The sequence below is a fragment of the Acinonyx jubatus genome, chromosome C2, assembly GCF_027475565.1.
Source record: "Acinonyx jubatus isolate Ajub_Pintada_27869175 chromosome C2, VMU_Ajub_asm_v1.0, whole genome shotgun sequence".
Taxonomy (NCBI): Eukaryota; Metazoa; Chordata; class Mammalia; order Carnivora; family Felidae; genus Acinonyx; species Acinonyx jubatus.
Window position 1 is genome coordinate 95765248 of NC_069384.1, and position 72089 is coordinate 95837336.

The 72089-nt window shown below is 36.1% G+C and overlaps 1 pseudogene; it reads right to left on the reverse strand.

Annotated features, from left to right (window-relative positions):
- Positions 1-27300: 27300 nt before the first annotated feature.
- LOC106990087 (ATP synthase subunit g, mitochondrial-like) lies at positions 27301-28824 on the reverse strand (annotated as a pseudogene).
- Between the last annotated feature and the right edge of the window lie 43265 nt (positions 28825-72089).

A 72089-nucleotide genomic window follows, 5' to 3' on the forward strand; every position in this document is an offset into this window, starting at 1 on the left:
AGCTGTTTGTTCACCCATCTTAAATCTTTTATTGAACTGGAAGCTCCTTGGAGAGAGAAAGATAACCTTACATGTATTTTTATCTTTAACAACATATAACATTGGAGGAAATTTAAAAATGAGGAAAGGAAAATGTCTTGATGTATGCATGTATTATGCATTAGGCAAATGCAAGGTATTAGTATATGGAAGGGTATAATAATAAATTTGTGTTACTTGCCTTAGTTTTGAATTAATTGAGAGCTAATCCAAAATACAAGGATGTACACAAAATACAAGCTTTATTTTTGTTAAAGTTGAAACTGGAGAAGAAGATTTAGGGGTACAGCAACAATGGGCTTCCTAAAATTGTATGCAGAATTAAGCAAATGCTCCCACCTGGTTACAGGTGTAGTTGAAAAATCTCACTCTTCCCCATGTGGTGTTCTGCCCTTGTTACATACACATTATAGCAGAGAAGACTAGAATGAGCATTTTTGCAGGCATTTGAAGATCCTAAAGAGGAGACAGGAAGATGGGTTAAACCTCACATGTCTTTCCCCAAACACACAAGTTTGCTTCTTCAAACCTGCCAATAAGGTAACTTATTCCTTCTCGTCTGGAAAGCAGGCAGTGAGTGAGCAGGCAGAAAGATGTCAGGATTGTTAAACTGATGAACATCTCTCTTCTGTGGTCATGAGGTAGAGGAAAGGAGGTGTTTTCACCACCAAGGGGTTTCATACATCTCATTTAATCTTTCAATCTACATCAGGTTAGGTATAGTTATTCTGGTTTCATAAATTAAGAAAGGGAAACCCCTAGATATTAAGTAACTTGTTCTAAGCCTCACAGTTAGGAAATGTCAGTCAATATTCAAACCCAAGTGTGTGCTCTTTCTTCAACATGGCCTACGGTGGATGGGTCAGACACATATTTGGTGAATGAATGGATGGGTAGATGGATGAAAAGGAAGAAAACTCGGAATACACTTATGCATCAACTCTGATAAATCCCGAGGATTTTAAGTGATTCAAGCTTGTAAACATAAAGAACTCCATTATTGCAAATATGTCTTGATAAATTCAAAAAGGATAACTTTTTCTTTAGTTTATGAGGAAAGGCCGCATGGGAATTTTCTCCAACGGTTCTCCATTTACATCATCCCAATAGATTGTCAACTGTTGAGGTTAGGGAAATATTATTGCTACCACCTTTACATCCTCCCTAACACCAGTAGATGTTCAGGAGGCCCTTTATGAATGACTATTAACAGAAGCAATGCGCAGAAGTAGATAAATCCCTAATAATCTCTTCAAGTGAATTTTATGAACTCAAAATCAAATATGTACGCATTTATGTATGTGGGTGGGTGGATGGATAGATAAATAGATAATATTTTTTTCTTAATGTGTCAACAGCCTCTGGTATTGGGCATACAGTTTTACTAAGTTAAGGAGGGGCACAGTGGTAAGCTGTAAGTATGTGAAGAATTACTGTAAAGGAGGATTCTGGTTAGCTAACTCTTTCTGGACTAAAGACAATAAAATCAAAAAGCTTAAACTTCAGCAGAAGCAAAATAGATTACATATAAGGAAGGCTTCCCTGATAACAAGGGTTATTAAACAGACCATGGAAAAGATGTGCAGGACCTCTTCCCTTGGAGATCTCTGAGAGCAGGATAAACAGCCAGCTGGGTTAGATACAGTGCTGCTTGGAGGCAAAGAGCTGGCCTGCATGAACTCCCAAAGCATATAATAAAATTACTTGCGCTTATATTATCACATGATAATTTTATATCTAGGATTCATAATGATACTGAAACCCTATATCAGAAGACACCATATTTTATAGTACTCCAGTTATTCTAAAACTATGCAACACAGTGCTGAGCACATAGTAGTTATCTGATGAATGCTTACTGACCAGATTGAGGAGTGGAATGGCATTGGGAAAAGAACTAGATTATTCTTAGCTCTGTAAATAGTCTGCAACTTGGAGGAAGTCAGTCAATTTCTCCAGGTCTTCAATTCCCTCCTCTGTAGATCCTGGCCTCTGTGAGTTCAAGGTCTCTGGGACCCTGGTAGTGCTGTGACTCCATGGTTCTGATTAACCTGATCTGTATCCAGTTCATATTGCCTATCAATACTCCAGAAAGGAAATATGAAAGCTCAGCTTCTGCTGTCCCTTGGTCCACCAATTAGCATTTTGAGCTTGCTCAAATCATTTAATTTCCCTGGGATTCCATCTATAGAAGCCTTTTTTTAGCCAAAAATTCTATAAATTCCATGACAATGGCATACTGGGTTACATTTTGTTTATTCATATTATAATTTCTAACATTTTTCAGGAAAAAGAATTGGCTGAAAACATTATCAAAATTATTTTAAAATATTTCAACAGTCAATTCATTAAATAGTATACTTTTATGTCCATTTATTTTTCCCAAATGTAAGGTGTATCTCAAATGTCCAATGTTTATTATCAGTTCACTTATTAAAAATACAGTAATGTTAGTTACTGTTTTATTTAGAGAAATTCTTTGATTCCTCTGTAGATCCTGGCCTCTGTGAGTTCAAGGTCTCTGGGACCCTGGTAGTGCTGTGACTCCATGGTTCTGATTAACCTGATCTGTATCCAGTTCATATTGCCTATCAATACTCCAGAAAGGAAATATGAAAGCTCAGCTTCTGCTGTCCCTTGGTCCACCAATTAGCATTTTGAGCTTGCTCAAATCATTTAATTTCCCTGGGATTCCATCTATAGAAGCCTTTTTTTAGCCAAAAATTCTATAAATTCCATGACAATGGCATACTGGGTTACATTTTGTTTATTCATATTATAATTTCTAACATTTTTCAGGAAAAAGAATTGGCTGAAAACATTATCAAAATTATTTTAAAATATTTCAACAGTCAATTCATTAAATAGTATACTTTTATGTCCATTTATTTTTCCCAAATGTAAGGTGTATCTCAAATGTCCAATGTTTATTATCAGTTCACTTATTAAAAATACAGTAATGTTAGTTACTGTTTTATTTAGAGAAATTCTTTGATTCCATGGGACTACTATGCTTAAAGAGTCACACTAGTTATATATTTAGAGAAGTCTCCTGGAGAAACTTCAGGAAGTTTAAACTAAGCTAAAAGACTTTGATTTGCCCTCTAGAAGTAAAAATGTGATTTACCTTTTCAAATGAAACAGTCTTGTTATCAGCAAATATTTACACAAAGACCTAGTGATAACCAAATGGTTTAACTAGCCAGACTTTAAGTGACAAACCCAGCATGATTAGAATCTGTAGATAAGGAAGTGAATAAAGGTATACAGATTGTATGCTTGTATGCATTTATATTTGAGTAGGTGGGTATTCATCTGCCCATCCAGTCATTCAATAACATTTATGGAATTCTGCTGGGCTCTAGCCACCTGTTAACTAGGGATGAGAAAGTGGTAAGACATGGCCCTTTCTCAGAACTTATTCCCAGTGTAAGAGAAAGTACAAATGTATAAATAAGTACAGTCCTCTGTGAGTTCCATACTAGAAGTGTATACAACATGAAGGGAAAGAGAGTGTAACTAACGGCCCGGAAATAAGAAATAATAGATTTAGACTTCCCAACCAACACACAATGGAATCAGACACACAATGTAGCTACGTGTGAAACAGTAAAAAAAAAAAAAAAAAAAAAAAAAAAAAAAGGATACAATATAAACCTGAGCATACAACAGAAAGAAACCTACAGATTTGAGAAAAATAAGATGTTTAAAACTGTCCATTTAAATTATTTATATTTCAAACTCAATAAACTAGTTGAGCATATGCACTGAAGAGAGAAAGGAAAATACAACAGATGAAAGCAGCCTGTGAGATCAAATGAGGGTCTAACAAGTGTATACTCAAAGTAACAGAAGAAGAGGCTAGTTAGCATATCCTGGCCTCTACCCACTAGATGCCAACAGTACCCCCTACCCTCAGTTGTGAAAATCAATGTCTGCAGACATTGCCAAAGGTCTCTGAGGACAAAATCACTCAAGGTGAGAACAACTACCATAAAAAACATATGAGAAAGACAAATTACTGGCTTATTTCACTCATGGTTATGAATAAAAAAGAACCCTAAATAAAATAATAGTTAAAATATTAAAATCCAGTTGAATTTTTTCCTGAAATGCAGAGATGCTTACATATATGAAAAGCTATAAATACTATAATCCACATTAATACATTAAAGAAAAAAACTAATGCCCTTTCAAAAAATATATAAACATATATGTATACATATACAAACATGTGTATATATGTATGTATATACATAAATATGTATGTATATACACACACACACACACACACACACACACACACACACACACTATATACCACAGTGTCCACTAGGAGGCAGTGCTTTCCCCTCTATTTTGCTGTTTAATTTACACTTCATAACAACCTATCTGCAGTGTGAATTAGAAACCCTGCTTTAGGCTCCCTGCCATGCCTGAGAAAAAGGGATACCATGTAACTGAGCTAATCAGAAGCCTTCTCCACAAGTTTATAGCTGTTGAGAGAAAAGGTTAAAAATAAGATTGGCTAACAAGACCATTTACAAATATTTCCATTTCCACTGAAAAGTAGACTCCAGATTTATTGTGATAGTACAACAACCGTTTACTAAAATGTTGATCTCTATTTTAAAAGGCAATTCAAACAAGTTAAATTAAATTTATATTAATGCAAAAAAAAAACCTCTTTTCAAATGACTATTTAATTCTATGTCTGTAGCATTTAACACAATGGTTTTGGAAACCAACTGACCTTTACTGTTAGCATCCAGTAAATAAATATGAATGACTCATTAGTCTACTCACATAAACTGAAATGCTCATTTACAGTGACTTTAGAATGCACTCAATTTCAAAATGACCTCTGTTATTTTGTATTTAATTATGCATATAAACAAATCTGAGACCACTGTACATTGAGTGATCTAGCAAGCCGCTTCTCTAGCATCACCACATCTACCAAACTGTCATTTAAGGAAACGAACAGGAAAAGATTGTAAGAAGTATCACACTGTGATGTGAGGTGGTTCTCTACCATGGCACATTGGTCTGCTCCACACCACCATCCCCAGTGCTGAATATCAGGAAGTAGGAACTCAGTGTTAGCTCAGGGTCCCGCTCTTGATTCTCCCAAATCCTAACCTTGCTCTTATTCAGTCTGTGCAAAAGGACATCAGTTAAATGGAACCAGGAAATCATTGCTCTAAATATGTTGACGATTATATGAAGAGTAACTAAGTTCAGTTACATATGAGATAATGGCATGTAAATGAATTAGCGGGTACAAAGTTTATCATGACTTATTAGCCTAATAGTTATTAGAAACATAACAGCAACTGTTATACCTAACAGTAGGTAATTGCTGTGCTGGCACTTTGAATGTATCTATAATAAGGACAATGGTGATAATACTACTCAGCCAAAAAGACAGAGATTGCTGCCTGTAAGGGAAGGGAGAAGCCACGACAAAGAATATTCTCTTCATGTAGACTATGCTCTCTGCAGTGGTCAGTGTCCCACTTTTCATTTGGACACCATGGGGTCCTTGAGTCCTCCTGTTCTCTGATATTGAATCAACAGTGAGAACACCACTGACAGATAATCTCCTCAGAAATAGAGATTACCTCCCTCGAATGAAAGGAGACTGGGTGAATTTAGTGCTTGCCTTTATTAATTTATACTCTTCCTGGCAGAGGACTTTGCTTGGGGTAAAGCCCTATCTCCAGAAGGCCCAGATGCAGTTGCCCTTGAATATCTGCCAGCTTCCCTGGAGGCCTTCCTGTTGCTGCCTGCCAGAACATGCCAGAAGGGGCCGAACAACACTACAACTTGTCTTGCCTTGACAGTCCCAATCAAACCCATAGCCCCAGCTCCAGTCATCTCCAGTTGGATGTCTCTCGGTTTATTTTGTTTTCTCCTACCAACTTATTCACGCATGCCCCAGTGGGAATAGACTCTGTCAGAGTTTAAAAAAAAAAGTATGATTTTGTAAGGTCAATGGAAAACATACTTAGAATAAATACATTTCTAAGTGATCTAAAAAAAATGCCCTAGCATTCTAGTAATATGAATAGATGGAGGGAAAATCAGAAAGGACAGCTAAAAGCCTTGATACAGGGTTCTTTTTAATTTGGATCTTTGTCCTTTTTAGAGAAAAAGAAAAGGGAACAATGTCTGGGCTCCATTACATTCCCAATATGGGCAACGACTGAGTTCATAAATGAGAGCAAAATTCGTAGTTAACATCTGAACACATACTATATGCCATGCACTGTGCCAACTGCTTTAGATACATCATCTTATTTAATCCCACAGTAAATTTTGTGATTTTAGAAACTGGCATTATCCCAAATATTATAGACAAGGAAAGAGTGTTAACAATTAACGTTCCCAGGGTTACATAAATTGTGAGAGCTGAGATTCAAACCCAGGTCTCGTTGAGTCCATTGCATTTAGCCTTATGCTATAATGTATTACACACCATTCTGTAAGGTTTTGGCTTATGTTTCCATCTTTGCCTGTAATCAGTAAACTCCTTCAGGGCAGAATTTATCTCTCATTAATTTTTATATCCGCAGAGCATGGATTAATGCCAGCTACAGAGCAGGAATTCAATGATCGTCAAATGAACAAAATGATGAATTAATAAATAAAGGCAGGAAGGAATTAATTTTAAAGGGAGACAGTAAATTGAAGTTTGTGAAAAAAGCTGATTCCATACCAAGAATACTATCCCTGTGGTTAGTTTTGTGCCTCTCCATTTCCATTGTAGCAACATATGAGTATTTTATGATAAGCACCATTTTTACTTCAGAATTAAATGAAATGCTTTCAAAAATATGTACTTTACCCAGGGATTTAAATGAATGATTGAAATTCCATAATCAGAACGTGACACAACCAAACCAGTGTATAATCATATGTTTCCTATAATAAGCTACTTGAAGTGTTCTTAGGGTTACAATTTTGTAATCTAGACATGAGAGGAAGATCTGTACTCTTGACAACATTCAACACAGGCACTTCAACTGGCTCTGGATAAAAGACAAACCCTTCCTTTTGCATTACGTAGATGTTCTCTCTTTTCCTTATCAGTAAGCAGACAGTCCTACCCGTTACCTTCACATCCTCTGCCATCTTCCTCCAGCTTCCGGCCAGCTTGACACTTGCAGTGATAACTCCCAGCTGTATTACAGCATTGGTTCTGACAGCCACCACTGTCAACGGTACATTCATTTCTATCTGCAATTGAATATTTAAGCAGAATTAGCCTCCTATAACTAGACACGCACAAAAAAAAAAAGACTTCAGTGGCTCTCCTAAAAATGTACCATCACAGAGTGACATTATTCTTTGATCTCAAATTAAATGAGGTAACACTATGCCGTCTTATTTTCATTATAGCCAAGGCACCCTTGTTTTGACATAAAGAAAAAGTCAGGTCTTAGCCATCGGTATTTGAGATATTTTTGAACAGTGTACTAAAGAGCCACTTAGTCTTATGGAATTGGAGACTTACAGTGCAGGTCCAGAAATTTCACACCCAAGTCACCATTTGAGGATGATGAGATTGAGAACAGAGTCATAAACCAGTGAGTCAGAACACTAGGTCACCCATTTGTCCATTAAAGAAATATGTTGTTACTGGCTTTTCAAACAGATAACTCTTCAACACCCTCCACTATGTTTTTGGCATTGTGCTGGATAGCGTGGGAAAGTTAGAAAAGTAGTTCCAGGATTTCCAATGGCTGGAGATGGAGTTAAGGACTAAACGGAAATGTGATTTGGTTGTGTCCATGTACTAGCTATGTCCACAGCGCACTTCTAAACCTGTGGCCAGAACCCACCTTTACAGATAGGGTTTAGTTTTATGTATTTCCCCTCTCCAGCTTACAGCTAATAAATATTCCATCCAGCACAACTGTAGGTTTGATAATGGTGTGTTCCCCTCAAAAGGGGCATCTCTCCTGCATGCTGACTAGCTGACAGTTACTGAGTCTTTGCCTCATGAGATGAGTGTGGCTGGAAGAGAGGGAGGGTAGAAAGGGCAGGGAGGAAGTGGGGAGGGGCAGGTAAAAATGGGAGAGAAAAGAGAGAGACCGAAAGAGAGAAGGAGAATGTGTTGGGGCAGAAGAAGCTGACAAAGCAGAAGCATAGAAGAAATGGGGCTGAGTCACCCTGACGGTGGAACCCCGAGAGGAGAGAACTAATCCTGAAAAAACAAAGAACTGACAGGCAGAGTGAGCTACCTGCATCCTGACTGGATGTAACTTCTTTGATCTGAGGTATGGCTGTGCAGGTATTGAGACTGCTTTTGCTTATTTTTAGTTGACTTTTCATTAAAGGGTGCCATATACACAGGAAAGTACACAAATCCTAAGTACACAGTTTGCTGAGTTTTCAGGTATAGAATATACCAATGCAGCCACAATAAAGAGAACATTCCTAGCACCCAAGGAGCACTCTGCCTGGCTGAAGGTAACAACTACCCTGATCTTTCATCACTATAGGATAGTTTTATCTTTTTGAACTATACAAGCAGAATCATACTGTATGTATTTGTGTGTGAGCGTCTGGCTTCTTTCATTGGACATTCTGCTTATGAGGCATCCACATTGTTGCATATACTTGTTCGTTCATTCTCACTCTTGTATATTACTTAATTCTATTAATAACTACCATTTTAATTGGTCCATTTCATAGCTGTTGAGAAATTGGGTTTTCTTGGGGTTATTATAAAGAGTGCTGTTATAAACATTCTCATACACATCTTTAGTGAACTCACATACGCATTCCTGTTGGGTAATATAGCTAGGACTAGAATTGCTAGGTCCAAAGGTATGATATACTTTGCTTTAGTATTTATAGCCAGATGGTCTTCTAAAGAAGTTATGCTAATTTACACTCCCACCAATGGTATATTAGACACCAGATGTTTCTCATGTTATGCATCCCTGCCACCATTTGGGATATTCTCTTTTGTTTTATTTTTACTCTTCTGGAGAGCGCATTCTCGTATCATACTGCAAGTTTTAATTTGCATTTTCATGATGATAATTAGGTTAAGCACATTTTCATGTTTCTGGCCACTTAGATAACATCTTGTCGAAGTGCTTGTTCAAATATTTTGTCCATTTGTCCAATTCTTAAAATATTGGTGGGGTGCCTGGATGGCTCAGTCAGTTGAGCGTTTGACTTCAGCTCAGGTCATGATCTCACAGTTTGTGAGTTTCAGCCCCGTGTTGGGCTCTGTGCTGACAGCATGGAGCTTGGAGCCCACTTCAAGTTCTGTGTCTTCCTCTCTCTCTGGCCCCCTCCTGCTCATGCTCTGTCTCTCAAAAAAATAATAACATAACATAACATAAAATAAATTTAAAAAAAATAAAATATTGGTTCTTTTACTAGTGGCCAAGGTAGAATGTTAAATAGCAATGGTGGCAGTGATCACCCTTGTCTTGCTTCTGAACTCGGATAGTTTTTTAACATTTCGCTGTTAATTATGATGTGCACATAGTTGGGCTTTTTTTATAGATTAGTTTTACCAGATTAAAAAATGTTCTTTCTTCCCATTTATTTAGTATTTGTATCATACATAGATGTTAAGTTTTATTTATTAATTTTCTGAATCTATAAAGATAATTATATGGTTTTTCCTGTTGATTCTGATAATATGATGAATAAAGCTGATTGATTTTTGTATCCCTGAATCCCCTGTACAGGTAGCCATGATACAGTGTCTTTTTTATATATTCCTGGATTTAGTTAGCTAACATTTTGTTTAGAATTTTTGTGGTTATATTCATGAGAGAGATTTGCCCACATTTTTTATTTCTTATAATATTCTTGTTAGGTTTTGGCATCCAGGTCATAAGTAAAACAAGTGGGAAAGGTTTTTCCTCTTATCCTATTCTCTGAGATAACCTGTATAAGACCATTGTTATTTCTTACTTAAATGTTTTAGAAGAGTTTATCTGTGATGCCATCTGTGTCTGGGATTATGATTGTGTACCTGTGTGTGTTTGTGTGTGTGTGTGTGTGTGTGTGTGTGTGTGTGTGTGTGTGTGTGTGAGGGTGGGGTGCACATTAAAAGGTTTTTAATTACAGATTCAATTTCTTTAGTGAATATAAAATTACTCAGATTTTTATTTAAAGATGTAAATATGTTTTAAGGAATTTGTCCATATCATATAAATGGTCAAATGCATTGCTGTTAAGTTGTTCACAATATTCTTACACTATCTTTTTATTTTTATTTTTTTCAAGTTTTTATTTCAATTCTAATTAGTTAACAAACAGTACAATATTGGTTTCAGGAGTAGAATTCATTGATTCACCAATGATATACAACACCCAGTGCTCATCATAACAAATGCCCTCCTTAATACACATCACCCATCTAGCCCATCCCTCACCCAACTCCCTCCATCAACCCTGAGTTTGCTCTCTATCTTAAGAGTCTCTTATGGTTTGTTTCCCTCTCTCTTTTTCCTTTCTTTCTTCCCCCTCCCCATATGTTCATATGTTTTGTTTTATTAAATTCCACAGTTGAGTGAAATCATGCAGTATTTGTCTTTCTCTGACTGATTTATTTTGCTTAGCATAATACACTTTAGATCCATTCACTTCATTGCAAATAGCAGGATTTCATTCTTTTTTGAAGACTGAGTAATATTCCATTGTACATATAAACCACATCTTCTTTATCCATTCATCAATAGATGGACATCTGGGCTCTCTCCATAGCTTGGCTATTGTTGATACGCTGCTGTGAAAATCAAGGTGCATGAACCCGTTCAAATCTGAATCTTTGTATCCTTTGGGTAAATACCCAGTAGCGCAATTGCTGGTAATTCTTTTTTTTTAACTTTTTGAGAACAGTAAACATCCTGTTCTCCAAAGTGGATACACCAGTTTACATTCCCAATAGTACAAGAGGATTCCCCTTTCTCTGCATCTTGGCCAACACCTATTGTTTATTGTGTTGTTAGTTTTAGCCATTCTGAAAGGTATGAGGCGGTACCTTGTGGTTTTGATGTGTATTTTCCTGATGATGAGTGATGTTGAGCATATTTTCATGTGTCTGTGAGCCATTTGGATGTCTTCTTTGGAGAAGTATCTGTTCATATCTTCTCTCATTTCTTAACTGGATTATTTGGTTTTTTGGGTGTTGAGTTTGCTAAGTTCTTTGTAGGTTTGGGATGCTAGCATTTATCATAAATGCCATTTGCAAATATTTTCTCCCATTCTGTAGGTTATCTTTTAGTTTTGTTGATTGCTTCCTTCACCGTGCAGAAGCTTTTTTATGGAATCCCAATAGTTCATTTTTGCTTTTGTTTCTCTTCCTCTGGTGACATGTCTAGTAAGACGTTGCTAGGCTGAGGTCAAAGAGGTTGCTGCCTGTGTTCTCCTTTAGGATTTTGATGGTTTCCTGTCTCACATTTAGGTCTTTCATCCATTTTGAATTTACTTTTGTATATAGTGTAAGAAAGTAGTTCAGTTTCATTCTTTTGCATGTAGCTCCCCAGTTTTCCCAATACCATTTCCCAATACCAGACTGTTTTTTTTTCCATTGGATATTATTTCCTGCTTTGTCAAAGATTAGTTGACCATACATTTATGGGTCCATTTCTGGGTTTTCTATTCTGTTCCATTGATCCATGTCTCTGCTTTTGTGCCAGTACCATAATGTCTTGATGACTATAACTTTGTAATCAGCTTGAAGTCTGGAATCATCACACTATCTTTTAAAATATCTGTCCAATTTGTAGTGACATCCCCTTTTCTATTCCTGAAATAAATGCGTGTCTTCTCTTTTATTTTTGAACAGCTTTGGTATCTATCTATCTATCTATCTATCTATCTATCTATCTATCTATGTATCTATCTATCTTCATCTTTTCTAAGAACAAACTTTTGGCTTTATTGATTTTTCAGTATTCCACATTTTTCCATTTAATTACTTTAGCATTGTGATCTCTATCATTGCCTTCCTTCTACCTTTTATAGATTTCTTTCACTGCTCTGCTTCTAAGCTGTTGAGATGGACATCTACATCATCAGTTTTAGACTTTCTTCTTATAAAATATTTCTGGTTATCGGGGTGCTGGGGTGGCTCAGTCAGATAAGCATCTGACTCTTGATCTTGGTTCAGGTTATAATCTCACAGTTCATGAGTTCAAGCCCTGCATCGGGCTCTGTGCTGATGGCACGGAGCCTGCTTGGGAAGGAGCCTGTTTCTCCTCTTTGCCTCTCACCTGCTTGTGCTCTCTCTCTCTCTCTCTCAAAATAAATAAATAAACTTTAAAAATACTTCTTGTTATAAATGTGTAACAAACTACTCCCAAATTCATTTAAAGAGGCAATTTATTTTTATCTTTCACATTTCTGAGGATTGAAGGACTGAGTTTGATAGTTCTCATTTGGGAGTCCAAGTATGGTAGCAGTCAAATGGCAGTTGGAGTTAGGTTTGCATACAAGCTTTTTAACTCACATGTTGGGATTGGGGCTGAGATGGTTGGAATATTTGGGTGGTTGGCTGGGCATTAATCTCTCTCTACACGTGACTAACTTTGACTTTCTCACTGCGTGGTGGTCTCAGGGTAGAGACATTTTACAAGGTGGTTATCGCTCCCTAGAGAGACATTCCAAGAGATCCAAACAGAAGCTGCAAGGCTCCTCATGACGGAAACTTGGAATTACATAGCATCACTTCTTAGATATATTTTGGTTAAAGCAGTCACAGGTCAGCTGAGATTCCAGGATGTGGAAAAATTCCTTCCCAAAATGTGTGAATTGCAGTGTCCAGGAAAGAAAGAAGTTGATGGCAGCCTCTTTGGAGACAGCATATCACACTAATATATTCATTCCAGACTATAAATTTTCCTAAAAATAAAGTATTAACTGCATCCCACAGGTTTTCTGTGTTGTAATGTGTTATCATTCAATTCAATATATTTCCCAATCTACATTCACCCTTCTTTGGGTTATTTTGAGGTATATTTTGAAGGTTTTTCAAACATTTGCAGCATTTGCAATCATTTTATTATTATGAAATGCTATATTAATTCCACTATGGACACATTATAATCTACGTGGTTCAATTCTTCAAAATTTGTTAAGACTTGCTTCATATGCCAGCACATGATCAATTCTGGTTAAAAAAAAATCTATGTTTACTGGAAAATAAGATGTATTCAGTAATGCTCAAGTGCTACATTTTCTGTATGTGTATATGCATATATGTTATATGTATATATTTCAAATATATATATATGTAGATTTAATTAGTTCAAGTTTGTTAACCATGTTTTTCATACCTTTGTATCATTAAGGATTTTTCTTTATATGCTCGTTATACCAAGCACTGTTCACTATATCAGCTAGTGAAAGTGGCAGAGTAAAGTTTCCCTATGTGATTTTTACATTTGTTCTTTATGACCATTGAAAATTTTGTTCTATATGTTTGGAAGCTCTATTGTGACATACAAATTTAGAATTGCCACATCTTCCTAGCAAATTAACCCTTTGTTATTATGAAGTTTTCCTCTTTAGATCCAGTTACACGTATTCTTTCATTAAAGTTGAGGTTTAATGATATTAGTATAGCTATATCAGTTTTCTTTTGGTTTGTGTTTGCATGACATTTTGTTTTCTATACTTTTAACCTTTTTCATATTCATGCATTCAACAAACTATATCCATATATTTATATCTATCCCTATGTGTTATTGTAAATATTCTAATATATTTAAGCTGTGGTATTACATCATTGACTTTTAATGTATTCCCTGACATATTTGGATGAAAGTTATCATTTTACTATTTTTCTAAAATTCTATATATTTTATGTTACTTTTGCTCTCTGCTATTTTATCCTTTTAAACTTATTATTTTTGCCATTCTATTTGCACTCTATGTTAGATTGTCAGTTATACATCCTATATTATTCTTTCAGTCGTGACTATAGATATTAAGACATCTATTATTAAACTCTAATATAAATTAGTACTTTAACCACTTCCTTGGTAATGCTAGAAACTTACATTTTAACTCCATTATGCTTTTCCTGCTTTTATGTTATTGCTATCATGCTTTTTAATTTCAGATCAAAAGACCCCATTAAGACTTTATTATTATTATTTTGCATGGTCAAAAATAATATAAACATCCATATATTTACCTATTCTGCCATTCATTATTGCTTCCTGCATTTCTGTACTTCTTTCTGGAATAATGTTCCCTCTGCCTGAAAATTGCTTTTAGTATTTCTTTTCGTATGGACTGCTGGCACAACTTTTCTTTTCTTTTTTTTTTTTCAGATTCTATTTGTTGGGAAACAACACCTTCACCTTAATTTTTAAATAAACTTACAAAGATATTTAGAACAGTTTTCGATTTTGCAGGAAAAAAACTGCAAAGATAGTACAGAGTTCCAGTATATCCCATATATTCCACATTCCACTATTATAAATATTTTATATGAGTATGGTGCATTTGTTATAATAATAAGCCAATATTGATACCTTATTGTCGACTAAAGTCCATACTTTACTCAGGCTTCCTTACTTTTTACTTACTGCCCTTTTCGTGTCCCAGGATCCCATCCAGGTTTTATTTAGTTGTCACGTACCCTTAACTTATTTTAGGCCGTGACAGTTTCTACTACTTTCCTTGCTTTTGGTGACCTTGACATTTTTGAGGAGTACTAGTCAGGTACTTTATAGACTGTCTTTCAATTTGGATTTTTATGATGTCTTTGCTGTTATTAGACTGGGATTATGTGTTTTGAGGAGGAAGATCACAGAGGTAAAGTGCCATTTTCATGACATCATATCAGAGATATAAATTATCAACATGATTTAGCACTGTTGATGTCAACCTTGATCCTCAGGCTGACATACTGTTTGTCAGGTTTTTCGACTGTAAGGTTACTGTTGTTTATCCCTTTTTCCATCCTGTATTCTTTGAAATAGGGTCATTTAAAATGGGGTCTTTGGAATGGGGTCACTTCAAGAGTGGAGAGTTATCCTTCCCTTTCTTTGAGGATGAAGTACCTACATACATTATTTGGATCTCTTCTGCACAGATTTGCCTATCTTCTCCATTTATTACATCTTAATTTTTGAAGAAGAATATCAACGGAATAGAATTCTACATTGGCAGTTATTCAGAGCATTTCAAAAGTGGCATTCCGTTATCAATTAAATTTCCTTTTGAATATGATGTGACTTTCTGTCTGCTTTTAAGATTTTCTCATTATCCTTTTTTTTTCTCATGTGTTTTACTGTGATACACTTTTATGTGTTTTGTTTTGTATTTTTCCTCCTTGGAGTTTTGTGCCTTTCTTTCAGTTTTAGAGAAATTGTATCCACGGTTATCTCTTCGAATATTGCTTTTGCCCTATTTTCTCTCTTTTCTTCCTAGTACTGCATAACACATGTTTGTAAGACTTCTGATCTATACATCATTTGTCTCATGCTTTTTTCTGTTTTGTTTTGTTTTATCATCTTTCTTTTCTTTCTTTACTTCAGTCTAGATATATTCCACTAGATATATTTCTGTCTTCTAGGTTATGAATTCTATAAGCAGCTCTTTATCATATGCCATTAATTCCATATACTTCATTTTTCCATTAAAGTTTCCTTTTTCATTTCTACTGTTTACAATTGATTTTTTTAATTCTTTTTCTTAAGTTTATTTATTTATTTTGAGACAGAGTGCAAGTGGAGGAGGGGAAGAGAGAGGGGGACAATCTCAAGCAGGCTCTGTGTCATCATCATAGAAGCCACAAGGGACTCAATCTCATGAAACCATGATATCATGACCTGAACTGAAATCAAGAGTCAGACACTTAACGGACGGAGCCACCCAGGCGCCCCTACGTTCATTTGATTATTTATATAAATTCTTCTTTCCAGGTAAAACTTTCCATCTTGTCATCAATTTTCTCATTTCTATAAATCTACTCTTCTTAGACTTGCTTTATGATACCGAAGCTGGATCTTATGAATATATCTCCCTGGTCAGATGATGCAATGTTAAGTCATCTTGGTAGAGGGCCTAGAGGAACTCTGGAAGAGAAAAAGGCCAGTGCTTTCTGTTTTGCAGGTGTGGACACTGTGTCTGCCAGCAGGTGGGAAGCATCTCCAACAGCAAGCAGCGCCCCCTGCCAGTGGGGTATCAGCTTCAGAAAGTCTCACCAGTACCCCAACAGGCAGATTCTCAGTGAATCTCACTGCTACACCCAGCAACAGGCTCCTGCTCACTGTCCCTGGCCAGCAGCCCCACTGCAAATTTCTGTGCCATAAAGTGGGACATAGCCCCACCCTCTCCAAGATCTAAATTTCAACCTGTGGGGGTTAGAGGGGTGGGAGAATGCTTCCAAGTACATTCCTTTCTTGGGTGTTCTCCTTCAGTCCTAGACATAGTAGCTGCTCCCTATCATCTGCTATTCCTATATTCTTCAACATTCTCTTTATCCCTCTGAGTACTTTATCTTCAGTTCCTAATTAATAATCTATATTACCTTTTTTTGGCCTGATCAAATCTTTGCATGGTTTCTGTCTCTTACTAGACTTTGACTGGTATACTTTCTCTTCAGTATCTTGATCCCTCAAATTTTGGCTTCCATGATAGGTCTGAATTCCAATTTATATCGCCTCAGCCCCATGTACCTTTTCTCCTTGTTAGCAGCCACTTTCTTCTCACCTTTTCAGTTTGTCCCATTATGTTACTTATGAATCAACCCCTCGAGGGGTAAACTCACCTCACTGACTTTCCTGCCTGCCATGATATTCTCTGATGTCTTCAGATGAATGATTTTTATATTAAATGCAACTTTTCTAGCTGTTCTAGGGTGGAGAATTGGTCTACTATTTACACTATCATAGCCAATAAAAGAACTCCTATTCACAGTATTTAAATAGGATCTTCCTTACTTTTCCTTACATCAGCCCAAAGAAAACCTCATTAATTGAAGCACTGTAAGTTTGTTTATTTTTCTTAACAATTGGACTCGGTCAACAAGCCAGTTAGTAAGCTTATTAATCAAAACAGTATGATACTGGCAAAAAAAAACAGACACATAGATCAATGGAAAAGGATAGAAAGCCCAGAAATAAACCCATGCTTTTATGGTCAATTAATCTTTGACAAAGGGGGCAAGAATATATAGTGGGAAAAGACAGTCTTCAATAAGTGGTGGTGGGAAAAATAAACAACTACATGCAAAAGAATGAAACTGGACAACTTCCTTACACCATACACACAAATAAACTCAAAATGTATTAAAGATCTAAATGTGAGACACGAAACCATTAAAACCCTAAAAGAAAACAGGCAGTAATCTCTGACATCAGCCTTAGCAACACTTTTCTAGATATGTCTCCTCGGGCAAGGGAAACAAAAGCAAAAATAAACTACTGAGACTAAACCCAAAACAAAGCAAAAACAAAAACAAAAAAACCCAAAAAACAAAAAAAAGTTTTGCACAGTGAAGAAGACTATCAACGAAACAAAAAGGCAACCTACTGAATGGGACAGGATATCTGCAAACGATATACCAAATAAAGGGTTACTATCCAAAATATATAAAGGCCTTACACAATTGAACACCAAAAAAATAATAATTCGATTAAAAAATGAGGGGAGGGGTGCCTGGGTGGTTCAGTTAGTTAAGCGTCTGACTTCAGTTCAGGTCATGATCTCGTGGTTCATGAGCTTGAGCTCCACATGGGGCTCTGTGCTGACAGCCTGCTGACAGCTGACAAGCCTAATTCAGATTCTGTGTTTCCCTCTCTTTTTGCCCCTCATGCTCTGTCACTCTCTCTCAAAAATAAAATAAACATTACATTAAAAAATTAAATAAATTAATAAATAATTAATAAATAAGTTTTTAAAAATGAGGAGAAGACTTGAAGAGACGTTTTTCCAGAGGAGCTATACATGGCCAACAGACACATGAAAAGACACTCAATGTCACTAATTGTCAGGGAAATGCAAATCAAAGTCACAATGAGATATCATCTCATACCTGTCAGAATGGCTAGAATCAAAAAACAAACAATAAAAAAATCAAAAGTATTGGTGAGAAAAGGGAACATCATACAATGTTGTTGGGAACGTAATTGGTGCCACCACTATGAAAACCAGTATGGGGTTCCTCAAAAAGCTAAAAACAGAAATATTATATGGTCCGATAATTCCACTACTCAACATTACCCAAAGAAAACAAAAACAACAATTCCAAAAGGTATATACTCCTATGTCTACTGCAGAGTTATTTACTACAGCCAAGATATGGAAGCAACTCAAGTGACAATGAAGATGTGGTGTAGATATACAATGGAAAATTAACCTAATCATAAAAAAAGAATGAAATCTTCCTATTTGCGACCACATGGATGGACCAAGAGGATATTTGGTAAGTGACATAAGTCAGACAGAGAAAGACAAGTGCCATATGATTTCACTTACATGTGGAAACTATAAAACAAAACAATAAGAGCAGAAAAAGACCCAAAGGAACCGGTGGTTGACAGAGGGGAAGAGGGTGGAGGGATGTGTAAAATGGGTAAAGGGAAGAGAGAGGTACAGGCTTTTAATCATGGAATGAGTAAGTCACAGGAATAAAAAGTACAGTGTAGGAAATATAGTCAATATTACTGTAACAGCATTGTATGGTGACAGATGATAGCTACCCTTGTGGTGACCACAGCATACCATATAGACTTGTAAAATCACTGTTCTATACCTGAAACTAACGTCACATTGTGTTCAACTGTACCTCAATTTAAAAAAAGAAATTAAAAGAATTGGAATATATATACTTTTCTACCCAGCAATTCTACTTTCAAGACGACATCCAAGGGAAATGATTACAAGTGTCCATGATTTATGTATTTTTAATTTTTTATGTTTTATTTATTTCTTTTGAGAGGGGGGCAGAGAGAGAGGGAAAGAATCTCAAGCAGTCTCTGTACCATCAGTGCAGAGCCTGACATGGGGCTTGAACTCATGAACCGTGAGATCATGACCTGAGCCGAAGAGTCAGACACTCAACCGACTGAGCCACGCAGGCACCCCCATGGTTTATGTATTTTTAAATATCAGAGGAGGGAAAATGGAAACTAAATATCATATAGTAGAATTTTAAGTAAATTATAATACATCCAAACAGAGGACCGCTATATAATAATCAACATTCCAGGGGAATATTTATTCACCTCTGCAAATGTCATCACACAATAAGGGTGTGTACATATATAATGGTAACCCTATATGTATCTACTTATATAAGATATATCAATATATTTTATTAGAAAAAAATTGCAAGAACATACTAAAATATGCTAAAACTGTCTATCTGAATGAAGTAATTATTGATGATTTTTGTTTTGTTGCTCTGTCCTTGGCTGCTTCCCAACTTCTTTGTAATAAGTATACTTTGAGAAAAATAGCACAATAAATGCAAAAAAAAATATGTAAAGTTGAGGCTAAAAGGTTGCTAGTAGTTTTTCTTTTTTATACACTCTGTCATGGTGCACAGTTACATCACTTTAAGTATATTCACTTGAATTTTAGAATACATAGTATGCTATTTTTAAATGAGTAATCTTTAAGATTTTGCTTTCTAATTTGCTTTGTGAGGAGTTTAAAGCTACTCAATGATACAGAATGTTGGTGTTTTATTCAGTTCATTTCCCATGGCCAAGGCTATATCATCCCATCAGTTGGATGCTCCATACTTGAAAAAGCAGCAATGCATGCCAATGCTTTCGGTCTCCGGAGGAATCTTCACATTCAAGTGGTAAGAACAGAATTCTAGGATACCCTCAGTGGAAGTTATAGGAGAGACCATGTATTCTTAAGAAAATTTGATCCACGCTTATGTACTGAAGATTTGATAAAAGGAAAGGATGCCACACATTTTATACCAAGAACCTCCCGCTAGGTCTAAAGTAGAAACCGTTTAAGGACGACTAAATGCAACAGGCAGGCAACTTCCCTGAACACACAATTCCAAAGATAGTAATTCGTATTTGGCTTAAGAGCGATGAACACAAGAGTAAACCCCTTTATGAAATATTTGTTGTTAACTTCACAGTTCTTAATTTTGTCTTCTGTACACTAAGGAAAAAGAAAGCAACTACTTTATAAGGCTTCTGTGAGAATGAAATTCAGTAACACATTTAAAAGTCTTAGCACGCTTTCTAACATAAAGTAATTTCTATAAACAGAAGCTATTGTTATTATTTTTTATTAGCTGCACATTAGCTATTAATATCACATACTTGAGAATTCAAACCTGGCTCACAGAAGGCATTCAATTGGCTTTCCTGTTTAATTTGTATTAAATGTGAATTCAGTTTTAATATGGACAGAATTATAAATTTATAGTAACAAATATCACATTTCTTATACTACACCAGAGAAAGCTCAAAAACAATTTTGTTTTTCCTCTGATAGCGCTGTTTTCACGTAACCCTGCTGTTTTCATATATAATCTCAGATTTTTTTAAAACTTGGCTGAATAATTCCACCAAAGGATAGAATTCATTACTAGTGCTGGTTCACTGGTCAGCTACATATTGACATCAATAAATATAAAATATAAACATCCATTTCCTCTTCTACTGTTTTCTAGTTTTCCTTAAAAAGGAAATAATAAAGCATGGTATACATGCGGGGACCTCATATACTCAAAAAATGAAAATGTAAAGTTATTGTTATCCACTAAAAGTCAGTGTCTATAAGTAAAAAATTTGAAAGTCAGTGGCTTTGAAGATGGTTCTGAAAACCAAGTCAATACGTAGGATTTTAAATTGCAGTTTTGTAAGATACTCACTGCATGATAGATTTCAGGCTGTTTCATGTGTCCAATGTCATTCAAGGTTGCAAATAAATTTGGCCTTTCCAAAGCAAGATGAATGACAAAAATTCTCTGACATATAGCAAGTCTTCCAGGTTAGGCATGACAAAAGTTCAACGATATCATCAAGGCTATCAATCCATCTGTAATGACATACTGCAGTCTCTTCAAGAATTAAATATGATGTTTGCAAGAGCAGTGTTGCGTTTCTGGTTGTGGGACAAACAGAACTGCAAACACATGAAAGGTCTGTTGAACAAGCTATACAAACAGGCAGTTAATTTCTATCTTTGAACACAATTTGTGAATTTAGGCTCCTTAGAGTTGATTATTTTCCTAAAACGTTCTTCTGTTCTAAAATCATGTGACCCATTTAGTCTGTTTTTATGCAGTTTTAGTAATAGTGCACAATGCTTTCAGGAACACAGCAAATCTTACACAGAGGTGGCCACAGTGCAGAATAAAGTCAAAATGAGAACTGTTTTATTTTACTCACACCTTTCTCTAAACCAAATGGTTGGCCCAATTTAGTATGTGTATTTTTGTTTTTAAAGGATTGTGTGTTTGCTTTGTGAAAATCACCCAAAAAGCACACACAGATCTTATGTATCATACTAATTTTCAAATCAATGGGCTTCATGAAGTGAATGACCTAAGCTTCTTATTGCAATTAGCTTTTACAGAAAATCAGTTAAATTTTGTAGGTCCCAAGCTTAATGTAATTCTCTTTAGATTTAGGTAAGGTATGGCATTAATCAACATCTCTGAGAAATTCATACATGCCCTAAATATAATTAGGAAATGCGGTTAAACAATGTTCTGGGTTTTTATGACCTCATTTTGAGATTATAGAATTACACATGAAGGATAATAATAATATACTTATTCTGAAGACTTAGATAATGCCAAAGGAATAACTTCTATACATAGTCTTAATTCTAGGATTTTCCTTAAATTGGTGCATGTGATTTAATTTCAAGGCCTGAGCAACCCATTCAATCTCCAGTCACTAGGGAACAAACCACAAACCTCACAACAAAAATCTTGACCTTCATGAGTCTCCTGATGTCCAACCACGTTCTTATATGTTCATCATTGGTTATGGAGAGACAGAAAGGAGGAATGTGGAAATGTGCTAGACTACTGGAGAAAGTATCAGAAGAGATCATTCCTTGTGAACTAATAACTTCATTCTTTACATGGCCACTCTATAAGGCAGAAAACAATTAGAAGGCAATAAAATATTAGAGTTGACAGAATCTAGGTTTGATTCCTAGTTCCACCACTTAACACAAGATACTGTGCAATTCACTTCACATTTGTGAACCTCTTCTAACTCATTTAAAAAATAATGTGATGATACTTCATAGGATATTGAGAAGCAAAACTATGATAATACCTATGACAATGCCATGCACATTTTGAAACCCCCTGTAAATGCCCTCTCAGGGACAATACAAATTTCTTTCATGTTTCCACTAAGTGGCTTTTCTTAAAGATTCAGCAGAAATTCATCTGACAAAGGGAACTGTGGAAAAAACAAGGTACATAGGAAATAAGTTATATTCAACAATGACTACTTTAAAATGAGTGAAACCAGAGATAGTGAAAAAAGAGCCATTATGTTATAGTGCACTCATTTAATGTAGCCTATGTTTTTAGAGATATATTTATTTTTTGAAGAGATTTTTAAAAAGGGCAAAAATATTAAAACCAAAATTATGTTGCCTTTAAGCGTATGTCACAGCTCACTAAATTTGCAATAAATCAGTCAGGTTAAATAATAACTCTAAAATTATCACTGCCTTACTGTAGCCCATTTCTATTAATAATTAGGAATTGTTTGAAATATTTTGGGGTACTTACAGTGCTATTTTTAACTGTAATTTTCAACTGAAACTAATAATCTCATACTAACTATAGTGATATAGTCAAGACTATGGTGTTTGCTTTCACTCTTTGCAGACAAGATACTCTATGTGGAAAGACCAAAATACTCCATCAAAAAACTGCTAGAGCTGATACATGAATTCAGCAAGGTTGCAGGATATAAAATCAACATAGAGAAATCAGTTGCATTTCTGTACACCAATAATGAAGCAGCAGAAAGAGAAAACAAGGAGTCGATCCCATTTACAATTGCATCAAAACCCACAAAACACCCAGGAATAAACCTAACCAAAGAGGTAAAAGATCTGTACACTGCAAACTATGGAAAGTTTATGAAAGAAATTGAAGAAGACACAAAGAAATGGAAAATATTCCATGTTCGTGGATTGGAAGAACAAAGACTGTTAAAATGTCAATACTACCTAAAGCAATCTACACATTCAACGCAATCCCTATGAAAATAGCACCAAAATTCTTCACAGAGCTAGAACAAACAATTCTAAAATTTGTATGGAACCACAAAATACCCTGGATAGCCAAAGTAATTGTGAGAAAGAAAACCTGGAGGCATCACAATTCCAGACTTCAAGCTATATTAAAAAGCTATATTAAAAATCATCAAGATAATACAGTACTAGCACAAAAGCAGACACATAGATCAATAGAACACAACAGAGAACCCAGAAATGGACCCACAAATGTACGGCCAACTAATCTTCAATAAAGCAGGAAACAGTATCCAATGGAAAAAAGACATTATCTTCAGCAAATGGTGCTGGGAAAACTAGACAGGCGACATGCAGAAGAATGAACCTGGACCACTTTCTTACACCATACACAAAAAATAAACTGAAAAATAGATGAAAGACCTCAATATAAGATAGGAAACCATCAAAATCCTTGAGGAGAAAAGAGGCAACAACCACTTTGACCTCGGCCTCAGCAAATTCTTACTGGACATGTCTCGGGAGGCAAGGGAAACAAAAGAAAAAACAAACTATTGGGACCTCACCAAGATAAAAATCTGCACAGCAAAGGAAACAATCAACAAAACTAAAAGGCAACCAACGAATGGGAGAAGATATTTGCAAACGACATACTGAATAAAGAGTTAGTATCCAAAATCTATGAAGAACTTATCAAACTCAATACTCAAAAAACAAATACTCCAGGGAAGAAATGGGCTAAAGACATGAACAGATACTTTTACAAAGAAGACATCCAGATGGCTAACAGACACATGAAAAGATGAAAAGATGCTCAACATCACTGATCATCAGGGAAATACAGCCACTCTGAAACAGTATGAAGGTGTCTCAAAAAAAAAAAAAAAAGTAAAAATAGGTCTACCCTACCTACAACCCAGCAATTGCACTCCTAGGTATTTATCCAAAGGATACAAAAATGATTTGAAGGGGCACACGCACCTCAGTGTTTACAGCAGCACTATAAACAATAGCCAAATTATGGAAAGAGCCCAATGTCCATCAATTAAACCTATAAAGAAGATGTGGTGTACATATACAATGTGATATTACTCAACCTTCAAAAAGAATGAAATCTTGCCATTTGCAACAATGTGGATGGAACTAGAATGTATTATGCTAAGTGAAATAAGTCAGTCAAAGACAAATATGGTAGGATTTCATTCATATGTGTAATTTAAGACACAAAACAGATGAATACAGGGAAGAAAAGGAAAAGTAATATAAAAACAGAGAGAGAGGCAAACTTTAAAAGACTTAAATACAGAAAACAAACTAAGGGTTGCTGGAGGGGAGGTGGACGGGGGGATGAGCTAAATGGGTGACGGGCATTAAGGAGGGCACTTTTTGTGATGAGCACCGGGTGTTATATGTAAGTGATGAATCACTAAATTCTATTCTTGAAACCATTATTACACTATATATGTTAACTAACTTAGATTTAAATAAAATTTTAAAAAGACTATGGTGTTTGCTTGCTCTCTATCCTTCAGTTTCCTCATCTTCAAAAAGAGGGTAATAGCTAAAGACCTGCCTCATTGGTTTGCTGTGAAGATTACATTATTACAAGTTAAATGCATGGACCTATTTAGTCATGTAGTGTTATTATTACTATTATCGATATTTCTCAAATGTTAGTTACAAATGAAATCTGTTCTCTTTTGCTTCTTTTTTTCTTTTTTCCAATTTATAACACAGTGACTTTCTAAGTGCAATTGCTTTATTTCAAATTTTCTATGCAATTTATATACTATTCTTTTTAAAGTTTATTTATTTACTTTGAGAGAGAGAGTGTGCAAGCAGGGGAGGGACAGAGAAAGAGGGTGAGGGAATCCCAAACAGGATCCTCACCAGCAGCGTGGAGCCCAATGAGGGGCTTGAACCCATGAACCCGTGAGATCATGACCTGAGCTGAAACCAAGAGTCAGAGGTCCACAATATATATATTATTCTTACCAAGTAGCTGCAAAAAATAGCTCCACTATGTAATATGATGGAAGTTTGCAAGTTTGTAGAATACAGTCTTACTGAATTATCAGCCTTTATTCATAAAGGCAAAAAGTCACAGACAAGTCTACATCACAACTGACAAAAATTGATTGGCTCTTCTGTTCTAGGTTTCCTTTAAGTTATCAATAGCACAAATTAGTCATGATTAATAATTATAATTACCAATTATATATTATTTCACATAATTAGCATTTGCCTGCTTGCATCATATTTTCACATTCGGAGTTACATGTGAACTTCATAAATCAGGGAGGTAGAACAAGTCTTATTATTAATAATGGCAGAATTGAACTATCTGGATTGAGGTAGCTGTGGTTGAGAAACTTCTATCCCAGAAGAGTATTAAGAAATCACATGAGCCTCTGTATCCTGAAGTAAAATGAGATATCCTAAATCTATCTTGTAGCTGGGTTCTCTAGCCCTCCATTTGTGCATCATTACAGAACAATGGTAGGAACCAATGCCACATTAGTTCTAATAGTGTTTGTTTTACACATAACGTCGATCGAAGAAGACAGATTTTAAATTTTTTAATGTTTATTTATTTTTTAGAGAGACAGCACACACTCATGCATGTGCACAAGTGGGGAAGGAACAGAGAGAGAGGGGGACGGATGATCCGAAGCAGGCTCTGTGCTGATGGCAGAGAGCCCGATCGATGCAGGGCTTGAGCTCACAAACTGAGATCATGACCTGAGCCAACGTTGGATGCTTAACTGACTGAGCCCCAAAGCTCAGGTACCCCAAGAAGACAAATTTTAAATGTAGCTATTTATTTATTTGTAAAGTGCAGGCCACTCCATGACCTAGAAAATACTCCGGTCCTAGAAAATTTCCCAGTATAAGGTATGACAAGTACAGATAATTTCTAGATTGCAAATTCGACTACTGATCTACATTTTAGAAATCAGAAAGGTGAAGTTCTAATAAACTATAGTTATTGCTTCTTTAAGTTAACTTTATTGAGATAGATTTGTCTGTGAAAATTATATGCATTTAAGGCATACAACTTGATGTTTTGATACATATACATTGTGCAAAGACCACCACAATCAAGGTAAATACATTACCCATCACTTCTACATTATCACTATTGTGTGTGTGGTAAGTATATTTAGATTTAACATATAAGAAACTCATACAACTCAATAGCAAAGAAAGGAAATAACTCAATTTTTAAAATGGGCAAAGGGCCTAAATAGACATTTTTCAAAAGAAGACATACAATGGCCAATAGGTATGTGAAAGTGTTCTCAATATCACTGATTATCAGGAAAAATGCAAATCAAAACCACAATGAGATATCATTCATACTTATTAGAATCACAGTTATAAAAAAGACAAAAGATAACAAGTGTTGAAGTGGATGTGGAGAAAAGGGAACCACTATTGGGGGAAATGTAAATTAGTATAGCCATTATGAAAATATGGTATGGAGTTCTTCAAAAAATTAATAATAGAAATAACATATAGTTCTAGCAATTCTACTTCTGGGTATATATCCAAGGGAAATGAAATCTGAGTCTCAAAGAGGTATCTATATTCCCATGTTCATTACAGCATTAGTGACCCAAGACATGGAAATAGCTTAAATGTCCACCAATGGACAGATGGGCAAAGAAAATGTAGTATATATACACAATGGGATATTATTCATCCTTAAAACCAAAAAAGGAAATCCTGCCATTTGCAACAACATGGATGAAACTGGAGGACATTATGTTAAGTGAAATAAGCCAGACACAAAAAGACAAATACTGTATGATCTCACTTTTTTTTTTAAATTTTTTTTTTCAACGTTTTTTATTTATTTTTGGGACAGAGAGAAACAGAGCCTGAACGGGGGAGGGGCAGAGAGAGAGGGAGACACAGAATCGGAAACAGGCTCCAGGCTCTGAGCCATCAGCCCAGAGCCCGACGCGGGGCTCAAACTCACGGACCGCGAGATTGTGACCTGGCTGAAGTCGGACACTTAACCGACTGCGCCACCCAGGTGCCCCATGTATGATCTCACTTTTAACATGGAATCTAAAATAATCAAATTCGCTGAAGCAGAGAGTAGAATAGTGGTTGGCTGCCAGGAAGAGAAGGGGATACAAAATGAGATGTTGGTCAAAGAGCACAGTTTCACTTCTATAAGACAAGTCATTTCTAGAGACCCAATGCACAGCATGGTGAATGATAGTTAACAGTACTGTACTATACAGTCATTCACTTACTTGTTAAATGTTTATTGAATGTCTTCTTTATGCTGGGGCCAAAGGATCCAGAGATCAAACCCATTATTATTATTTTTCAAAACAAACTTTCATTCCCATGCTAAATAAGCTTACTGGCTAGTATGGGAGATATAATTCAACAAGTTGCTACAAATTAACTAAAGACAAGGTTGAAACTCATGCTCACTGAAACATAAGCTTTCTGGCTCCAAAGTAGTTTCAGTCTTCTCCACTCTAAGCTGCCTACTAAGAAATTATTGCCTCATTAAAATATTCATCTAAATCACCCTCCACCTCCCCATCTAAACCGCCATGTCATTTTAACATGGTTGGAAGTCATTACTCAGATGATGCAACATATATCTACCCAATCACTGAACAGTCACCTTTTACAATTATGATAGTTGATGTGCTTATGACCCCATCAAACATTCTCTTATTTTTCCCTCATTTGATTTTCAACCATAAAAGAAAAAACTCATTATGCAAAAACATTTCCTAACCCTCAGAATACTGATTTGAAGGCGAGATTTCCAACACATCACACAACATGGAGGTTTTACTTAAAGCACTTACTTAAAATATCCATATATTTTCTCAAGCTTTATTTTCTGGCATAGAGCAAAAGTGGCTCTGAAGTCAGAATGGGTTCAAATTCTGGATCACTACTACTACTTATAACAATAATTATTATTATAATTATTGTTATATGTAATTATATAATAATAATTATATAATAATGCATGATTATATTATTATTTTGTAATTCTATAATAATAATAATTATTATTATTGTATTCAAATACCAGTCTGATCACACATGGTCCAAGAAAACTCAAATAATAAGCCAAATATAAACACATGTTAAAGACTACTCTTCAAACATCATGGGCAATGATGCCATGTTTATTATATTCCTTATCTTATTGTTTCAAATGCCAGTCTTATCACACATTGTCCAAGAACACTCAAATAATAAACCAAATGTTAAAGACTGATTTTCAAACATTATAGCCAATGATGCCATGCTTGTCTATGATCTTGCCAACATAAAATCACATCCATACCTCAGTAGCCACCAAACCATTCAACAGAGCTTCCTCAACTATGAGCTGTTTGAAGCTATGATTTTGAACACTCTCAACTATTTATTTCACGCTCTGAATAGCTTTAGGGGTCTTAGCAGGGGTTGGAGGAACCGGCTCAACCTTGGCATTGGGCCAAAATGTGGCCAATCAGGGCTCCGAGTAAGTTATATCAGCGTTTACCAGCGCTAGGCCTTCCCTGCGAGGCTATGGACAAACTGGGCCATGGTTCCAAGATGCATAAAGGGCTCGCAACTTATTAGCTGTGCGACTGTTCCCAATAGTGTTGCTATGTATCAAATCAGTTCAAACTTTGGTAGCTTAAAAGTAATTACTGTGTTGTCTCACAGTTCCAGTGGAATTTGGGATAGCCATGGCTAGGAAGTCCTGGCTCCAAATCTCTTATGAGCTACAGTCAGTGTGAATGGAGCCAGAAAAGCAAAGAGGGACTGGAGCTGCGGGGAGCTGGTCAGGCACCTCTCTCTCTTCTCCAGATGGCCTTTCATTAGAGCTACTTTGAGCTTCCTCAAAACATGATGGCCTCAGGGCCGTGGACTGACAACATGGCAGCTCAAGGCTCCAGTACAAGTGTTCTAGTGATCCAGGTGGGTGCTGTGTCTTCTTTCCTGACCAAGCCTTGCAGTCACTCCGTGCCACTTCTGCCACATTCTGATCGTTTTATGCAAGTTCCAAACCCAACCAGATTCAAGCAAAGGAATTAGACTTCCCTTCTTAATGTGGGAGTGGCAAGATTTAAGAAAAACAAATTTAAAGAGAGCTATTGCTAGGGCCATCTTTAGAAAATAAAATCTGCCACAGTGACTTTGGACAAGTCAGCTAACTTTTCTGTGCCTCGGTTTCCTTACCTTTAAAATGGTTATAATATATGGCACTTCATTGGGTTCTGGAGATTTAAAGGAGCTAATACATTTTAAGTGCTTAGAACAGTGCCCAGCATGGAGAATGTCATTCCTTAAATTTAATTTTGTAAATTTAATTTAATTTAATTTAATTTAATTTAATTTAATTTAAATTTTATTAGTATCATTCAAGTCTCAGCACAAATATCACCTATTCTGCAGAGCCTTTCCTATTAGTCTCACAGATTTTTCATTCTCCCTTCCAGCTTAGCATGGTACCTCTTTCCTAATCCATCTTTTCAGATTCATTGTAATCATATGTTCATAGCCCTAGATCCTCCAATGTACCGTGAACTTCTCAGGAGAGGGAAACAAAATGGCTGCTCAGTAGCACAGGTTTGTTTTTTAGAGAATGACTCAGTCCAAAGTACAGGTACAAATGAAATGAAAATGAAAATGTAGATGAAGGTAGATGATGAAAACAAGCTAGGATAATACAAAATAAAGAAGGTAGGATATAGCAGGTAATGAATATCTGACTTCCACTTAGGTTTACTCTTCAGTCAAACTTCTAAAGGTTACAATTGCCTTAAGAGGGGTTGCAAGAGATGATAGGATTTCCTATGACAAAACAGAGCAACAAGTTGAAAGCTCTGGCCTCGAATTAACATCTAGAAAGTAGATTAAATCTGTTGTAATAGACTGCTAAAATTTAACCAGCTTTTCCTACCACTATCATTTAGCATTTAAAGTGTCCATAATTAGAAACACTGAAAGAAAACTGCATTTGAGAATGAACAAAAGCTTTAAACTTGTGAATGATGTGAATCTGCAGCATTCTATTCTTTTTACCAGAGAAAGCAACATTAATGGCAATCAAACACAACAAAAAATATCTGGCCCCAGGTATCATACAGAAATCCACAGAATCTTTACTAACAAGCAAGACTGACAGGTACTTTCACCAATAGAAAGGTACCTGTATATCACAGGAGAGTCCTTTAAGATCGTAAGTGAGACTTAGTCTCTTACATCAAGAGTAATCATTTAAATTCAATAAAAAAATCATAGTACATTAACATTTCAAAAAGCCATTTGTGAATAATATGCCTCTAGAATTTATTATTTTTATTATTATTTTTTTTGCTCCAGAGTCTAGAGATATTTAAAAATGAATTTTTTAGTTGAACTCTAGGAACATCAGATCTCAGAAACAACAGACCAAGAAATTCTAATTAGCTGTGATGAACGTTGATTATAGAGCACGGATATAACAATGATCACAGAAGAAAAAAAAAAGAGGTGATGCATCAGTCCCACGTATCAAGTATGGTTGTGTAATTAGAGAAATTTAATCACAGCAGGCATATGTGATGTATTTGTATTTGTGCCACTTTGTGGATTCACAGGCAGAACTTCCTCAGAAAATATAAAAGGAATAAAAGCATTCCTATTTTATAAGCTTTACCTCTAAACCATTTACTTCATGAAGGTCTTTTTTTTTTGTTCTTTTTTCTATTTCTTCCCCATACACCCTACAGAAAAACTATTTCTTTTTCAGCAAAATACTCCATACTATTACCTTATTCAGTTGTTCTTTTCTGAATGTTCCCAGCTCATTAGGATTAATAGAAGATATGCATATGTTCATAAGGAAAAATAGGCCCTGTTTATCTGAAACATTTAGTTTTAAAGATATGGTGCCTCAACTGAGTTTCAGAAGGAAACAGAATAGACCCACTGAGTCTAAAGATGAAGCCATGAGCAGTACTCTCAGGTTCTGTGACATCAGCCAGAGCTTTGCTGGCTCATGAATAAGTTCCAACATATAAGAAATCACTTGGCCAGGTGAACTATCACAGAAGATTCAGTGACCTGTTAGAAGGTCACAAGGTTTATCTTGAACAAGAGTCTGTCTTGCAGCTTGTTGCTTTTTGATTTCCTGATTAAGTGATGGATGAGAAGAAGAGGTCACCTAGGCAGTACAGAGCCAAAACCAAAGCAAGACAAACACAAAAATGCTGTTCTTGCAATATATTTGTAAAAGGTATTTGAGTGATCATTGGTGAAGTTGGATTAAACTGTATAGTTTAACATTATGACAGTGTATCTGTGTTTGCCCTGAAAACTCTGCTTAAGTACAGCAGTCTCCCCTTATCGGTGGAGGATATGTTGCATGACCCCCAGTGGATGCCTGGAACCATGAATAGTACCAAACCCTACACTATGTATACTATGTTTTTTCCTCTGCATACATACCTATGATAAAGTTTAATTTATAAATTTGGCACAGTAAGATAATAACAACAATAACTGATAATAAAGTAGAATAATTATAACTATATGCTATAATAAAAGTTATGTGAATGTTGCCTTTCTCTCACTCTTTCTCTCTCTCTTTCTCAAAATATCTTATTGTGCTGTACTCACCCTTCTCCTGATAATGTGAGACGATAAGACTCCTACATGATGAGATGGGGTGAGGTGAATGACATAGGCATTGTGATGTAATGTTAGGTTACTCTTGAACTTCTGATACTATGTCAGAAAAAGGATCACCTGCTTCCCAACCATAGTTGACTGTGGGTAACTGAAACCAAGGGAAGCAAAACTGTGGATAAGGGGGACCACTTTATAACAAAATAGAGAAATAGAATGAATCGTTTGAAGTTCACACACACACACACACACACACACACACACACACACTTTGTGCAGTTTCTTTAACATTTGTATATAATTTTTCCAGACTCAACCTAATACAATGCAAATATATTCACCCATATTATAACCTTGTTTAAAATATTCAGAAGTTCATCATCATGCATTTCAACTGCAGAAAAGTTTCTCTTTGATAGAAAATGAATTTTTGCACAAATATATTATTAAAATGGGAAGAAAATGTATCCTATTTTTACCTGAATCTAAGAAAGATCTCTGTATATCAAAACAGATATGCCAAGTCCTTTTCATGACTTAAGAAATTAGATGTCATCCTTCCTCTCGTCAACACACGCGTAAACCGTATCTATTTGATTAAAAACTTCAGTACATGATGTGGTTGTTCAAATGCTTGTTGAGAAAAGGAAACTGTCCCAATACATGAATGAAGCAGGCACTGGTTGTAAATGATCTGTTTATACTGTGTAAATGGTGGGCAAGGGTAAGATTGTTGACAAGAAGAGATTAGGCCTGAGTGTTGTCCTTTACCACGGTAAGAGAAACTGTGCATTTCATATGAAATCTCTCAATCTTTAAATCCATATAAACAATTTATATGGACCAAACAAGAATTCTTTGGGCTGACTTGACCTACCAGCTACTGGTTTGCAAACTCTTCTGTACTATGGCTGCTGAAAGGATCATCAAGTAGAAGGTGAACCTCTGTAGCCAGAGGCTGCTAGAGCTCAACCGGACAGACTAGAACCCCACCTCCAATGGCCTCATAAGAAAATATGTGTGTGGTGTGGCATACTTCAAACTAAATTAAGCCAAGTCAATAACTTGGACGAGCGAAGAGTACAGGGAGACTGTGGGGGAGAGGAGAATTACCCAGAGAAAGGTGCCAAGGGAAAGCTGGTGGTTACAGAAAACACTGGTCAGTCGAGGGTCCCAAAGAAAACTGGCTCACCACAGACAACCAGCTATCAAGTGTTAATCATAGAGGAGGACACAATAAATTTCCATGAACAGTACTAAGAACGAATGAACTCTGGCATTATTTATGCCAAAGTGAAAATTTTTAAGCCAGTTGTTTAGGCTTCTTAAAATTATATATACTAGGATGGGCCCCAGAAAAAGGGTCTGAAGGAACATAAACCTATGTGAAGAATGTAACTGTCACAGCAAATGCATATTTTGTTAGCTGATAAATTAGCACAGGGACAAACAAGGCTCATAATGTAAGCATTGACATAAATTACTGTGCAGTAACATGGCAATTGAAATGTGTAAGAGACTCCTCTGTTAATCTACAATTACCCACTTTACTGGTATCCTCTGGATGTTTAAATATGAGGAAGAAGATTAAAACCCTCAGTTTTATCTTGATGTCCTTTAGCAATCTCAGCTTAGGCTATAGGAATATGGCATACATACAGGAAAAGTGGCACAGAGACTTCCATACCACCTGTAGACCCAACCATTAAATGTGAAGAACATCCTTTCAATAACTTGAGAGCTTTTCTTGACCAGAATTTCACCACCTTGACAGTCTGAGAGTGCTGAAAAGGACTGCTTAATGAGGGAGGGATGCTCAAAAGCAGGTTGAGCATGAGGTCACCAGTACGATGGATTGGGCAGAGTTACTCTCTTCTACTTGGGAGACAAGCAAGGGCAAAAATAACACCATGGCCATCTCCAAAGTAAGAGAAAATGAGACTGTTTTCTGAAAGAATCTGCTATTTAGGTAGTGGAGTAGAAGTGAGTACTTGGACTGGGAAGCAAGGTCAAGCTAATAAAAGCAGTAAGTAGAAATTGTCACTCTGCCTAAAAATAGCACCCTGATTTCAAACCAAATCAAGGGTAAATTCTCGGACTACCTCACAAAGCCTGAACTGCAAAGGAAGGAAGAAAAAAATCAGATTCCCCATGGCTCTTGAGTTAGTTTTAGTTTTCTTCCACAGACACAGCATAAACACAGGTTTTAATAATAAATGGTATTCAAAGCACTGTTTGTAAAAAGATTCGTACTTTCTTCACAATAATCCTGGAAGGGTATTATGATCTAGATACAGGCATACCTCATGTTTATTGCTCTTCACTTTATTGCTCTTTCCAGATATCACATTGTGTACAAATTGAAGATTTGTGGCAACCCTGTATGGAGCAAGCCTACCAGAGTCATCTTTCCAACAGCATTTGCTCGCTTTGTGTCTCTGTGTCACATTTTGGTTAATTCTCACAGTATTTAAAGCTTTTCATCACTATTAGCTTTGTTATGGTGATCTGTGTTCCGCAATCTCTGATCACCATTGTAACGGTTTGGGGGTACCATGAACCACACCCATATAAAATAGCGAACTTAATAAATATCATGTGTGTTTTCACATCCACACTGACCAGTCAATCCCCCATCCGTCTCCCTCTGCTCAGACCTCCCTATTCCCTGAGATACAACAATATTGAAAGTAGGCTAGTTAACAGCCTTTCAATGGCCCCTAAGTGTTCAAGTAAAAGGAAGAGTTGCATGTCTCTCACTTGAAATCAGAAGTTAGAAACAATTGAGCTTATGAGGAACACACGTCGAAAGCTAAGACAGGCTGAAAACTAGGTAGGCCTCTTGCACCAAACAGTTAGTAAAGTTGTGAATGCAAAGGAAAAGCTCTCAAAGGAAATTAAACGTGCTACTTCAGTGAATACACAAATGTTAAAAAGCAAAACAGCCTTATTGCTGATATGGAGAAAGTTCGAGTGGTCTAGATCAAAGATTAAACCAGCCACAAGATTCCCTAAAACCAAAGCCTAATCCGGAGCAGGCTTTAGCACTCTTTAATACTGTAAAGGTTGAGAGAAGTGAGGAAGCTATAGGAGAAAAGCTGGAAGGGTCAGTTCATGAGGTTTATGGAAAGAAGCAGTCTCCATAACATAAAAATGCAAGGTGACACAGCAAGTGCTGATCTGGAAGCTGCAGCAAATTATCCAGATCTGGCTAAGCTAAGTAATGAAGGTGGCTACACTAAACAACAGATTTTCAATGAGATGAAAAAGCCTTCTATTGGAAGGAAGTGCAATCAAGGACTATCATAGCTGAAAAGAAGTCAACACCTGGCTTTAAAAGCTTCAAAGGACAGGCTCTTTTGTTAGGGGCTAATGCAGCTGGTGGCTTTAAATTGAATCCTCATTACCATCCTGAAGATCCTAAACCTTTAAGAATTAGCTAAATCTACTCTGCCTGTGCTCCATACAAGGAACAAGGAAGCCTGGATTACAGTGCATTAATTTAACAGCATGGTTTACTGGATATTTTAAGCCCGTCGTTGAGACCTACTGCTCAGGAGGGGGAAAAAAAAGATTACTTTCAAAATATTACTGTTCATTGACAATGTACCTGGCCACCAAGAGCTCTGATGGTGATGTTTAACAAGATTGATGTTGTTGTCATGCCTGCTAACACAACATCCATTCTGCAACCCATAGATCAAGAAATAATTTCAACAGGCATTAAGGAGGGCACTTTTTGGGATGAGCGCTGGGTGTCTTATGTACGAGATGAATCACTGGGTTCTACTCCTGAAGCCAAGACTACACTGTATGTTAACTAACTTGAAAATATTTTTAAAAAAAGAAGTAATTTCAACTTTCAAGTATTATTTCTTAAGAAATATATTCCATAAGACTATAGCTGCCATAGACAGTGATCCTTCTGGTGGATCCAGGCAAAGTAAATCAAATACATTTTGGAAAGGATTCGCCATTCTAGATGTTATTATGAAAATTCATGATTCATGAGAAGAGGTCAAATTATCAGAATGAACAGTAATGTGGAAGAAGTGGATTTTAACCCTCATGGATGACTTTGAGGGGTTCAAAACTTCAGTGGAGGAAGTAACTGCATATGTGTTGTAAGTAGCAAGAGAATTAGAAGTGGAGACTGAAGATGGGACTGAATTGCTGCAATCTTGTGATAAAACTTGAATAAATGAGAAGTTGCTTCTTATAGATTAGCAAAGAAAGTAGTTTCATGGGATGGAAACTACCCCTGGTGAAGATGCCGTGAAGACTGTAGAAATGACAACAAAGGATTTAGAATATTACATAAACTTAGTTGACAAAGCATCAGTTTAAGAAGATTGACTCCAATTTTGAAAGAAGTTCTGTGGATAAAATGGTATCCAACACAGCATCTCTTGCTATAGAGAAATAGTTCATGAAAGGATCAATCAGTGAGGTAATATTTATTGCTGTTTTATTGTAATAAATTGCCACAGCCACCCCACCCTTCAGCAGCTGATACCCTGACCAGTCAGCAGCCATCAACAACTGAGGTAAGACCCTCCACCAGAATAAAGATTATGACTTGCTAACAGCCCAGATGATGATTAACATTTTTTAGCAATAAAGTATTTTTAAGTTTATTTATTTATTTTAGAGAAACGGAGAAAGGGGGAGGGGCAGACAGGAAGGGGCAGAGAGAGGAGAGAGAATCCCAGGCAGATTCCACACGGACAGCAGGGCTTGATCCCATGAACTGTGAGATCATGATCTGAACTGAAATCAAGAGTCAGACGTTTAACTGAGTCACCCGGGTGCCCCACCTATAAATTATTTTTAATTAAGGTATGTACAAGTTTTTTTTTTTTTAGAAATAATGCTATTGCACACTTAATATACTACAGTATAGTGTAAAAATAACTTTTATATGCACTAGGAAATCAAAAAAATTCATGTGACTTGCTTTACTGTGGTATTTTCTTTATTGAAATGTTCTGGAAACAAACTTGCAATATCTCCAAGGTATGCCTGCATTCCGAAAGAAAACATTAAGTTCAGTGAAGTCACTACAGTCACCTAGCTGGTAGCAGAAAAGTCAGGATTAAAGCCCAATAGGTTTTCAGACACTTAATGTAATAATATTTTAATGGCACTCAGATTTCTGTGCTCTCTCTATATATATACATTCTTTCAGTGTTATTCCAACTGTTATGTTTTTATCTTCATCAGCCATTGTCTGATTTTTCTGATCTTGTCATCCTTGGTTACTTGTTCTCCATTCAGTCTAAGGCACCTACTACAGTATCATTCACTGATCCTGTTATTGAAGGGCAAGGTTACCGTGAACTTTTAAGACATTGGCTGGGGGGTTTGCCCAAAAGTACAGGGCAAAAGCAAAGACAACAGGAACAACAACGAGAACAAATTCTCAAAAAGAGGAAATTAAAAATGTTCTACTGCCACAGCAATAGGACTGGAGAAAAGTTGGTGTGGTGGGGGGCGAAAGGGGATTAAAACCTAGAGCTGAAAACCAGAAAAATAAAAAAGCTGAAATGTTCAAATTTGGAAAAAAACAGTGAATTTTGAAGAAGAGGAGAAAAACATGCATATGATAAGAACTAATTTCCATATGTCTCTAAAGGAGCACCAGGAAAAGGAAGCAATTTGGCAAATGTATCTTTTGTGTTTAAACATCAGTTTTGATTTGTGATAGATACTTGTCTTTCAAGTATTACATTTTCCATACCTGGAAAAGATTGGGAAAATAAATTCTTTAAGCTGTTTATGAACTAAATTCTATCTGACTTTTAACATAGAGAAGAATTTCAATAATAGTAAAGATCTGTGATAAAGGGAAAAAAAAAGAGGCACTATGCTTAGTTTATTTTCTTGAAGGAGCAGTCTCTCGAAAATGTAATCAACTAGAATTTGGCATATTATAGATCACATTTAAATTGTCTTTAATAAAAAGAAGTAAATGACTTAGAATAAACTCTTAAACATGTACACACACACACAACACGAGGCTAATGACTAGAAAACAGACTTGCTTTTCTGAAGCTTGCAAAGAGAGAGGAGCTTCTCACCTTTCACCTGCAGCCTCCTCTCCCCAATGACAGAGCTGCTATTGATTATAATCCACTGTCTGGTGCCTGAAAGCTAAAATCCAAGTAATTACTGCTGGTGGTTTAACAGTTCTGTTTGGGTGAAGGGATGGAGGTAGATTGAGATAATTATCCAACAACTTATTATCTTTTAGACTGCTGGTCAACCTGTACATCTTTGAAACTAAGCATCTAAAGCTTTTAATTGCAGAGAAACTCTTGGGATAAAATATCAGCTAGTGATATGTAGGCAAATTAGTTCATTTTTATACATGTAAAAAGAATACCTGTATCCTCCCCTTCAATATCCTCCCCTCTCCAGTCACCCCAATTCCCAATGGCCATTGATACTATGAACTCACCTCCTTTGGGGTTAACTATGGCCATAAAGCTTGACTCATGAAAATATTAATGGACTTTGTATTTTCCCTTCATGCTTTTCTTCCAGTTTCTTTCTGCCTTTAGAAAGGGAAATCAAAGAATCTCCTAGTTCACCTCTTTTATCACCCTTGTGAAACATCTGTCACTTGGGAAAGTAGATTCATTCACAAATTTATCATCAGGAAATAAAAATATTTGCTGAATCACAAAATATAAGATATGCCTACACAGTTCATAGTGAATTCCCCAGTCTTGGGGGCTATTTGCTTCAGGAATTGGCATTTTAGGATCTCTATTCGCAACAATTTGAACTCCTCCCTAAAGTCACCAATTTCACTGCTGACACACACTCATGTTCTTTGTGTATTACTCTTGTATTACAGTGAATTGCTCACAGGCTTTCAAAAAATTAGAAATAACATTGCATCTTCCTCTAGGCACTTTTTCATTTTTCTCCATTCTCTGTCTAAGCCCTCATTCCCCTTACCCATAGCATCTTTTCACGTGTCCCCAAAACTTCCTCTTCAAATTCTCTGTAAGCTGATAGCTGTTTCCATAATTTTTGGAAAAAAATACATTCTTAAAGTCACCAAGAGCATCTTTATTGTAAGCTCAGTGGCTTTTTCTCCACACTAATTTGCCTTGAGCCATATTAGGTAAAGGAGGAAGTTTGTGAGTGGGTGCCAGGTTCTCCACGTGATACAAATACCATCTCTTTGTTTCCATCTTTTCTATCTGCAGTGCTCATTTTATTGTCGGCTTCCAGACTAACTGTCCTTAAAATACTTTTACGTATTGTCATTGTTTTGCTCCCATACTGTCAATAGCACTTCCCTCCCTGCCCCATAAATGCATCAGATCTAAACTCCCTTTGCTTGTCTCATATGGTCCTCCATCAGTTTGTACACAGAAGTCATTTGTTGGGAGCCAACTTTGAGGAAGATTAACCTGGCAGTTTGTATGCTCCAGCTGTTCCCCATGAAGAATGAGTTTATATAGGGTATAAGAAGGGAAGTAATATCCTTTATTTGCTTTCAATTGTATTCATATTTAATCTCAAATCTCAGGTTATAACACATTAGAACTTTAATCCTTATAAAAGAAAATAAATTGTTTGGACGGGGGGGGGGGGAAAGGCTTGTGACAGCTGAGGGGCTCATAATCTCATTCTGGTGAGATTATTTATTAGTTTTCCCCAGTTGCTTTATTTTTAGGAATGCACTGATGGCTATTGATGATCAGATGCAAAACTCTAAACTACTTATACATAAGTCTATGATCATCACATAGAATGTAGGGAAATGGTTACCATTATGAACTCAATTTATTTGTTAATACTTCATTAGTTTCATGTTAATATTTCTTTCTTGAAGCTTAACCCACAGAGAATTTCATTACCACTACTATTCAGGTGTCAAATCTCTTTCTAAAACAAAACAAAGGAGAATCTTTTATAAAAGTGGATCTTTAGTTTTGCAGACAAAAGAAACTGTGAAAAAGAAGATTAAATCTTCATCAGTTTAACTCACAAAGAAGATGCATAGGGAAATAGCATTATTCACCATTTAAATTGCCTAATTAGTCTTGGGAGTTTTTTTTTTTTTTTTTTTTTCAGTCTGTCCAAGGTAAAGGAATTCTACATCCAGTTATAATAATGCTAAATTTCTAAATAGTAGATTTAGGTAAATCTTCCACTGAAAGAAACAAATCACTTCTGTGCTGAGGAAACTCTATTAAGATACCATCTGAAAGATCTATGGAGCCCTGAAGTGGAATACATACATTTTTAAAAGGATAAACATAGGGGAAAATGTCTGTCATGCTTTACAGCGAATATATCCACCCACATGTTCAAGAGCTCCCTGATTTATTGTCAAGTAACAACCTTGACTCTTTAAACATTGTTTATGATGGTCAAATTGGAACATACACAGAGTTTGAATACAAGCTATCTGCCAATAGACTTCCTTTTGAGAATAAAACATTCTTAAAGCATCATTTACTTTCACAAACAGCATATGCTCACCATGTGGCACCATTCTTGTTAACACCAAAGTAGCAATTTGAGCTTAACAGCTTATAATAATAATAGTATGTGATGTCAAGTCCTCAGAGTCTCAGATGTCAAAGGTGATCATGAACATAAATGCAAATTCCCAAAATCTGCTCTGCTGGGAGAAAAGAGTCTTGCCAAGGCCAAAGAATCCAGTAGAAATACAAATGCGTGGTCTCCGGCTTCTAATAAGCCCAGAAATTGTCTTTCCAATTTCTCTGCATCACCTTCATCTGGTTCTAATGCATATACATGTCTAGTGAATTAGTTCCCCTTGGGGGAAAATTTTGTTGTTTCAAGACCTTGAGATTTTCAATGAAGTGCCAATGATCTGATACAAATTGTTGAAAGTTTTATATTACAACTGTTCTCTTTATACGAGCCGACTGTTTACTTTTCGAACACCTTCAAACCTTCTAGCATTTCAGAATAATGTTTAAAATATGGCACTATTAAGAAACTTCAAGATTACAGCTGTGAAAACAGACCAAGTCATTATAATCAGTGAGAAAGTCCCTTAACTGGGATTTCAGAATATGAAAGGAGCCCATGCACAGAATTGGCAAGGTAAAAACCAAAGAGAGAAAAGAGAGAAAGAAAGAGGGGAAAAAATCCATCAAGCAAAGAAAGGGGGTGTTTCCATTCTTGACAGCCCACTTGAAAAAATAAAAGTAATTCAGTATTTGAGTAGAAGACATTTTATGGGGGAGGGAGGTGTAGTTACTGCATTGGCTTGAATAATGACTCTATATATTACATCTCTTAGAGCACTTATTCTTTTTCATTTTAAATGGTTATTTACCTATCTGCTTTTTCTACTGACTGAACTCTTCAAGTGCCAGAACCATGTTGTATGTGTCCTACAAACTGAGACCTAGTATATTACAGATATTCAATATTTTTGGTTAAATCAATGAATCAGACTATAAATAATATAGAAAACACATGTTTTGCTCAGAGTAAGATGCAGAGGCAGGAAAATGATGGGTAAAGAAAAAATTATTCCATATTAGCATTGTATTAATGGAAAGAAATGTTCAATATACATTAATATGGTATGGTAAGATGATCACAAAGAATAAGCAAATTATATAACATTTACTTAGGGAATCCTCATCTCTCAGATACAGGCTGTAGTCCAACAGTGTTTGTTTTTCCCTTGGGCACGGAACTACCTGGGTTGCAGGAATAGAGAAGACAGAAGGTAGTAGAGGATTCATGTGATTTGATTTTATAGAACAGTGCCCTGATAAGTAAGGATAATGAGACATTCAAAGGTCCTCCTGAAAGAGTATTTCAGATAAATCCAAATGGGGTAAAAGGGAGAAATTCCAAAAAGGGGCTCAGTGGACTGCTGGATTGAGGGAAGTGATATCCTATCTCAGCTGGGCCACAGGCACTGTGTCTCAGGTCTCTTTTCCTATCTAAGGTATCTATCAGAAATCTTCATTTCTCTCCTCAAGGTCTACAAACAATATCTACACTCTTACTTTCTCCCATCTCTTCTATCCTGAAACAGACTGTGAGATCATGACCTGACACAAAAACAAGAATTGGACACTTAACTGGCCAAGTCACCCAGGCGCTCCAATGCAAAGTTCTTTATCTCTACTTCTACACCAGCCTCTCCCTTCCTACCCACTGGACTCTAGCTTCCAGCTCCATTACTCTGCAGATACTGCTCTCACTAAGGTTGCCAATGAACTCTTAATTGCCAAATCTATAAACACCCTGGCTTTCACTGTACGGAAGGTTTCTGTTGCATTTGATACTGTTGATCCCTCCTTCAATCATTATATAAAACAGCTGAGAATAATAGGCTAGTTATGAGAATTAATGTAAGTAAAGTACTTAGCACAGCTTTTTGCACATTGTATGGGCTCTAAAAATTGTTTGCTAATCTTATCATATTATTGGATTTCTTTGTTGCCTTTGTGATTCTATGTTTCCTATTAAAGGCAGGTGTCCCTCACCCAATGAATGTCCTTATCATCCACACACTCTTACTGTATAATCTTACTGGTCTTATTTCAAACCTACTGTGTTAAGATTGTCACATCCATATCTCTAGCCCAGTGCTCTACTAAAGCTTTATATGTATATATCTAATTTCCTGATGCAGATTCCTATCTCAACTGGCAATGTGTTCTGTGGAGGTGGATTCGGGGGGTAAAAATCACCCCCCAGTTGAGAACTGATGGTTAACTTATATATGGTTATTTGTTTCTCTCCTCAGGTGACTGAAACTTCTTGAAAACCAGCACAATGACTATTCATCCTTATGTGCCTTGGACACACTACAGAGCCCCACATATACTGAAGCCACACATTCAACTCCACCAGTCTCAATTTAGAACATCTTACTTTAATGAGAAATCATATGTATACCCCCCTCCCAAACAGTCCCTGTACAAGCTATTAAATTTAGTCCTGATTGCTTTTACAAGGAAGCATTTGGAATATTTCAATAATGAGAAAAATACATGTTAAGTGGATGGTGACTACAATTTTGAGATAAGAGCATTCTGTTAAATTTAGAAATCAGATGAAACCTTTCTTCAGAAAAGGTTTGAATAATAATACACTCTATTAAAAGAATGATTTGCTGGATTTTTTTTAATAACCCAAAGAAATAGGAACTTCTAAAAATTTCACAGCAACCTAAGTCTAAGACTTGAAAAAAATAATAAAGTGCTGGGGTTTCTATGTCTGAAGCCATCACATCTATGGCTCTATGTCAATTTATAATGGTAAATGTGCCACAGCAACAAATTTGTCATGGGAATTTTCACAGCAATAAATATCACAGTCTGGTGGCAGTAGATGGAGTTATGGATCACACCCTCACAAGTCTTAGGCCTAGTTTGGGGAATGTGACACATGTAATGCACATTAGCTGAGACTTTCAAATCTTTTCATGCTTCACAAACCACACCAGATTGGCTGAACTGCAGAATATATTCACTGCCACACAGTAAATTGTCCCCTTAAGCCACACCCCAGCTGATTGCAGGAGACAAATAAGTAATATCAGACCTTCAAACCAATGTGATACACTGGGAATGAGGATGAATCTTAAAATCACTTTGATTAAAAAATATAATGTTCTCCATTGGTCAAAGGCATGAAACTATATGGAATATGATTTACTAATAACACCATCAGTTAAAAGGTAAAGTATTAGAACTTCCACATTCCAGAAATGGTTTATTATTGGCCTCAAACTTAAAATCTTTCTAATTGTGCCTCTTATGAAACACCTGTCTTGTGCTTCCTTTTCTTGACTCATCCTCCCCCAACTCCTTCCCACTCCCACCAGAAAAACAAACAAACAAACAAACAAACAAAAACCAACTTGGTCACCTTGTCTCTTTCATTTTACAAACTTTCTTTTCCTTCCTTTGATTTTTAATTTAGCAAATATCCTATATTCTACACAACAGGCCATACACCTCAGGTGGGCCCTAAAAAAGTCAATATCATCTTACCTTTAAGGAACTAATAATCTGTTATTAAAAAACACAGAGGCACTTGAGTGGCTCAGTTGGTTAAGTGTCCAACTTTGGCTCAGGCCAAGATCTCATGGTTTGTGAGTTCAAGGCCCGAGTCAGGCTCTGTGCTGATAGCTTAGAGACTGTTTTATATTCTGTGTCTCCCTCTCTCTCTGCCCCAGCCCTGCTCATGATCTGTCTGTTTCTGTTTCAAAAATAAATAAACATTAAAAAAAACACCTACAAAATGATTTTAAAACCAGGTAGAATGTGAAAGTACCATAAGGGGGAAAATTAGGTGTCATAGAGGTGATATATTACAAGTAGAAATTGAGTTGGGATATGTTCAGGAAAACATCAAGGCAACTATTTTTTAACATACGTGAAAGCATAAAATATAGCGTGTGTCTCGCGGTAGGCATTCAACAAACATTTATCTTCTTTCCTCCTCTAGAGGTGTTATAGGCTAAACTGTGTTCTCCTCAAATTTATATGGTGAAATTTTAATCCCCAACACCTCAAACCTGTAATGTATAGATAGGGTTTTGAAGAGGTAATTCGGGTAAAGTGAGGTCATATGGATAGGTCCTACTCTAATATTATTGATGTCTTTATAAGAATAGACTAGGACACAGACACACAAAGGAAAGACCATGAAGACACAGGGATAAGATAACCATCTACAAGCCAAGAAGAGAAGACTTCAGAAGAAATCAACCTTGTCGACAGCTTGATCTTATACCATTATCCTCAAGAACTTTGAGAAATTAAATTTCTGCTGTTTAAGCCACCCAGTTTTTTTACTTTGTTATGGCAAACTAATAGAAGGGTCAGTGAATATAGAGATAAGAGAATCCCTTAGATCTCTATTTGTAAGGAGCTGAAGCTTGGGAATTTTGATTTATTAGTCAATAGGAAGTCAAACAAGGTTTGTGAGCTGAGAATGTCCTGAAGACTTGAGTTTAGATGAAAAGATTTGGCTTTTGTGTTTGGATTGTGATGATGGGGAGATAAATTTGCAAGATAAGTTTGGGGAGTATTGGGTCATTGGATCAGCCAAAGTACAAAATAATTGGAATTTGAACGGGCTCATGATACAGAAAATGTGAATTGAAGTCAAGTGCATTTAATTTAACAACTGAATAGGGGCGCCTGGGTGGCTCAGTTCGTTGAGCATCTTGACTTTGGCACAGGTCATGATCTCACAGTTTGTGAGTTTGGGCCTCATTTTGGGCTCTGTGCTGACAGCTCTGAGCCTGGAGCCTGCTTCAGATTCTGTGTGTCTCTCTTTGCCCCTCCCCAACTCGTGCTCTGTCTCTCAGAAATAAATAAAAATATTACAAAAAAAATAGCAAAATTACCAAAAATTAACGTAGAGCCAAGGAATAAGAAAGCTCACTGGTATCAAGTATTTAGCATGGTACAGATTTAGTGATAAATAGCACAATTTTTATAAAATTAAAAAGATGAGTATTTTGTAAATATAGAATATGTTAAAGACTTTATTCAACACATTAATTAATGAAAGAAAAACAGTAAAACACACACCCACACACTCCTAACAAGGGCAATCAGGAGTGCTGAAATTAATTTGTTAATAAATGTCAAATTGGTTAATATTATAAAGGTCAATAACATTATTTAGGTCATCTTTTCCATAGTGCACTAATCAAATATGAGTCTCTGGGACACCATTCCTTTGTACTGCTACACAGAGGATCATTTACATGACTATCAGTTTTTTAGGACTTAACTTCTATGTCTTGAGAGTTGTAAAATAGCCTAGTCAACAGAAAGTCAATCAGAGGTACATACTCCTATAGAATTATATAATCCCCAGAGAGTCCCCTCAGACAATGCCCAGCACTCCACTGAGAGGAAAGATACCCTGTAATCTCTATTGCCCATTTCCAAGTCTTGCAATATTTTTTTTCTGACAATAAATGTAAGAGAAGCTATTTTTCATTTTAGATATGTTAAATATGCAGTGCCAAGGAAACACTCTGGGGAGAAAGTCCGGTATGCAATCAGAAGTGTGAGGCTACACACCAGCAAAGGACCAGGTTTGAATAAATTTGTCAGTTCGGCTCGATTTTTCCACATACCTCATCAGTGAGCTCATTGAATTGGGACACAACCACAGGCTGGAACTGGAGACAACTGCCAAGGACTCCATCCCTTCCCTCCTTCTTGCTTATTAATAACCTATTTTACTGTGATCCCTTGTTCTAACAAGATTAAACACCATGGTTCTGTGTTTTGACCTAGCTTCTCTTTTTTTATCCTTTTATCCCTGGTATTTATTTTTTCTTTTTGGTATCTGGACCTTGGCTTTTCTCTTCTGCTGGGCAGGATCCTTGAACCCATATTTCAGCTGATACATCTTGTAGGAAATGCTTGATTCATTCTAGACCTAACAAGAAAGAATCCAATTCTCATCTTAGTCATTTGGCTGGTGCTGTGGTGAGCCCTGCCCAAAAAGAGGGACCAGAGAAGTAGATTTGAGTCACCTGCATGAAGATGAACTTTTCCATATAAATGTCAAGATTTCCAATTTTTCCTCTAGCCTTTAACTTCTGTGGTTCACTGACAGAATCTCCTCTTTATTATGTACGTGCTGGGTATTTGCCATGCGATTTATAAATAGCTCTGGTAACCTCTAAGTAAAACAAAATGTTCATTCATTTACTCATCATTTATTTCAGTCATTCATTCATTTGTCAAAAATTACTAAATTCCTCATATGTGCTAAGCACTGCACTGGGTGCCAGAAGGTATCTAGATAAATAAAATATATCCTTGCCCTCCAAAACCTTAACCACTAAGTGCTATAAAGCAATGAATTTCTGACCTTTTCAAGTACATTTCACATCTGCAACATGTCCTCTTAGAAGCCTTGCTCATAAAGGAGCCATCTGTCAAAACAGAGTAGGCTATAACCCTGAACGGCTGGGAGTCTGAGCTGAACCCCAAAGAGATCTCCTCATGTCACATCCAACTCTCACCCTCAGGAGTTTGCTAAAGCCACACTGAAGCTAACTTCTTTCTAATCATAAATATTACCCCCAGCATTACTTCAAAAATCTTGTATTTTTACAAGGAAGTAAAGGTGATGGGTTAACTGATTTTTTTACAAAATTATTTGATTGTTTTTGTGATACACTTAATGTTATATTCAGAGAAAGTTATCAACAGCTTCTACTTCTCAGAAATTTGGCTTCATTACCATCATGTAAAATTCTCAATCCAAATCTCCTGTTTATCTAATAATTTTGAAGAATCCTTAATAAGAGTACATTTATCCTAATTTTATAGACATTTATGTGACCAAAGTTATGTTAGACAACATCACCAAACTAACCAGGAAATTAGTACAAGATGAGAAAAGCATGGATGATTCTTCATATTTGATACCAGTTAATTAAAAGAATATAAGTTTCTTTTCAATGGAAATAACTGATGGGTTTCAATTAATATGAAGAATTGAGAAAGCCAGATCCCTTCATGGAGAGGGAAGATCCTATGACTGGTGAAGCTATGTATGAGTAATTTAAATTTTGTAAACAAGAGATCATAATCTCATTCTTTAAATCTTCAAAGGGACTAGACATAACCAGCATTTCCTTCCTAGCAGATGTATTTCTTTCAGAAATTCTTCCAATGCAAACATCTTGATGACCAAATGAAACTCCGGAGCACCAGGAGATAGCTCTGTTTGAAGCATTTTTGCTTCATCTGAATGTGAGAGTAATTGTAGAATAGGTCCACTGGTGTGTTCCCCCAACATCTCACCATCCCTCCCCTCCCCTAAAGAAGCAACTACAGATAAGGTACAAACAAGGAAGTAAATAAATAGGTATCGATATAGATAGGTAGCTCTCATATATAACAGGGATTATGTAGAGTGTGTTGCATTTGGTTGTTGAACATTTTGGGATAGGCGAACAAGTGAAATTAGAAAAAAAAATCTTTTTCAACTCAGCATGGTAAGAAAATGACAACAACAAAATAATATCACACTGAAACAAACAAATACCTTGTTCTGTAACCATATCTGATGAGGAATGCTTTCGAGAACAAACTCTGAAGAGGAAAAATACCACCCAAAGGGCCATATTTATTTTGAACAATGACCTTCTGTGTCTTTTGCTATATGTATGTTTTAACCCATACACAATTACTTATTGTTATGGATGTAACAACATAAAACCCCACATTTTCAGAATTTTATTTTTAAATTCTCTCCAAGTAATGAAGATGCATGTATGTCATTCTATCCTTTAGCACGCACAAAGAACTAGTAGGTAGCTTTGAAACATATAGGCCTATAGTAGGGGGGTGCATTTTCAAAATTTACCAAGGTCATTAATGCACCAAATGTAAATGGTCTCCCATTTATCAAATGCCCTGGGGAAATCAGGAGATAATTGAAATGATAGATGAAGAGATGAAACTCTAAGCTAATGGGCTGTATATCAATGAATCAATGTCACATTTATGAAAGGTTTTGGAAAATGATTCCTATTCTTTGCTTATTTCTAAAGTTTTAAACCTCAGGAAGGTAAGCTGTAGGAGGACAAAAAAGCGAATTAAAAAGAGACCCTATCAATCCATCAGAAACATTTCTGCTATAATTTTTCTCATGGTGGTTTGCAAATTCCTATACTAAGTTCAGCAGAACTTATCACTGTCTCCACTTTTGTATTTGTGTTGTCTCTCTTTTTCTTTCTGTGAAGTCATCAGTTCATAAATGATTTCACCTAGGAATCAATTTTCCTACTTCTTTTCCCTGACAAACTTACAGGAACTTTATATAAGGGAAGAAAAAAAAAGAGAAGTATGCTGAATAAAGATTTAAAAATAAAAGATACTTAACAGAAGGCCATGGGGGAAGGGAAGGGGAAAACATAGTTACAAACAGAGAGGGAGGGAGGCAAACCACAAGAGACTCTTAAATACAGAGAACAAACTGAGGGTGGATGGGGGGGTGAGGTGTGGGGGAGAGGAAAAATGGGTGATGGACATTGAGGAGGGCACTTGTTGGGATGAGCACTGGGTGTTGTATGTAAGCCAATGTGACAATAAATTATATTAAAATAAATAAACAAATAAACAAAAAAACAAATACATAAATAAAACTTTCAACTTGGTTAAAAATCAAGAATGCTTTATTGACAAAAAAAAAGTCATTAAAATGAGTTTTGGGTGACTTAAAGTTAAACTTCCCAAGGAGAAATCTTATTTTCTAGAGTAAATTATTTAAAGTTAAGTGAGACATAGGTCTGTGGAAACGAAATGGTATTCAAAAACAGACTTTCTCTGCTCTCAAAGTGACTAAAAATTGACAAACCAAATACCGGATGAGGGGACACATATTAAAATACAAATGTAAAGTCGAACTGGTAATGAGTGACGCAAGCGTCTTCCCAAGGCAAATGGGTTTTGTTTATTGAACAAATACATATTTTGATACCTTTCATTGATAATTTAAAAGCTGCTTGTGTTGAGTTCATGTTTCCTCCAAGTCAGTCCCAGATGCTGGTGCTCAATGTGGCTGTCAGAGATGTTCAGTGAAACAGAGAAGCACTAATGGTGGCTGTGGGCACAGGTGATCAGCCTTGGAGGGGGGTGGGGTTCAGGGGAGGAGACCTCCCGTTCTAGCACAGGGCAGTACCTTGACAGTTGTTTCCATCAGAAGCCACACAGGAAATGATCTTGCTGATGGTTTCACCAGGCCAGTGATAATTGCCCCCCTTAGGGACTGAGCTGGGAAACACAGTCAGACAAAAAGAAGGAGACCCTTGAACTCAAAGGGAAGGAATGACAGAAAATGCCTGGAAGAAATCTCTTCATATTGAAAAGGTTTGAATCCTAAGCTCTTTCAGAATCTGAAATCCTGGACACAAACTCCTCAAATAAATGTCCTGAAAGAACTTTAGTTGCTTATATGCACATGGTTATTAAAATATTGCTGTATGTATTTCCATACTGGTGGAGAAGTAGTCTCTGTCCTCCAGTCCCTGAGTGCCCCCACCCACTAGATGGCTCCCTCCATCTCCGCTGGACCTCAAGGACCTCTCCCAATCCAGATAATAAATTATTAAAGCTAGCAGTAGGGGGCCTCTAGGACCCTAGCAGCTCTGGTATCTGCTCTGAATTTGTGGCTGTCCTGTTCCATACAAGTGACAAAGTAATGTTAAATATCACCTTCGCATATATCCAACACTTCAAACGAAGTACTATGAATTTTATTGGTTTTCTTATCCCACCTTCACCATGACCACCTTCCCTTTCATACCAGTGTTCCATACACTTCACACAAAAGTAAGCTTCCCCAACCCCCGCCACCATCACCTGTACCTATAATGTTACCAAAAGAGAATATTAATATCACTGTTTGGCACTGAATTCAAAGTTTCAATTATTGTCTCCAATTCCAGTGGCCCTCTCTGAGATTGGCACAGCATGAAATAAATGAAAAATGAGATGTGACTATAAAGTGATGAAACTGATTTTCACATGTGGCCTGTGGGATTTCCTTGATTACTTTTTAGTCATGCCTTGTATTAGTCAGTAGGTAAAGCTAGCCTTCTGAGCAGGAAGATTTCTTACATGGCCCAAATAAAATATGCATTCTCTTCCCCACGCTCACTAAGGTTCTTTACATAGGAAAATGTAGTGCTTATAGAGAACTCCAGAGCCTAATTAGGCCTTTTTGCACCATTAATCTGCTCTTTTAAAATATTTTGCTCTGAGAGCACAACACAGAGTTTTATCTGGCATAATAGAACGCTATCAATGTCCCTAATGGTCAGCCAACCATTTAATGACTAAAATAGCAAAACCTTAGTTGGTACACAATTTTTATGATGATGGAATTTTCAAAGGGTGCCAAACAAATTAACTGAGTGACTTGGTCTTGTCACCACTGGTCTCTCACATAACTCTTCAGTCATAAGAACAAGGTGAAAGTGGCAAAAAAAAGCATTTTGCATAGACACTTCGAGAGATCCATTTACCCTGTGATTTTCTTTATTGGGATGAACCTTTTCCTTTACTTCTGCAGAGTCTAGAAACTAATGGTATGATGTTTGGGGTGTGGTTGAGAGGATACTTCCTGAAATTTTATCACTGAACTTTATTAATGGCACAAAGAAAAACAAGACAGTAGCATTTGATGCCAGAGTTTCGTTTTCTTATCGGAACAAAAACCTAGTATCCTCAGAAAGGGAAATCTACTGTTTATGCTGTTAAGCCAACCTCCTTGACATAATTTCAGCTCATGTCAATTGTCTATTTATAGTAAAAAAAAAAAATCAGAGAGTCAAAGGAAGAAACAGTACAGATAGCTGCTCAATCCTAGTGTTGATGTAGGCATTAATATATCCACATAGAGATGGTCAGGTAATCTTCATTAATATCATGTTGAATACCTTGCAAGTATTTTCCCTCTGTTTCACAGACAAAGAAAATAATACGAGTGTATAACACTACACACATGTTGTTTTACCATGTGGTATTACATTGCTCATTCTCTTTTACACAATACTTCATTTTATTAACTCAATAATATTCTGTGAATATTTTCCAGGTTATCACCATTCCATAATGTTTTAAGAACTGCAAGGAAGTGTCATGATTTATAGAAGAAGTTTCCTACTTTGGAGCTTAGTTTATTTCTGTTTTCAGCATTATCAATATTTCTATCAATATTCTTCTAGGTAAATATTGGTGCATATTCCTGCTTACAGTATGACTTCTTAATGCTGCAGAAAGCAATCAGACACAATTGAGACTAACCTGTTATTTGTATGCTAGTCTAAAAGTTCTGCAAAGGAAATATTGCAAGTATACTCTGCACTTGAAACTATAATAATGATTTCTGTGTTCTCTCCTCAGAGAGCTATTTCAAAGTTCCTGCCATGTGTACTCTGCATTACAAATAAATAACCACAATATTTTGCATTTTTAAAAAAGGGTCTTGATTTTAAAATTTCAATTTAAAGCAATGCTTTAGACCGGAGATAGTCGTATTCTCTGTAAAATTTGAATCATAGATAAAGCATCTCAAATCACAGGGGAATGGTAGATTATTCAATAATTTGTGTTTGAATAAATGATAAGCAATCTTGGGGAAAATCCATTTAGAGCCTCACCTCACACCATTTACCCAAACAGATTCAAGTAGATTAGAGTTAAATATTTTTTAAAACAAGTTATTAAAAAACTGAAATTGATATTCATTAAATCTCTGAAGAGGGGGAGTTTTTAACAAGCAGAAGTTAAAAAAAATCACAAAGACAATAATCAGTGAATTGATTGAGCACAAGCTCATGACATTTTTTTAACTTTTGCATGTCACAGAAACATAGATCAAATGAAAGAACAAAGTGTAATGTTTGAAAATATATCAAAATAACATCACTATCCTCACTAAGGAGAACACAGTTATTTAGAAAATCATTAAGTAGATAAATTCTGTAAAGACAACTCACAAAAGTTGGCAATTCCCATATTTTAGCAAGTGCTTTAGAAACACCATTCTCACTAGAAATCAAATAACGTAAATTAATACAGTAATGATATAGAATGCTCTAATTTATAAAAGATGACAATTTAAAATATAAGGCATGCTGACAAAATTCATGCAACAAATATTTGTTGAAGGAATGAAATACAAACATATTTTGGCAATGCCTAGGACCGAAAAAAGAAAAAAAAAAAAAGGATTCTAGAAGGAAATGCACCAAAATGCCAAAGCATTTATATTAGTATGGTGGAATTATGTATGGGTGATTATTTTTCATAGCCCTAATGTCCTTATATTACTTTCTATTTTATTAAAAATTTTTTTTGTTTATTTTTGAGAGACAGAGTGTGGGAGGGGGCAGAGAGAGAGGGGGACACAGAATCCTAAGCAGGCTCCTGGCTCAGAGCTATTAGCACAGAGCCAAGTGTTCCAGCACAGAACTTGAATTCAGGAGCCGTGAGATCATGACCTGAGCGGAATCCAGATGTTTAACTGACTGAGCCACCCAGGTGCCCTGAATTAAAAAAAAAAATTTTTTTAATCTTTATTTATTTTTTGAGAGAGAGAGGGAGATAGAACACAAGCAAGGGAGGGGCAGAGAGAGAGGGAGACACAGAATCCGAAGCAGGCTCCAGGCTCTGATCTGTCAGCACAGAGCCTGACATGGGGCTCAAAACCACAAACCATGAGATCATGCTTGAGCCAAAGTCTGGCGCTTAACCGACTGAGCCACCCAGGTGCCCTGTAGGTGCCCTGAATTTTAAATGAAATTGATTTTTTTTAAAATAAAATTATAATTGAATAAACATATATTTTAGTCTCTGCCCTATCACAGTTTAAACACCTTCAAGTTGTTCTGTTTAACACTGTGGTTCACTCTAATCCTGAGAATGCTCCTTATAGAAGTATGGGAAAGGCTTCTTTACAACGTATTTCTTCTACTTCTTCGGTAAATGAATCTCATGTCTTATTTGGGAGGTAGGGAAAAACAAACAAACAAAAAATCTGGAAAGAACTCTTGGAGGGAGGTAAAGTTTGAGAGAAGCTAACATTTCTAAATTTCCACAATATTCTTGTATTAGTTTTACTTAAATGCAATTACCTGGAACACTTAAGCATGTAGGCTTAAGAACAGCCACATCAAAGACCAGAGATACAAATAGATCAATGTTCTGGGATCAAAAACTGATTTGCCAGAGTTTATAGTTTGTGCAAGGTATTTGGGGGAAATCCACATTGAATATGACAAGCAATGAGAAGCCGTTGCAAATGTGCTCATTCCCACATGAGAAGGGGAACTGTAGGAGCTCAAAAGGAACCATTCGATAGTGCCCTTACCTCCTCTCTGAGGGTGCTCTCACGTTGCTCCTTAGAAGCCCCTCTACATTCCCAGCCCTTTCCTCACAATGACTTTAAAACATAATTGATTTATATATTTTTTCCCTTGGTACTCTTCTCTCTGCCATGTAACAGCTGGTTAATCTGAACTGATGTGTCAATAAGTCTCCCCTTTCACATAACAAGCACATTTTAACAAAGGCCTTCTGGGGATAATGCCTAATTTAAGAAGGACAAAGGGATTTTTACCTGTCAGCTCCAATAAATTGAATGTGGCTTCCTAAACATTGTGGTGAGACAAGAGCTGATACCATTTCTGGTCTCAGCAGTAAAAATTACCCTGAATAGTAAGTTTGCCATTGGCATAAGATAGGTCAATGATGGCACATGTATAGTGTTTCCCATCTCAACTTATTCTAAAAGGAAGACAATTATTTCAGAAAATTGGAGGGGAGATCATTTGCTACACACAGCACTTCACACCATGCATGTGACTGGGCTAGTAGCACACAATAGCCACCAAACAAATATGAATTGTATGCATATGGCTGCTGAAGACGAGAAAAACAAGTCAATCCCAGATATGCAAAATCCTTCACAATAAGTCAGTGGTCCCTAAAGATCCATCTCTGGACTGGTGATGACCTGTGACTGAGTGTTTGTGCTTTTTTGCACCAAAAAAAAATTTTTTTTTAAATTTATTAGCTCTTCCTAAACTTACAGATTTTTAAAAAAAAAATTTTAAAGTTTATTTATTCCAAGAGAGACAGAGAGAGAGAACCCCAAGCAGGCTCCTTGCTGCCAGCACAGAGCCCAACGTGGGGCTCGAACTCACTAAAGCATGAGATCATCATTAAGCCAAAACCAACAGATGTATAACCAACTGAGCCACCCAGGCACCCATGAGCTTAAAGATTTTTAACACCAAGATTGTGTCATTCCTTTTCTGGGCACTAAAATGATCTGTATGAAATGAAAGTAAACATGGGTGGATTTTTCCCCTTAACATACTACTGTGTTAACTCCCTCATTAAAAAGTAAAAACAGTGGAGACTCACAAAATCTCCAAAAAGTAGATCTACAAAAGTAGAAACTCTTTTCTACTTAGGAAAAGATTTTAGATGGTCTATCAGAGTTTGCTTCTTTATATAATGTTACATTTTCTACCATGTACACACAGAACATAAATATTTCTGCCATCTCCTCATTAGAAAAAAATAGTCAACATAATTTCCTTCTTCTTGAGAACTCAACAGCCAATGTTACACTCATTATTTATTGTACCCTACTGTAACAATAAAGAACTTCTAATTTCTATTTTAAATGAACCCACGCTACCCTCATGACTGGAATACTTCTATAAAGATTGTTCTCCTAATATTTCTCTATCCAACTATGAGTGGTCCCTGCTGGAGCATGCAGCACGTCATTTGTTCTGGCCTCCTCCTCACCCAGCAACAGTTCTGATAAGAACTGGGCAACATACTTGAGGGAAGACAGTGGAAGCTTACAACTTTCAGTGTTTAAATGCTAACACATCTAATTTGGCTTGGGAAAAATGTGATGATTTTGTGGTTTAAGTAATATCCTAGGGAGGTATGTGGCAGTTACTGGAGACAAGGTCACTTGACACACCCCTCCCTAACCCCTGCCTTGTTGTTGTTGTTGTTTCTGTAGAGACCTGGAAGCTTTTGTGCAGCTAATGGTGGCCACGTGACCCAGTGGCAGCTTATGGGATATAAACAGAAGTCTGCCCCAGATTTCTGGATATGTGCCCTCATACAGGCACTGACATCCTACTTTGTCATCTTTTAGACCGCAATGTAGATGAGATGCCTGGAGGTGCAAAAGCCATCCTGAATCTATGGATGAAAAGTACGAAATGAAAACGAACATTCTGCAGGTGCAGAAGTGGGAAAGTTAAGAATCTGGGTACTTGGAGGCATTCTTGAGCCACTACAGGTCTGCTGGCCTCCCCCTAGGCCACTTGGTACTGGAAGACAAACTACTTACTAATTGTTTAAGCTTCTCTTAGTTATTTGTACTTGAGCATACGCTATACCACACCTGAGTATCATATGCCTGATTTCTCTAGAGGTAAATGCCATTAAATTTGTTTGACCCTTAAAATATTCCCCAAGGAAATTTCAGAATTATAAAGTCACTCACTCAAGGTCACTGAAAAATTGCTGAGGAGAGTTTTAAAGGAGCAGAGTAAAAATGTATATCCAAAGCACATTACTAAGTCACCTCCATTTCCACTTGAAGAAAGAGAAGTGTCTATCTAAGCAAATATTCCCAAGACCACAAGCCAAGAGAGCTTTGTTTTAATACAAAATGATTCAATCCTGTTCTTCTGTTTCAAAACTCAAACTAATAGACAATTTTATGATGTCAAATTGAATGTGGACATATCCTGAAAATTTCGTTTCTGGTGCATCTTTAAATGACAAGTCACATAGCATGAGAAAAAAATTGCCAAAATATATCAGAAATTCAGAAGCACTTGTTCAGCAGTCAAGAGTATGAGGAATTTAAGCAAGTTGAAGAAAGCTTCACAATGGATTTAATAACTAACAATTTGGTGCAAATTGAAATCAAATGTGTTACGTCTGCAGGATGTTTATCATTGATTTCCCCTCCTTTCATTTCAATAATAATGATGCTAAAAACTCTGTGTGAAATACCTTTAGACACCAAAGAGCTCATTTGGGGGATTTAAAAAAAAAAAGCTCACGTAAATTAAATAAAACAGAAATGTTTGCATCAGCTTCTCTTCATTTTGCATTTTATCATCTAACAACTCATGAAGAACACAGAAAGGAGAATGCTGAGGTCCATGTATTTAGTCTGCACAAATGATTGAAACTTTATACTAAAACTTCATTTATCAGTGAAGTCCTGAACGGAAGTATCCTTTGCTGGTTGGAGGAACTGCCCGCCTCCCAGGTAAGCTGCCTGCAGCAGGTACAAAGGACAGGCCTTGTTTATCATAAGAAAAAGGAACCAATTTTGCTCACTCAGAAGTCAAAGTTTGAATACAAAAAAAAAAAAAAAGGGTAATTGCCTCAATTTTTCTCTTATTTAGCAAAAATATCTTTGAAGTACTATTATAAATACAAACGAATCACATTGTTTTAAAGAATTAGAAAACCATGCAGAAACTTACCAGCTCAAAAACACATAACTACTATTGGCCTTTTTTGTATTTTCTTTGAGAAAATTTTCCTCTGCTTCTTTTGTAGTTTATAAAGTCATTCTGTATACATCTTTCTTTTTATTGCATCTTTCTTTTTATTGACTTCTTCTAAGGATTTTTGTACTGTTACAGTCTTTATAAACATCATTTTAATGACTATTATAATTCACATTTACTATAGTATAATTTTCTTACTTATCTCTGGACATTAAGTTTTTTCTAGTACTATAATGTGTTGTTAACAAATGTTATACTAAAAGAGGTCATATATCATATTCATTATTTTAGATTCTTTATTTTCCAAAGTGGAATTGCTGAGTCAAAAAGTATGAATACTTTTATGGCTCTTTATATGTATTGTCAACAGTTTTCTAAAATGGCTACAACAATCACACTCTACCAGAAATATGTAGAAAATACTAAGAATTTAGGCTTGCAGAGGGAATGTGACATTCTGTACCTAAGCAATTAGAAACGGCCCATTTGCCTATTTCTACCATAGCATTTCTTTTCCATAGAGTATTCCGAGAAATTCTTGTCTCTATTGTTGCTTTCTGAAAAAGACTTTGATGGCCGAATATTATGAAAGTAAAATCTCACTTATCAGTGTCTTATAGAGTCCCTTTACTTAGTAGTATATTCACAGTATGTTGATATCCTGCCAGAAAGACAACTGTTGTTTAACCACACTTCTCAAACACAACTTCCACTGAGAGCTCCCACCTTTTTAGAGCACCCGGCTCTCATTTGACTTATCCATATGCTCTAACCAACATGCATTAAAAAAAACGAGGCACACATCCTATACAGTTGTTTAAAAGACACACAAAATCCTCCCCAGATCTGAATCTATTCTAGACAAATTCCTGCTACAAAATGATGGCAGGAATAGCCTAAGGCAGCTTTAAAAATGCCTAGACATTAGCAGATCTGGATTAGCCCAAACTTTGTCTGTGTGACCCCAAGATTTCAAGTTTCTCCATGTATTTGGGGAAGGCTAGAAAGAGAAAAATTTGTCTTTAATCAGTTGAGTATATGCTCACAAAAATAAATCTTTTTTCCTCTTCCTTCTTTTTCTCTCTGGTTTGTTTAAACCACTCTCGATTTATCTGGTTCTTCTTTTGCAATGAAGCTGCCGCTGTGTCACAAATAAGAACATAACAATGGGAAAAAGAGAACCCCTAGGGTAACAGCAACTTTGGTAGAATATTCCACATGAGTCACTGGGCACATGGTGAGATCATAGTGAATGGTACCACTTGTTATTAATAGTAATGTCTATACTTGTTCCAGGCTAATAAAAGGATTGCACAATTTTCCTAAAAGATAAATTGGCAGTTTATTAGAGTTTCTTCCCATTTGATATTGCCCCATTAACAACAGATAAGTACCATTTTCAGGTAGTAATTTTCAATCACTTGTGAACAACACTAGCTGACACAGATACTTAATAAGAGTTTGACAAGTGAATAAACTACAAGAAACAAAGATAAACAGATCAGGTCCTGGGACACTAAGAGCAGGAAACACAAAATGTCAACAGGAACAGAACTGAAGCAAAAAAACTGAGAAAAAAACCAAAACAATAAAATATAATTCAAACTGAATAAATTAAGCAAATAACATCCATGAGTTTTATAACTTGTCCTATGTGAGAACCTGAAACTCTGATACATGAAATAAAATTCAAATATAAAATAAAGAATTTTTTCTTTTTTTTAAAATTATTTTTAGTTGGATAAATTTGACATGTACATTGTGTAAATTGCATATAGCATGTTACTTTGATACATTTATATATTGCAATATGATTGCTATTGTAATATTTATCATATGACATACCATACAATCAGTACAATATTATTGTCTGTATTCAAAATACTGTACATTAGATCTCTATGGCTTATTTAGTATTTGTTACAAGTTTGTATGCTTATAAATCCAATATTTTTTTTGGATTTGACATCAAAAGCACAAGCAACAAAAGGAAAAATAAACAAATGGGAGTACATAAAAATAAAAAGCTTCTGCACAGGTAAAGAAACAATCAATTCAATGAAAAGGTAATCTACAGAACAGGAAAAACATTTGCAAACTATATACATATATATATACATATATATGTATATATATATATACATATATATGTATATATATATATACACACACACATATATATACATGGCTAATGTATATATGTATATAATGTATAATGTGATGGTTAATATATATACATATATGTACATATATACATTATATACATATACATATATGCATACATATGTATATATGTATATAATGTATAATGTAATGGTTAATACAAATGGTTAATATCCAAAATTATAAGGAGCTCATGCAACTCAATAGCCAAAAAACAAATAATACAACTAAAAACCAGTCAAGAGATTTGAATAGACTTTTTTCCAAAGCTGACATACAAATGGCCAAGTCCATGAAAAGATGCTCAACATCACAAATCATCAGGGAAACAAAAATCAACACCATAATGAGATAGAATGGCTATTACCAAAAGGACAAGAGATAAATGCTGGCAAGGATGAAGAAAAAAGGGAACCCCTGCACGTTGTTGGTAGGAATGTAGATATACCCACTATGGAAACCAGTATGGAGATTCCTCAAAAAATAAAAAAAAAAAATACAATAACAATATCATTTAAAAATCCAGGTTTGGGGTATATATCAGAAAGATATAAAAATAACATCACTACCTTGAAAAGATATCTGGACTTCCATGTTAATTACAGCATTATTCACAATAGTTAAGACATGGAAATAACTTGTGTGTATCATCAGATGAATGGATAGAGAAACTGGAAACTATGACATCTATATATCTATATCTATCTATATCTGTATCTATATCTATATCTATATCATACACACATGTACACAGATATATATAGAGACACATAAATATTCATATTTCTATATGAATGTAGATATATATGGAAATATTTATATATATGATATCATTTATTTTGATATGTGGAATCTAAATAAATATCAAACACATATAAACAGAGAGTAGAATGGTGGTTGCCAGGGGCTATGGGGTGGGGCAATAGGAGGATATTGGTTAAAGGGCACAAACTTTCAGTTATAAGATGAATAAATCCCAGGATCTAATGTATAGCATGGTGACTATAGCTAATAATGCTGTATTGTTTGGTTGAAAGTTGCTAATGAAGATTTATTGGACTATCAGAGAGATGCAGTCAAAAACGATTATTTTGGAATGTAAACCTAAAAAGCTTCATTAAAGTTTTCAAACTTATCCATGTCCTTCTTTAATAAATGATTTAACTGATAAAGAAATATGGAACATAGTTAAAGTAGTTTTAGTAGCAATATTAGTTGTCTGTTCAAAATGTGAAGTCAAAAGCCAAAAAAGACCTAGATTCCTATCATTTATAAATCTTTGAGAAAAATGTTTATTTTCTCTAGTGTGGGGGAGAAAAAAATTTAACTTCCATTCAAGGCTCTTCTAGCTGGACTAAGAATTCGACATGAGAAGAATTAACATGAGCGGAGAAAATCGAATTTAATTTTATATGTACAGGGAATCCACACAGACATGGAAACTCCAAAGATGGTCAGGCAAAATGAAGTATATATGCCATTCTGAACGAAGGAGAAGTGGTGGGGTGGGGGGTAGGAATCTGTGACTTCAAAGAGAAGAAATGCAATTCACACGAAGATGAGAAAGAGTATTTGTTAAACAAAAGGCCATTCAGAAACATGTGACATAGCATAGACAGGACTTTGATCAAACAGGCCTTGCCGGGTTCCTACCTATCTACCATACCTAGTTCCTATTATATGGTAGTTATATATGGTGCTAACTCTTCTCCTAGAGCAGGTCTTCTATTTAAATTCTTTAAGGCAGTTGGGTGTCAGGAGGTGCGTGTCAACATTTCTTCCTGAGTCTTTCAGGCCTTGATTATTTTCAGTTTGCTGTCCTCTGTATGTCAAGTAACCCATGTTGAGGAGGCCTGCCCTTGGCCCCTACATCAGCTTCTTATATAAAATATTATTTACCTCAATGTGTTGGGAGGATTAAATGAGATAATGCATATGAAATACATTAACACAATGTCTGGCACATAGTCAATACTTAATAAATATTAACTATTATTAAAGCACTGTGAATTTTATTTGTAAACAAAAAAGACAAAATACAAGGCCAATTTTGGGTTGAGACCCAGACTAAAGTAACAGCTATGGAAAAGAGATACCAAACTTCATTTTGGGCTGAGGTCCAGAGACTGTCTTATGGGACTGGTAGAAACCACGGATTTTAATTCCTAATCAAGAGTCTCTTGACATGACTCAGTAGTCCCATGCCTCTGAGAGTCACAACTATGTTAGACTTCACTTCTAATTTCATCAATGTCATCTCTGAGTCATACTTAAGATGGCAAGGCTGGATCACCAATACATAATAAGATCAGTCCTGTAGGAATAAAGTGATATTTCCCAATTTTCTCACACCAGACTTAAATTGAGAAGGGACTACCAATCACACAATATCAAAGGAAAAGTTGGTGATAATGAGCTAATAGTGGAGGTACCAGAGAAATGGCAGTGTCTTATTGAGAAGACTTCCTAAATATTTCTTTTTTTGTTAAGGAAACTTGTCAGAACGTAAGAGCTAAAGCAGATTTCAGTCTGTATTAGATTTTTTCCTTATGAATATTTACCCCCTTGTTTGAAAATTAAAGGAAAGGAATCAAGACCAGACTTTTAAAGTTCTGAATCATTAAATGTAACTTTCCAAATAATATAGTGTCATATCTCCTTTCCTCCACATGAATCTTGGGATAAAGAAGGTAAAACAACCTGTTTCAAGGCTATCAGCTCCAGCAATGGGGGAGCAATGAAAAGCTGGCTATATCCAAACCTAAAAAATTCTAGGATGAGCATTATAAAAATTGTGTGTCCTATTTCCTGAGATGCCCAAGTTGATGTTGCATTTCCTCCATTAATTTGATAACCTAGGGTCCCAACTTCCTGTCTGTTCTACATTTCTAGAGATACAAAATCTGGATGGAAAGAGCAAGCAGTGGTACAGGAGGGCCATCTGCAACATAATCAACCACCTTCCTCCATAGTACTCAGATAGGTGAGAGGAGATCTGGGGCCAGAAGTGGGGAGCCAATGGCTGGAAACTTCTCGATCTTATTCTTTTTGCCCATACACCTAATAAATACCTTTTTAAAAATACCTGCTATTCAAGCATATTTAGTGCAGTTAAACCACATGTGTGGGCTGGGAAAATTGTTAATAGACTGTAATCTTGGAAATTGCCCACGTAAGTCATTCTGCATCCCTTGTTCTTAATGGGAATTCCCAAGAGGTCATTAAAAATGAGTTTTACATATGAGACTCAGAGGTGGAGAGTGATAAATCAGATATGCAGTACCCAAATAGGGTTGTTCTTATTGAGCAACAGCAGAGGGTAATGTAACATTTAAAGAATCTCTAAAGTTAAGACTATACTCAAATTTTGGGATCTGTAGCCTTGGCTTCAAATTAATGGATCTGTATATCTATGACAAGTTGATAGGAGACTTTCCTATTGCCCTGGAATTGGTGACTAGTCCCTAAACTAAAACTAAATAGGTATTTAGTATTCTGTGTTCCACAAATGAATTGCCAACAAATGGGACTTCTTAAGACATTGTCACATTGGCTTTGCTACCCAACGGCTCCCAATCTTGATAAGCAGAAGGCTGAGGGCAGGTGAAGTAGCTTACATTTCTACCACTTTACACAGCAATAATTTGACTTTGAGAGATACCAGAAAAATAGCATCGTGGCTATCTGGCCAGTGCCTTCCTAAGACTACAGCCTGCCTGTTGAGGAAACCCCAGCTATGGGGTTCACCAGTTAACAGGAAATAGGGAAAATGTGAGACAGTATCAAAGATGATAAGCAGGAGCCAGAATCTGTACCAAGGAGAAATCACACAGTGACCTCCCCCATGAGACCACATACATGTGCTCCATGAGAAAGCCATGCAAAAGGCACTTGCATACAGTTTCCTGCTACTACCTACAGTGTCAATCCCTTCTATGTGGCAACAGTCCCAAGTCTGGCTTTCTTATGGGAATCCTTGCCTTCTCCCCAAGAACCCCAATGTTTGCCTTGATAACAGAAGAGTTAGAACCTAAAAGAAGATTGAGAGAGACTTTCCCTTCTTCTTCCTAAAGAAGTTCCCTGAAATCTAGGGTTAAACCTAAACAGAAGAAAGAGTAATGATGCAATTCGAATTAAAAAACATATATATTGGATTGAGTTTTCAATAACTGAACATGACTGGAAACTACTGAATTTGACTGAGATAATATTATAGGTAACATTTACATGGGTCTTTACTGTGTACTAGACACTGTGATTTAAATAAGATTCAATGAATCCTCACAATTTCTTTTGCTATTGTACACAATTTTGTTATTATACACAATTTCTTTTGCTTTTCCATTATACAGATGTGAAAATTGATGCATTACCTGTTAAGTAACTTTCCCAAAGTCACACAACTAGCATATACTGGGAACAGGCAGTTCAGGTCCTCACTATTAATCACCACAGTCTTCTACCTCTGAATTAAGAGACTCTAAAGGGAGACACAAAAGTGTGCTTGAAGGAGAAGACTGGGAGAACAAAACCATTTCACATGACTATATACTGAGTTCAGCAGCTCAATAAACTGGTTACATATCCATATGAGAGGTTTAACAAGTATACAATAAAATTTGTTCATTATGAAGGAACTAGAGACCATCTATCCATTACACTATTTTTAGATATTCTTGTATTTCTAGATATAAATCATCACTAACCTTATCCTTTGTATCATATTGAAAACAATATCAAGAAAAGATAAACACAGACATATTTCCTATTAAAGTTCCATAACTCCTTAAAAAGGTATTGAGCTAGTTCATCTAATTTTCTAATGGAAAGTCTGTGTTTATTGCTAATGAAGATATAAATACTTGACTTGGGAAGAAATGATCCAGTTTCTTTGTAAGAATGAAAAGAAATCTGATTAAAAAGTACATATTTCCAGCATCTCCACTTTAAAATCAGTTACAATGATTGCAACTCCAGCTATTTGAAGATGATAATGGGTGAGTTCTCTCAAAAAGCCTCTTCACTGGGGTGCCTGGGTGGCTCAGTCGCTTGAGTGTTTGATTCCTGATTTCTGTTTAGGTCATGATCCCAGGGGTGTGGGATTCAGTCTTGCATTGGGCTCTGCACTGAGTGTGGAATCTACTTAAGATTCCCTCTCTCTCCCTCTGCCCCTCTCTTTCCCTTGCTCTCTCTCTCTCTCTCTCTAAAATTAAAAAAAAAAGTCTCTTTAACACTGATTTGTGGAATCTTGTCTAAACCCCAATGACTCAGTAAAAACATAGTCTTCAGAAAGAGTATTCTCATCCATCTCACTGATGATTACAGATAATCTATTGCATTTAGCTAAAATGAGTGAAGTTTTAATTGCTTGATTTTTCCTTTAATGACTATGTCTAAGTCTCTATTTGTGAGTTGTATTCAGAGTCTGCTGCAAATCCTTTTTTTTCATGGTCATAATCTAAAAATAAATAGATAGAAAACCCAAGGCTTCTCTGTGTCATGTTATTTGTTTCCCTTCCTTGTTAACTGGGGAGCCTACACTTCCTTTCACCTTGTTCTTGTTTCAAATGTGTTATGAAAGGCTTCTTCCTTCTCCTTGGTGACCTGCTCTAATTGGAACTCATTTTGTGTCCTGGCCTCTCTGACCGCCCCGCAGGCTTCTACTGTTCCCTAACTCTCCTCCTTCCTGATCTGCCTTTGTTCTATTCAGCAGATAATTGCTTTTTGCATTTCAGATCTTAAAAACAGACTATGCTTTACAGATGGCAGCCTCCTATGGTTTTCTTATCTTTCTTTTCATCTGCATGGTTATCTCTATGCTTTGCCTTTAATATGGTCATATTTTTACTTTTAAAGAAATTCCCAGAACTCTTTCGAGCCACTTTTCCTCTGAGTGTCCACAGGATATTCCCCTCAAATATGCTAAGCTCAAACATGTATCTGTTTTATCCTTCTCTGAATCTGCTCCTCTGTTTCTTCTCCTTCCTTAGTGTTCTGCCATTTCCCCACTACAAGTGACTGAAAAGGTAACTCAGAACTATAATTACTCTACTTGCCATGTATTGAATTACTCATGTGCTTGTAGCCTCTTTCACTGAAAACCTTTGCTATAACTTCAAGCAAATATTATTCCCGTTGTGATGAATATAAGAAAATAAAACTAGACCTATATAATCCAGAACACTCTTTCCCAATGACTGCATTTTCTAAACTCTGGCTATTTTCTCTCATAACGGTCCTTTTATAAGAAGAGTCTCTTTTTTTTTAACTCCAGTTCAGCTAATCATTTTATTTTTCCTTACATATTTATAAGGAGCTGTAGGCACACACAGCACTTTCGGAGCAGTAAAGAAAACCAAAATCAAAACATGGTCTTTGCCCCAAGAGCTTACAATCTATTTTCACATTTTCGGTATTTTCCAGAACTGTCCTAAATGAGTCTTTTAGGAGAAAGTTTGAATGTACAATAGTAATTGCAATATCTGCAGAACCCAGACAACTCAGAAATAAATTTATTTTATACCAGACACAGCTATCAGGGTTGTGAGTATGTAAATAGGTCCCAGCCTTTCACACCTGAATGAATGGATTATATCCTGCAGAAACCTGCTTGGTTTGAGAGATTTAATTAAGACAGAAATGCAAGCGTTTTCTTGGGACAAACAGGATTACAGCATTTCATTGCTAATATGAAAATTTTTATAAACGTGTCACAGTCACAAAACACTAGTTGGTTGGATTTTCTGTACTTCTGGGTGAACTTGCATACAGCAACGAGCAAAAATCATGATAGTGACTAAATTCTTTGGCAGAGGGGAAGTAGTGTGCAAACCAGGACTCTTTGAACAAACACGCAATTGGTAACCTAAGATTACATATCCAGTGTTTATTACCAGAAACTTCACTGCAGCCACTTAGAACTAAAAATATCCTCAAAGATGATTGCCTATAAGTATATGCATCAGAACTATAATGCATAAGAACTATAATCTTCTTGAGGGCAGGGAACATTTCCTATTTTGGTCACTGTTGGCACCTTATTCCTTTGCCTTCCATGTGGTTCTCACGTTATTTGTGAATTACAGCCTGCATCACTTGCCTGGAATACATGCTTCTAGATCTCCCTGTTATTCCCTAGCATAAAACTTGTGCTGCCCTTGGGTACCGCAATTACATCTCTGGCTTTACCACAAGACCATCAATTCTTTGATCCCTGTATCCCCAGGGCCTTGCCCAGAGCCTGACACAAAATAGGTTTTTCAATAAATGCTGGTTGATTGAATAAATGAATTAAGGGATGGATAGATAGATGGAATTAATTGAACCGAACTAATCATAAATGGTAATTTTATGTTCTAAGCTTAATCACTGTTCACTCTAACTCTCTCAGGAAATCTATTCATGTTCCTCATTTCTTTTCTCCCTAAATACACAGGCATCAGTTGAATGATTTTAAAGGGTGCCGCACTGATTAGAAATCCTACTTTCGCTCCCAAAATAGAAGTTTAAAAAGTCCTTCTGTGTCTGTATCACCAAATATTTTACACTACAGTGTGAGTCACTGCCATGCCATTCAAGATTAAAAATAAATGGGCAACTTTGCTCTTTGGTTCTATAGTAATTATTCAGATAGGCTTAATGCTTTTATGTTATATGTAAGCATTTTATATACGGTATAAGCATTTCTTCTTTTAAAGAGAATCATCTTTCAAAGCATTCGGGATTAACCTGTAGTATTTCAGAAATTAAAAGGAGACTTATTTCACTCCATTTTTCATTTAGAGAATGTTATTTCTGTTTGTATTCATAGGAAGTACCTTAATGGCATTTTTCTATGCCCCCATGCCAAGTATTGCATGAGAGGCATGAGATGGAAACGGTCAAGAATAAAGGAAGGGTTCATCTCTAACCTCACGGATCTCACAAATCCAGTGATTCTGGATGGACAGATGATGTTGTTGAGATTTCCCAGACAGGGCACAAACTCTCCATTCCTTGCTTTCTGTGCCTCCCTGCTCACTGGTGTTTGGTGGAGGGTTTCATGAGCCCTACACTGTCTGTAAGTCACCATCTCCAGCTTACTGCCTTCTGCCACATATCTTACATAAAAGGGAAAATTAAACTCTCATTCAACAAATAATTATTGAGTAACTGTAAAGGTAAAATGCAGAGTGCTAGAGGCATACACAGTTTTCCATCAGTCTTTTAATATCTTCCTGTCAAGCCACAGGATGGGAAGCTGAGCGGGGGAATCAGGAAATAGGAGCTTGTCAAGAAGAACACAATTGAAGTCAGAAAGCAGAATCAACTATTACAAACAATTAAATCAGAATTTTCTATGTTACAAGGAAAATCATTCATGCTTTGCCTTCCCTTAAAAGAACAATCACAATGAAAACATAAATTTCTGCTAAGACAGAGATAGATGGCGAAAGAAAGACATGCTTTCCATTTTTTCCCTTGAAGCATACATGTGAATTTAATTGTGCAAAGTCAATGGTGTCAAGAAAGTACCAAGTGAGTTTTGCTTGCAAAATTCCAATTTGCAAATGGAATCAATTATAGTAACATCAAGGCATTTATTGGCTAATCTTCTAGATAACTGAATCATAGCTTAATTCCAAAAATGTGTATCCATTTTCTCATCGCTCATACCATCTTCTTAAATATAGGGCACACTGTCCTTTTGGTCATTAAACTACTGTCTGGGAACAAGAATCTCCTGTCCTCTCAAGGTCCTTCTAGTTGGACTAAAAATCAAATTTAATTCTATATGTACAGGGAATCCATACAGACAGGGAAATTCCAAAGATAGGCAGGCAAAATGAGAGATAGATGATATATCTATATCTATATCTATATCTATATCTATATCTATATCTATATCTATATCTATATCTATATCTATATCTATATATGCCATCCTGAACTGGGGGTAGGGGTCTGGGACTTTGAAAGGAAGGAATGCATATCACAGGGTAATAAGATGAGTGGATTTTAGTAATTAGATGTTTGCCCCACCATACAGATGAGTCACTCAGATAAAATTTCTCTCTGGCAATAACCATTATTCTGGGAAATTTAGTTTCTTCTGTGTAGTTAATGGAGGGGCAAAAAGTTTCTCTTGATCTGGTAGCATCTCAGTTGCTTTCAGCTTACAATAATCTTCATGCCCTTGGCTCCTATAGTTCAGATGTGTTCTTGATATTTTGCAAAAGGCAATTCACCAAAAATCTTAAAGAAATAAAGCTTTTTTTTTTTTTTTACTACAGTGACCTATAGTAAAGTGTCATATTTTAACACAAGACCCAACTGCCATAAAAGCAAATTTATCTTGCTTTAAATCATGGATTATCATGGATTTATTCTTATCTAATGGCATAAAACAGGACCCTCAACTCTCCTCGGTCCTTCTATGGGAAATTCAGCTGAAATGAAATCAGTCACTGATTTCCTTTTACTTAAGATCTAAAACTTTGAGAAAAGGTCAGGTGGGGGCAGGGGTCTACTTTAACTTTAAATATAGTGTACGTAAAGTGTGAAAACATAAAAAGAGCTTCATTTGAAACTCTCAGACTACAAGATGAGTGGGCTCACAGATTTAGTGACGGTATAGCAGCTTTCACTGTGAGGTTCTTGGCGTGAATTCTGCCTAAATCAGCAGTTATCAGAATTGCTACCAACCAGAAGAAAAATAATCTCCCACATTGCTAAATTATTGGCACAATGAGCAATCTCCATGGCAAAGAGAGAGTCAACATGGGCCCAAAGAATTAATCTTTCAGAATTTTTTTTCCTTCTACAACATTTATTGATGGTAGAATAGTAATACTATCAGGATGTTGCCCATAAGTAATGATTAGTTAAATCCAGTATTTCTATTTCTGACCTGAATTCAGTCACTTAAGTACAGTCATTTATCTAGTTCTCATGTCAGAACGGGAAGAGATGTTGCTCCACAGCTCAATTAAACAAGAAACTTGAGATATGAACCTATCCTAAAGTGCAGAAAGTAGGACAATAACAACAAATAAATAACATTTCTTTTTAAAACTCCATGGAAGTTTGGGGTAAGAAAAGTTACTTTCAGCTAAGGAACTAAAATAAAGTAAGTAAAAATATAAAATCTGGGTTGAGCCTTCAAAGACATACAGAACTACACTATTGGTGGATAGAAAGAATGAAGGATAAAGGGGACATTATAGGCAAGGTTACTATATGGCTTCTATGTGTTTACGGGGTAGGACAAAAATGACAAATGTTTACATTTCCTTGGTCTCCTACTATTTCATTATCTTTATCCCTCTTCAGTTTCTTCCTGCTCCCACCCCAACCTCTCAGTAGGATTGTCCAGCTGGAGGATATGGAATTAACTAAATAGAGAAAAAATGAAAAGAAAGAAAATGAAAAGTAAAATCCAGGAAAACGGTAAGTAGAGAAGCACTTTTCTTAGAGGCCTTGAAAAAAGAGCAGTGCCCTATGAAGGCAGTGGGTAAGAGGCATGTATTCCCACAACGATCACACAAGGTTTTACTCTCCTTTACAGAGTATGATGTTGAGGCTCCGGGAAGTGAGTAACCTTTTCAAGGTTTAAGGGGATCAGAATATACCACTCTAAAATTAATCACTTTGGCATAAGGATTATTTTCAGCTAAAAGCAAACTGAAAAACAAGAGACTCAAAAAAGGCTCTTTTCTCAACCCTTCCTCCTATTTACCTACACCATGGATGACTCTCGACTCTTATCAGCCCAGAGATGGCACTAAGAGGTATCTATAACAAACCTTACTAGACAACACTTATCTTCCATTAGTTTCCTCAAAAATTTACCTTACCATAGCTTACCTCCCCTAAAACCTCTTTTCCTTTATCCTGTCACTTTTCCACATATTTACTGTTCTTTGCTAAAATGGTATATAAATCTCAGGTTCTAGCCACTTCTTTGGATCTCCACTATTTTTCTATTAAGGCTTCCATATGCATACATAATAAATTGTTTCCCCTGTTAGACCATTTGTCACTTTTATTTGCATTGCCCCAGGTACTGAACATAAAAGGGTAGAATAAAAAGTATTTTTTCCCTTCCCTACAAGGTCAAGCAGAGGGGAAGCACTGCAATCTAAGAACAGGTTGAACTGACTCCAAACCTGTGATCTTCTCTACACCAAATGTCTTCTGCCCTTTGCATGAGCAGGAAGGTATGCTGTGGTTTGAGCACGAGGTAAAGAGTACAGTGGAAATATGACTAAGAAGGGGTCAATAGCAGAGGGTCAGAATATTTTAGCAGGAATAGAAAAAGAAAGGGTTTCTAGGTATAAATTAAGTAACTATTATTCCTCTAGAATACTCTGAAATGAAGAGAATTAGATCCCCAAAACTTAGCAGCAGGAAATGGTAGGCAAAGTGGTTATTTTAGTTACATAATGGAAAACCAAAGGATGATTCCTGGAATTTTAATGGCTATATACCTTTTGCATTTACGCTTCAAAGCTGTGAATAAATACCCTCTGGTGTGCTATCCTGGGCTCCACTGTTGCTGGTTCTCAGATGCAGACTCTATGTCCACATTCCCTGGCACCAGTCTGCTGCCTGCCGAGGTCCCACGCCAACTGATCTGTGGCCCTGCTTTTTCATTTACAAAACACGAAAATAGCACCTGCCCAGTGTTGAGCCAGAAAGTACAATAGACACATGAGTGCCTAAATGAAGCCTTCTCATTTCTCTAATGTAATCAGGAGAATCAGGGTAGGAGGTGGAGGTGGAGGTGGAGGTGGAAGAAGGCACGAAAAAAAGAAAACTCAAGAGACCAATTACTGCAACTGTCTGAAGCACTTTGCAAAAGGTGTAATTATGCCTAGAATGTTTTTTAATATTTATGGGAATTTTAAAACTTCTTTCTTAGCAATCAGGAGAGTAGCCTCTCAGTGAAACAACCTCATTTCCATCTCAACAATTATGGTCTCTCTGAGAATACGGGGGGAGGGGGGGGTGGTGGTGAAGAAAACATTTGGGCATGTTTTGATTGTGTTTATTTCTGCTATCTTTGCCTGTCATCTTCAAGCTCACATCTTATAATTTAATAATTTAACTTTGCTTATGGAAAAGGCTCAATGTACCTTTTATTTAAGCTGAAAACTTGGTGCTTAAAAAGAGACCTAAGCAAAACACTTTACATGCTATTCCTGAGAGAGCTTGGAATTAAATTGTTAAATGTTCTACTATAATGAAATTTTGTATAATCAGCAGGGAAGTAGCTGTTGGCCATTTATCAGTTTCTCTAGCTGCATTTTTTTAATGCATGGAAAGCATAATTAGAAACCTCCACAGGTGGAAAATCTTATATAATAATAATACATCTTATCGGAATGGTGCTCTTTAACTTGCAAATTTTAGAGCATTTTACAGCAATGATCTATTAGCAATAATAACTATCACATCTTTAAATATTTTAGTATAGAACTGTATGTAGAATAAAGGAAGCAGTTACAAAATTAACTAGATTCAAACAGGGAATGCTGTACCCATGATCTCAACTCCTTCTAAATATGTGCGAATAGGTCAATATTTAGATCTCCTCTGTTAGAAGATATCCAAGGATGGTAAAATGTACACTGGATAAACTGATTAGAGTAAAGCTACTATACATTTTTGAAGTGTCTTTACTTTTTTGTCTTTTTCGAGGGGTTGTTTTTGTGTGTGTGTTTGGTTTTTGTTTGGTTTTGGTTTTTTGTCTGTTTGTAGTTTTACAAATACATATGTAGTCCGCCCTTTAATCCTCATTATAGCTCTATTTTAGAGATGTGGCAACTAAGGAAGATGAGAGCTTTTGTCAAGGCCTTTCTTCTGGTGGCTGTCACTCATAATGAATTTCACTGCCTTCTGAGTCCCAGAAGGTCCTCTTCATGCCATGGCTCTTCATGGCTCTTCATGGCAGTCCCATGAA